At 40.9% G+C, this 72,089-nt stretch overlaps 1 pseudogene; it reads right to left on the bottom strand.

Moving 5' to 3' along the window:
* Positions 1-28,416: 28,416 nt before the first annotated feature.
* Positions 28,417-31,119, bottom strand: LOC121071366 (annotated as a pseudogene).
* Between the last annotated feature and the right edge of the window lie 40,970 nt (positions 31,120-72,089).

The raw sequence follows: 72,089 nt of genomic DNA, 5'->3' as shown, positions 1-72,089 counted from the left end.
AGGGACCCATAAGGATCATCAAGTCCTGGCACCGCACAGGTCTACCCAAAAGTTTAGACCATGTGACTAAGTGCACAGTCCAATCGCTCCTTAAATTCAGACAGGCTTGGTGCAGTGACTACTTCCCTGGGGAGCCTGTTCCAGTGTGCGACCACCCTCTCGGTGAAGAACCTCTTCCTGATATCCAGCCTAAACTTCCCCTGCCTCAGCTTAACACTGTTCCCGTGGGTCCTGTCACTGGTGATTACGGAGAATAGGTCAGCGCCTGCTTCTCCACTCCCCCTCGCGAGGAAGTTGTAGACTGCGATGAGGTCCCCCCTCAGCCTCCTCTTCTCCAGGCTGAACAGGCCAAGTGACCTCAGCCGCTCTTCATATATCTTCCCCTCTAGGCCCTTCACCATCTTCTTCACTCTGGTACTATAAAAATACTCTATGAAAGTGAACTCAGATAGGCAAATTTTCTCAGAAACTGAGCAACCAAAGAGAAAGATGATCAGGAATACCACTGAACAATATTTACTGGAACAACACTATTTTTAAATGGTCTGGGAAAATGTTCAAATTTATTGAAACTCTTAGTTCTTTATTACTTGGCTAGACCATACTAGCTAAGTCTGATGGAACAACCTCTTCCCACACAGTCTATACTGTTTTCTGTTTTCAAGTGTTCCTTGATTCTTGTGCCTGGTACTAAACCCAATGAATCCTCTTTATGCTTAGTGACTGACTAAAATTACAAGACACCTAATGTGAGCAGAGCGGTGACTGCAGTGAAAATGAGCTTCTTCCCTCACTAGCAAATTGCTAAATAATACTCATGAAATTTGGGGAAAATAACAGCCTTCATAGAATTGTTTCAAGTGAAAACAGCAGCAATGCCCTTTCCCAGGGCTTTGAAAGTACTCTTAAGCTTTCCTGGTCTTGACTTCATTTCCCTTTAGGCATACACTTAACCATGGGGCCAAGAGTTTCCCTTTAAGCTCCTGAATAGACTCAGAGTTTACAGCTATTCATTAACCTATGGTTTAAACCTTCCATCTTTAATATATTTTGCAGACGATAGAATAATGCATTTGCACAGTGGTGCATCCTACTTAACAAACATGCCTGGAGATAGAGTGAGCATAAAAATACTAGGCAAACTGATCTGCGGACAAGTGGGTAAACATTTGACTACATGATTACCAAAGATCATTGCATTCTTTAATGGGAAGGGATCTGTCTCAGTAGCTGACAGGAACTGTCAAAAACATGCTGCATTTTGCATATGATAGTTAAAGAATGATCACAGCCTGGCTGAAGCTCTATCAAAGTTCAGGCCAATCAAATGTATAGCTCATTAATGAAACAACTCAGGAAAGATATCTCACTAAAAGTAGCAAATTAATGTCTTCTTTTTTTTTTTTTTTTTTATTTTTAGCAATTAGTGAATAGTAGTATTGTGATTTAGAGTCAATAACAAGAACCAAAAGCTCTTGGCCTAGTGTACTAAAGTGCTGATCATATTCCAGAAGAGGGTGGAAGGTTGCCCACAAAGGCTAAGAGCAAAGAACACTAACTCTCTGGCTGTGACTCTGCAGCTCAAAGTGTTGTCTCTGGAGGGACTAAGTGATCTGCCTCCTTTCCAGATCCAGCCTCATAGACAGCCCACCTGGTGCTGTGACAAACCAGCTCCCATGCACATTGGGACTTGTGGGGCCCAGCATGCCCCAGTAATGGTGCCTGGCCAGAGAGGAGCCTGTATTCACGTTTGGCATGAGAATGGTAGCCAAGGTTGATCATGGAAACTTGTCTTGCAGACAGGTGGGTGCACAGGGTGGGTTTGGCTCATGTATGCCCTGGACTGGCTTCTTGCAAGGCCCACCCCGGTGACATGGTGAGAATTTAGTCTCAGTCCAGCAAGCTGGATCCAGGATGGGGTTCAAATCACATCAGTTTCATAGCATTAAACTCAAAGTAATGCAACAGTGTTTAGGTAATGAGTTGGCTGGGAAAGTGCTCTTTTTTTTTCTTTTTTTTTCTTTTTTTTTTTTTTTTTTCCTCTCAGAGCTAGGTTGAGGATTAAGATAGCTGAAGAAGGGAGGAAGAAGAGATAGCACAAGGGTCACTACGATCTCCTAGGCTAATCTAGGATAATCTCTGCTATCAACTGTTTCTGTCATTATTCAGCTACATACAGTGAATGCACGTAGGTATTCCTTGCTCTCCTTCTAAACCAGCTAAAGCTGCAGAGCACCTAATCTGGCATTTGTCCCCAGCTGCACTGCAGTGGGCTGCCTCTCCACTGTTTCAGCAAACTGTTCTTCCACCCCAGAGTGTGGTAGCATCGAAACAGAGCAGATGTAGGAATATTGCCATGAGGTCCTCAGCCACTCCCCTTCCAATATGGGAAGGATCACCGGAGAACCCCTCACGCTGGTGATGGCAACACCAGGGGAGGCATCTTCGCCTCTCCCAAACATGCAGCAATCAAGCCTCAGACCTGTACTCTCAGGCAGTTCAGTAAACACCTTGATGGCAGTTCCCTAGCATAACATGCCAGACAATACCTCCCAGATGTGCAAAATTCGCATATGAAGGAGTAAATTATTGTGTTAAAGCGTGAAAGACCCTTTTGGAGAGCTCAGTGCCTGAAAGTACAGATTTCAGGTCTACTTTGAAATTGAAACTGCTGGTCTACTGCAGACATCAGGTGCATTTGCCTTTTATTGTCATCCTTCTTTTTCAAACATTGAGAATTTGAAATAGATGAATCGTCTGTTATGAACATTCACTCTTCCTTTTTTTTCCCCAAGCACCTTTTCACAGCTGATTTGAAGCACTACCATAATACTTTGCCTTCACAGTAATCAGGTTTCCATATTTTGTGCATTTTTTTTCCTAGGGCAGGTATTTTCTGTGCAATAATATCCATTGATCATATTGAAGTGAAAAAATATGTCTCAGTACTGTTGTTTGATTGCTTGACTTTTGACTGGCTTGTGGTCCTGCTTACCTTAATTATGGGCTGGAGAGGCCTGCAGCCTGACCCTTCTACAAAGGTATTTGGCTATCTCTTCAATAACCCTTTCTTTTCATGACTTTTCAAATCAGAACAAACGATGAACTTGTCTCAAGTGTTAATCCAGGTTTTATTTTATTTTTTCTGAGAAGAGCATAAGCATAAAGAACACTTAATCAGGCATAACAGACAAAAAGTTATTTATTTTTCTGAATGATTTATAGTGCAGTTGCTTCTTTTGTTTTTGCAGAAAAGAAGGAGGAATTAAAGCAGAGGTTCATTACTCAAAATGGCAACAGTCCCATTAGGGAGGGACAGCAGAAGGAAAACATAGCCATAATTTTACTTATTTTACGAGAGATGAGTTCTTCCATACTTCTCTGAACAAATGATGGTAAGTTCAACATAAAGAAATACAACATCAGTACAATAAATAAAAAAGAGAAGGATCACTGATATTGTCTCAGGAGCATCATACAGAAATAAATTCACTTTCTGTTGTATTCTGATGTGCTATCCACATATGCTGAACTAGCACATCTGAGAAGGCATAACGTGAAGAAACTAGAGTTGGAAAGGATGTTTTGGCAGAACTTACTTTTGTAACAGGAATTTTTCTGGATCTACCTGCACTGTAAGGCAAAGGACAGTCTCAGGTCCACTGAGCTGAAACTTTCCAGCCATGCTGTTCGCTTTAGCTTGACAGCAACATTCTTGTGATATACATTACCCATCCCATATATATTGGAGAACTGTGCCATCAGTGCAAAGGGCACATCTTAGCTTCTGTCTGACTTCCTGCGATATTTTCACCCTAGAACAAACCATATAGGAATGAGTATTCACACACATTTACATCTCTGCAAAATGGCTTTTCTGGCCATGGTTTTCAGAGCAGTTCAAGTCACACTGAAACTGTCCAGTAAAAGTAACTTTGGAGAGCAACTTTTCGCTAGAGTGACTTTTTCTCAATCAGATTATGACAGGGCAAGGGGGAATAATTTTAAACTAAAAGAGGGGAGATTTAGATTAGAGGATAGGAGAAAATTCTTCACTCAGAGAGTGGTGAGGCACTGGCACAGGTTGCCCAGAGAGGCTGTGGATGCCCCATCCCTGGAGGTGTTCAAGGCCAGGTTGGATGGGGCCTTGGGCAACCTGGTCTAGTGGGTGGCATCCCTGCCCATGGCAGGGGGTTTGGAACTGTGTGATCTTTAAGGTCACTTCCAACCCAATCCATTCTCTGATTCTATGAAAAAGGTTCAATATTCGTAAGAAGATAACACAAAGGACATGAAAACTTTTTTTTTTTTTTTTTTTTTTTAAATCTGCTCAGATGGCATGCAAATGGTCCTATTTAGCACTTACAGATATCTGGTCCTTCTTGCAGATACTGAACACTTACAAGATGCACCTCCCATGCCTCTTGAAAATTGGTCCCGGTGCAGAGTTGCCTAATACAAAGCTGTAGCTTTGCAGGGGATTCCTTTGTTTGTGGCTACTCACCACTTGCAATGTGAGCTACAGTAGCCAGATACTGGCAGACTTTTAACGAATTTCCATAATTTCATTAAGCACAACAATAATTATGTGAAGTGCTAAAAATGCTTTGTTTAGCTTGTCTGAATGCTGATGTAATGGGGGGAAGAAAGGCATAAATAAGATGCTTTATTTCCATTTTCAGTCTGTTCACTAATTGCAAAGAAGCAAAAGGTTCTAAGCCCCCCCCTTATTTGATCCTGTTATTGTCTGACAGCAAGGGAAATGTCCTTGGAAGGAACAAGCAGTCAATCTGTGTATAAAGACAAATAAGAAAAAATTGCAACCCTGACAAATTCCTGACAATAATTATGAAAATTGAAACATGAGAAAAAAAACATTGCAATGGTCCAACCAGAAAGCAAAAGTTTTCAAGTTATATTAGCAATGGAAGGAGAGAACAGCAGTATGCAGTCGGCTCTTAAACTGACAACTCTGCATGATTCCTTGATGTAATTTGGATGAAGCTGGATAACCTGTGATTTACTAAACTCTCTGTAGTTAGGAAATCTTTTCAGGGTTTCCCAGCATATCAACACGGCCATACCCATGTGTGTCAGTTGCAGATTATCCTCTCACTCTGAGCTGTGAGGATATGCATGTGCACAGCTGTGGACATAAATCGATCTCTGGTCTGTCAGGTAATGCACACATGAAACCAGTCCCAAAGTGCCTGAACTTAGCTTATAGTGGCTAATGAAAAGAAATGATCATTCTGCTTATTAGTACTCCTGCTTGACTAGAAACAGGCAGTATTAATTAGCAATACAGAGAGAAAGCAATGGTTCGTGTGATGGATGCTACCATACTACTAATGTTGATTAACACGTATTTTGAGAGTAGTTTCCTTATTTTTAAATGTTTTAATTTGTCAATTATTTATTATGGAAAATAAAAGGTCTGCAGATAAGCTACATGGTTGGAATCAAGGAGAAAGAACCAGGAGGTCAATTTGTTTCTCTTGAGATTTAGGCTAGCCTTTCCAATATCCATTCGTATTTCCCTGGAAATAGTGGATTAAGAAATTATAGTGTATGAAATGAAATAACTGTTTATTGCATTTGTGTGGTTCTTAATCACTGTTCTTGACACAGCTGATATTTCTTTAGGAAAGTGGAGGTTAAGGAAATGTCAGTTGCTATTCAGACTTCAGTGAAGAATTTGTGAGGTCATATATTCATTTCCATGGTGATGAACTAATGTTGCTATTCGAGAGTTATAATTTTATTATACAATCAAGCAGCTTACTAGGCTACTAAAGCAGGAATGTAGGAAAAGACCCTAAAAATGCAGGATGTACTTTGTTTGGTGTCTGTAAATTCTTTTATCAGAATGTCTGTTTAAGTAGAAAAATTTGGCTCTAAATTAACAAGTCTGGGCCCTTTTGATTGATGGATGTCCTGGATCTTGTGAAACAGGTAACTGATATCTGGTAAGGATCTATGCATGAATTACTTTGCTAAGCAAATTCATTACAAATCCATCATCTTAGTTGAAGGAGGCTTAATTGTTTGGTGATATGTTATAAGCAATGTTAAACAATCCACCCCCCCCCTTCCTGCTCCCCCTTCCCGCCTCCCAGTCTTCCCTCCACCCCCTCACCTCCCCTTTATAATATAGTAATAGGATGCTAGGGAGGAAAGGAAACATTCCCTTGAGTTTGTTCTTAAAAGATAAACTGTCATGTCTGGCCCAAAGGAAAATAAAATCTATTTACTCTATAGGTATCTGTGCCTGTTGTCTGTCCCAAATTGATTGCTATAGGGTAGTTATGTTAAACAATGCGATCTCTTCTGATTCTCTGTTGCTTCCTCCTGTTTGTATAAATTCAAAGGTCTTAACACTTTCTAGTACTTCTGTCCTCCCCCCACCAGAAAATGGGGATGTTACAACCAGATTCTTCTTTGGTGCAAATGAACAAAGAGAGAGAAGATGCATGATATGGAAAATCAACAAGGGACGGAGGGAGCTTTTCTCAGGCCTCATCCTGTTCTTGCTTGTGCCTGGGGATGTTGGCCATTGGCTTCTGAAGGAGACTGCAGGCCCCAGAGGCACCCACAAATCATCACAATGCTCTTCGACAGGCTCCATGTGAGTCCCTGTAGAATAAACTGAGTTTCATTTTGATGGTTTGTTTTCAGTGCACCCTTAAAAACCTGGCAACCAAGTTTATCTTTAAAAGCAATATCTATGCACATTTCATTTATTTTCCACTGACTGGTTATTTTCAGTGTCATCTTCAATATTTATCTGTGTTTAAAGCTCCTTCCCTGCAAATACTATAAAAATGAGCTTAGATGACATGGTGAATTTGCGATGATTTATCTTCCACAATAGTAGTACTTAATCTGTTCAGACACTGGCCAAATAGTATCCAATAAAATGCACAGGGATAGGACTGACTGAGCCATCTTCATTATGATATGGGACGGCTTTATTACCCAAATGGACTCTTGACTTCAGTGGAACTCCTTTTTGGGTAAGAAGTTGTCACCTAACACAAGCAAAATTTACCAAATCTGCCCCATCATTATTGAACAAGTTATCATATCCTATAGCCACATGGATTCTGCTCTTGTCACACCAATTTTAATGGGGTAAAAGTGTCAGTTTTATGGAAGATAAAAGGCAAAAAATACTGAATGGATCCAGGATTCAATAGACATCTGAACCCAGTCCATGAACACCAGTGGGACTAAGAGGGTACTGGAAGGCTCTGAGCTTGGACCATTATATGTTTTGACACTTAGATAGGGTTATAAGTTAAATTTTGACACTTATTTTGCTTTTATGTTCTGTTGCATCTACTTTGTCAAGAGGCTGGCAACACAATAATATTTTTTTTTTCTTTGGAAAATGCTGATAGGATATAAACATTTCACAAGAACACATTAATTTCTCAAAAGATTTTGTAAATGTTATTGCCATATTTTGTTCATTCTGCTTTTTTTTCATGTAGATGCTGTTAGCTGATACTATATGCAATAGACAAAACATCAAGACCCCCCCCCTTTTTTTTTTTTTTCTTGAGAAAAAAAGAGATTTTTAAACCTTGACCTCATTTTGGGATTGTGTTTAATTTTAAAACCTCAGTATATCCTATGGGACATACATTATATCTTTTTTATCTTTGACCACATCTAACACAGAAAACTCATATTTATATTGGATTGCTTAACCTAAGTCATTTCTTAATTTATTATTTACTGGGATATCTCCATGAGGAAGGATTCCAGTTTGGATATGGCCATTAGGTCATGCATTAACTGTCTTAAGAAGGAAAGCATGGCATACAGGAAATAAACTATTCACTCCTGAAAGCAAGAGGTGATCTCTCTCAACAACCAAAGCACTAAGTCTCCCCAAATATGTAAAGCAATTTCCAATGCTGGGTGCTAAATAATTCCAAATGTCCCTGACTAATGACTAATGGTAGTTTATGATACCATTTATGAAACAATTACCACCATTCATTTTATACTGAGATTATCGGCTTTTGGATTTAGAATAACAAGAACTAATTTCATGGAAACTAGGGAGGTGTAGAAATGTTATCTCCTTGTCTGTGTTTATTCAGTGATAGCATTGTTTAAAGCCCATGATCCTGTCTGCATCTGCTACTGCAGCTGGCCGAGCCAGCTCACCAGTCTTTATTTAGCTGGATATTACAGCAGTAACATTTCATTGTAGTTGTGCTTGGAAGAAGTCATAGTCCATTGGTTTTATTGAGACTCACTTCTAGTTTACTTCCATTTCAAGGAAAAGGACAGCTGTTTTAATATGTACTTGGTGGAACACCTAAAGGGTTTTAGTGTTAATTAAGCTGGGAGGAACTGTTTTTAACAAGCACCTTTTTGTAAATGTCAAGAAGCTCCATCATGTTTCATTGTTATTATTCAAGTCAGAAATTAGCCAGTGCAAGCATCGGCAGGCTCGGAGTGCTGTGAAGTACTTTGGTGTGTGACTTCTTTGGATGTGGATGCTGAAGAGTTGGTTAAAACTGTGGTGCTTCAGGGCAGGGGGGAGCATGCTTGGCTGAGAGCACATCCCATTCTCCCTGGTATGGGGACCGAGCCTATGAAACGGATGTGATGTAAAAACAAACAAACAAAAAAAGATAATTATTTACCATTTCTAATATTAGTAGATAGAATCCATTCAACCTGAAGTTCAGCATGAAACAGAATATAATGGGCTAACCCCTTGTTCTGTTATTCATGCAAAACCTATTCCAGAGTTGGTGGGCAGACAAAAGAAACTACTTAATACATTCTAACACCTTCTTGGCTGCTTTGTTGAATACTCATGGATTTGGGAGTGCAAAAGGGAGCAGTTACAGTTTTTAGGGATTCAAATGACTGCCTGAATCATTACCTTTTTTTCTCCCCTTCTTAGCCACCTGAAGGTGCTATTTAAGAACAGACTAAGTGCATGAAAGAAGGCTGGCTGCCCATGTTCAATAAAAACTACAGATGTAAATGGGAGTTTTGCCTGAGTAGTAACTGCATTTTTGACCCTACAATTTGGTGCGTGACCATGCGTTTTTATTGCTTCTGCATAAATGCAGAAAAATGGCCACCTTGTCTACTTAATCACATAAAGCACTTAAATATGCCATTTCCTCTTGCATGTTCGGGGAAAAAAAATCACATTCACCCATGACTGCATGAAATTACTCTGCAAAGCAGCTGTATAGACTTGCTTTGGTGCAGGTCAAATTGGAATATTTTAACCACAAATTCCTGGTATACGACTGAGACATTCAAATCTGTTCTCGTCCTACTGGAAGAGACAAAATACAGTATCCATGTTACATCTAATCAGCTAAACACAACTTTGCCTCTAATTGCTGATTCCTACTGTACTTCCACAGCACTAGGGGGTCAAACTTTGCTGTTGTAAAGTGATGTAGTAACAGAGTTTCACCTTTTCCAGCTGTTCAGAATCTGGCCGTAGTGACAATGATGAAAGAGAGAATGCGCTCCTTGTTGACTGTGCTTATGATACTGTATCTTCTACTTGTAGTTGTTTAGTGAGTAAAATACTCATTATTTTAGGATAGTCTCAACCTGGCATTACCAAACTGAGATAACTCAATACCTTAAAAATTATAAAGAAAAAAATACCTGTTGGTAGAATTGGAGATGATTAATTTCCTACTGTAATTTCATCATTTCATCCTCTTTGCATTTCTAAGCTACGTCTCCAAACCCAGTTAGCTACTTTGAGCGAATCACACACATGTGCAAACATCTGTTTATGTTCATGGTCCAATGGCTTCTACTTACTGGGCCAGGAAACCTCTGTTCAGGTCTCAGCTGTGTAATATTCATTTGCCAGGATTGGATGGTAGAATTAAGTAGATGGGTGACTATGTGAAAGTGTAAGTGACTCCTTTTGCTTGAGTGCTCCATGGGCAAGCAGGAATAGGGGAACTGCTAAACAATGCTCTTTGGATGCCTCAGAGCCACCGTTGGACACACTACTCCTTCAGCTCATTCCAGACAAGCCTGTATTACTGCCTTTCATGCACCAATAGATACTAGCTAGAACTATTTTATTTAAGACATATTTTCCTGCTCTGAACATAAAAAAAAAAAAAAAAGTGATATATTCATTTCCAATACTGAGCAGAACAGCTTTTCAATATGATTACTCTTTCCCATTGACAGAGGATTTCTGAACATAACAAACCATGCTGTTCTCTTTTCCCTGCAGAATCTACTTTACTTCTGGAGCTTTCAAGGGATTTCAAAGGATTGAGCAAAACAGATAAATAAGAATATAAATGATAATATATACAAGTAACCACATCTTCCCTTTAGTTGAACATAGATCTAGGACAGGCCCATACTTTTGAAAACCCCAAATTCATACAGTCACATAAGACATGCTTTTCTTGAGTTAAATGGAACTAAATGTAACCATCTATTCCTAACATATTTTCTATTTTCAGCTAGGTAGCTGAACCACAAATGTCTTAGGAGTGTGTAAGAAGCAGAGAAAGGTTACAGTATGAGTTATAAAGCTGAACAAGCATACTTTGTCAGTGTATCATGAGCGCACAGTGCTATTGCTCATGTGTTATGATATGACCTTGGTCTTATGCTGTAATTTTTTATTATCATATAGAGTGATATAAAGCTTACCCAGCTTTTTGAACACAGTCCATCAAATAGCTGCCTCTGTCTTCTCTTTGCATTAAAATCTACAGTGATTAATTTCACTTGTAATGAAGTTTTATAAGAAACTTGCAAGCAGAACTGGTTTATCACCTGGGTTATCAAATCTTTGTTAGTGACACTGGAGGAGTTTCAGAATATAAATCTCTGAGACACAGATAAAACAAACAAATCATAATAATCTAAGATCAAGCAGGGATCCACAGCCTAGGACAAATAAAGTCATCTTACAGATAAATGGAGAAGACTATCATAAATATCACTTAATTTGTTTGAAACATTAATAATGGGAATTGACAGCTCTATTTTAGTTTGAAGTAGGTGGTGATCTAAAACTTCAAGCAAAGCAATAGTAGTCTTCATTAATGGCCTAATGAACACATGAAAAAGAAGTTAGCCGGCATCCTGTCCTGCCAGCTTCTGAGAAAAAAATGTAAGATAACACTCCAGTGAAAGAATTAACCAGTGTCTTGGAGTATTGAGCAGGAAATAGCTTTTCTGTCATCTAGAATCCTTTATTTTCACTCCTTAATCTTGTCATGAGAACTGTTCATATCTTTTTTTAAAAAAATATAAAAAAAATAAATAAATATCTGGGTCAGCCTATTGCCTTGAAGCAAAAGGACTCCATAACTTTGACAGAGACTCAGGCCTCAGAATAGCTAGGGGTTAAAATCTGGAATATTCACTCTGACATCTTGCAGAATGTTTGTGTTGGACTTCGTGGAACTACGAGCATCCCTGCATCCTGCTTTCCACTGTGTTGCACCATGTCCTCTTTGCTGGGTTGGTGTCATGCAAACCATATAATCTTCAGACTGATGAGTGAAGGTGCAATAGAAAACTTAATTTGTTCTCTTTGAAGAGAAGATGCTTACTTCTCATTACCTCTTCCTGTAGCATTGGCATTGCCACCAGCAGAGACAAGATAATGGTCTAGATGAGCATTTCTATGACCCATCAACATCCTTTTTGACATGCTGGTCTGCATTCAGTTTGTTTCCTTTGCACTCAGGAAAAAGTCAGCATGCTGACAGTGAATCTGCAGGTTGTTTCCTGACAGCTCTTTGCCAGAAATACGTGCTGAGCTTGCAACTACATCCTAAACCTCAACAGAGTCCATTGAGGTAAAAATTATGGAACCTCTGCAACAGGCGAAGGAGACGGGAGGTTCATAAAGCCAGCATCAAAGGGATCTCTCTTCTGTAATTTTGTGATCACATCGTCTTCTTTGGATTGGGTGGGTTATATGGGAGACAAAGGGATATGTTTTACTGGAATTTTAGAATCTGGCTGCCTGGATTTGGATGCTGAGGTCTTAGGGAAGTTTCTACACATATCCTGGACGGCCATGGGGAAACAACCACATCATGAAGAGGCCATGGCAGAATCTAAAAGGACCCTGTAGAGTCCATCCATATTCTTCAGGTCCTCCCTGTATCCCCAGTAGAAATAGATTTATTATACAGTAGAAAGAGACTGTGAAAATCTCCACTGAAACAATTACTGGGCAAAATTTTTCCTTCAGTGTTTTCCACATTGAAATAATTACATTCTCTGCAACATGTCTTTAGCATCAGATTTGGGGCTCAAACAAAATCTCCTAAACAGAATTTGTATTACCAACATTAAAACCAACATTAAAAAAGATTACCAACTACCAACATTAAAAAGACATTTAAACTGCGGGTATTTCAGCTCCAATCTTTATTTAAAACAAACAAACAAACAAAACAACTTTTAAAAAAATATATATATATATAAAAGTACATTTAGTTTTCAGCTAGGTTTACATGAGACAATGGAGCAGGAAGAAAACCATCTTGTGCGGGACCATGAAGAATGTCAATATATACCCAGAAAATAATAAAATAACACCTAAATTATAAGAGTTAATTATGGCTTTGTTAGAGACTCCTCTCTCAGGTTTATGGCTAGTGATTCATAAGAGCAGCTGTCTACTGAAAATGATAAAAAATGGGAAAAGTTTCTAATTCATCATTAGACACTAGTCAGTGGGAAGTAAATAAACATGTACTTTCCATATTAACAGTAGATAAGCTCCATGTATTTGTTTTCATCTTTGACTTTGCCTTTAGCTGGTACATTTTTCAGAATGGGAGGTTTTCTGCATCCTCATGCATCTCAACTCCCAGCCCGTCTCATTCTGTGTGCATGGCACAGAGAAGGATGGAGAGTATCCGAATACCTCAGCCACCTCCAGCTGTCTGGGGATTTCGAGGTAAGCTGAATGTAATTTGCACACTGGAAGTTGGCCAGCACACCAGGACTATTATCTCCACTTTTGCAAAAAGGACTATGGGAATGTTAATTAACACAAGTGCCCAAGACCTTGGTTTTATGTGTCTTCTGAAGGAAGGACACAGGGCTGGAGAGAGGCACTGAATGTCTAATGAACACAGAGGGTAGTTAAGTTGTTGGCTTTCGGCTGGTGTGGTCATGTTGTGCTCAGAGGCATATGGAACATTTGAATGAGGAGAAGAGAAGGGAGAAATTACTTAGAGTCATGACCACCTCGTTTTATAGCTGAGTATTTAGGTAATGACTTACCTGCAACTCTGACAACAGGAAACTGAAATAGGACTGAGATTTAGACAAGTGTTTGACATGGGACCATAAGCTACCATTGAAAAATATGGCAACTACATATGTGGTACATGCAGCACAGAAGCAGTTTGGCTGTAGCACTGTGAAACCTTCCAGCAAGTGTGCCCCCACCTCTACTCCCCCCCCCCCCCAAAAAAAAAAAAAAAAAAACACCCACAAAACAACACTAAACAAAGCACATTTTGTTTTTTGAGCTGCATCCACCCTTAAAGAAAAATACAAATACACAATATAAAGATGCCTGACATACTTGAATTCTGACCTGTCTTGTTGTTTCTGTTAGTTTACTACCAAGCTAATTTTAGACTGGAAATCCACTCTTTCCTCCTTAAGTATATCATGTTTTTCTGTATACAAAAGCCAGACTTTGGATGTATTGCAGTAGAGAATTCAGACACACTCTAAACATTCTCAGGAACTAAAGAAATACAAGATATCTCAAAAGAAATATATACTCAGAAATGAGCTATCTCCCACGAGTGAGCTACATTCCTGTCCATGACAAGGAAGCGGAGTTAATACCAATGTATAGGCTTATTGTTGAAGACCAGACATGTAGATTAAGCCACTAGAGGGAGATACAATATGCATTTGACTGGAGTTAGAAGAGAGTGCTTTGTATCATAAATTCCTTTACAGCAGTTACAGATAGCATATTATCAATAGTTATTAAGTGAAATGGACAGTGCTTTTAAGTTTTTTTTTCCTAACTCTCAAAAATACATACATACATATATATATACCAAATGGAAATGTGTAATATGTAATATATAAATATGTAATCAACTGTAGCAATGTGTTCCAGTCCACATGCATAAGGATGACATGCCAGAATATGTTTACATTTACTCCTGACTGTTGTTATGTGCTTCTTGTGCTACAGGCAGATTATGGGCACAGCTCACAGCTCCCACTTTGGGTCTTTGTGGGACTACCAGCAGCAAGGCTGTACTGATATTGTAGCTCCTGGTAACACAAATTTCTTAATTCTAGATGAAAAGCTGACAGTCATGGGCTTAGGCTATGTTGTCACTTCTCTCTATGTCTAAAACCATCTTAATAATGAGATATTGTACTTCTTGAGCATCTGTGTGAGCCATGTCTGAAGCTGACCTTTCTCTAAGCTTTCCATGGTATGTGACAGGTGTCTTATAGTTCTTGGACACATAATTTTTTAAATGGTTTATGGTTTAGTAAGATTACCCCCCCAGGTGTGATGGCAGATCTTCAATGGGCAAATATCAAGCAAAGAGGAACCGCAATCATTTTCAGGCACAGGATTAGAATTTTAAATCTGCTTGACAAATGGGTGAAATGAGCTGAGAAAATCTGGATGTAATTCAATGAAAACAGAGAAAAGTGAACGCTACTAAGTGGAGATAATGAACTGTACAAACACCGGATGCAAAACGTCTGCTGGGCATCAGCCCTGTGAAACAGGATCTGGAGGTTACCAAGGTTCACAGACTGAACTTGAGTCAACATTGTCACACGACTGAAAAAAAAATACAATTATTGTGGGCTGTATAAACAGGAGGGTTGCATAGAAATGTCACATGAAACAATCCTTCCATGCAGCTCTGGCCAAAGCAGTGCTTCTCACCTGATATCATTGGCACTGTACTTAAAAGAGGTGGGATAATGAAAGGGTATCAAACAGTCTAGAAAATGGGTCCCTTTTAAGAAGAACTGTGTAGCTTCAGCTCAAAAAGAGGCACTAACATACTAAGGATGTGAACTGTTCTCTTTTTGTGTTCTGTGGCTTGAACAAAAGTTAATGGGTTACTGCCTAACTTGCAGGAAAGGTGATGTAAGGTAAACATTAGGTGATAAATAGCTTGGCAACAGAAGAAATTTCCAGAAAATATTGTGAAATTTCCATCATTTGAAATTTTTAAGAACAAGTGAAACAAAAAAAAAAAAAAAAAAAAAAAAAGTGAATTGATCCTGCTTTGGGGTTAGATGAACAAACAAAACAATCTCACATAGGATCTTCCAGCCCTACATTTTAACAGTTTGATATATCTTCTTGGAAAAAAAAAAAAAAAAAAAAAAAAAAAAAAAGGACCTCAGCAAATATTTGTTTGAATTACAGCTAACACTAAATAGAGTAGCATAAAATCAGGATTATTTTTGCTGTACATGATCAAATTCTACTGATTATCAGGCACTTACAGATAGCAAAAATATCCCAGGGGAAAAAAAAAATGGAACCAGGAATTATTCAGATTAATCCATAGAGTAAAGTATTGCAGGTGTACAGGGATCAACCTTGTACTGGCAGGCAGTTGAACCACACAAATTAATAAATCATTTCTTATCTAACTTCTATAATAAGATGATCCCAGCATGTTTTTTTCTCAAGTAAAATAATGGTATTTTTAAATTATTATTATTTTTTGGTGTCTGATTTGAATTTAAAGCACAAACATCCTGGCACTGCTGCACCCTAAATCTGCCATATATTCTCTTAGAATAAAAGCTCCACGCCTCCCTTGTTCACATCCCCCCCTGGCAAACTCCCAAATGCCTTGAGTCCAATCCAAAAGCACTTCAAACAGAAACCATAAGACTGTGGGGGGAATATTTTTCTTTAACCAAACATTTCTACAGTATAATTAAATAAATATTTTTTAAGGTTTGCTATTAAATTTTATTAGCATCCCACCATGTAATACAGTCAATTGGACTGCTCTAAGTGGCAAACAAACAAACACTGTATTGGAACAAAGAGCAAACCCAACAGGACATATACCAGGAAAGACTGTTCTGAGTGGGGCAGGCATCACTGTTAAGGCTGCAATACTCCGAGCTGCTATGTCCCACCATGTATGCTCCATACTCTGAAGCCTTCTGTGCTTTCTCTTTTAAAAATTATTATACATTGTGTTTGTGATTAATGAATCTCTTCATCTGGGGATGTCAGTTTTTGTGGTTCCTTTATATCCTGCACAGAGAGATTTGTTTAATGAATGACAAATACATGTTATTCCATTGTCTCAAGGAATGAAAGGCAGAGAAACATTGTTTGGATTCTTTTTTTGTCTTTAAGATTAGTCATAGAATACAGAAATGTAGATCCAGACAACTTTACTCATGTGGAAACCAGTTTAACGTTATTATTTCCATTCAGCCCCCTGGAAGGATGAAAAGGTCAGTTGTTTTTAGTTACAAATCTCTCCCCAGTTTATGTATGTCTGACACACTGGCCACCTCGTGGGCAGGCAGCAAAGGATGGAGGAGGTGTGAGCACCACATTGTCTGTGTGATGGCCCATTGGGTCAGCAGAGCCTGGGCAGCCCCTGCTCAGCCAGTGCTTGTGTCCACCTGCCCAACCTCCTCCCCCTCAGTGGAGCCTGGAAGCCAGTTTTGAGGCAGTGGCACGGCTTTGGATGAGCCCAAAGTTCTTCACCACAAGGGATGGAGATGAACCCCCCACTTCAGCTCAGTGACAAGGAGGGGACATGCCCTGGGAGGCTCAGCTGTCCCCTTCTGGCAGCCACAGTTTCAAATTTGACTCCAGAAATGGGCTGCTCCTGGACTGGAGTGTGACCTCAAGCAAGCACATAGGCAGGCATGGAGTGCCAGGATTGCTGTTGCCTTCATGGTGTTTCTTCTGGCCCTTTATGTTTGGGCCTTACTTCAGCAAGACTGGAACTTTACACGTGTGTGGAGCTTTGGCTACCTCAGGTAGATCTGTGATTCTGTGATTCTGTGATACCATCCACTTAAAAAGAGGAGAACCAAAGAAGAAAACAAGTGGTTTTTTTTTTTTTTTTTTTTTTTCCTGAAAGCATCTTTAGTTCCTTCAGTCAGAATAGTGATTGACTGGCAATAGAAATTAAAACAAAACAAAACAAAACATCTACAACTCATATTTTAATTAAAAAAAAATACATTTAAAGAAGTTTCCTCCTCCTCCCTCCTAACCACCCCACCCCCTCATTTTTTGTTAGAAACACTGCCAGACAGCTGCCAGCCCCAGAACTACACCAAGACAAGCCAACTGTTCTTCAGATCTTTGGAAATGAATGCTGGAGGTACTTTGTTATGCTTAGCTGATTTATCCGGGCACAAAAGGAGCACAGCAACTCTGATGTAGATTAAACAGAGATTTTGGTGGTTGAGATAATTTCAATAGTGCAGTCCTGGGATTCATTTCTTAGAGTTATCCATCAATTTGACAAGCCCAGAACTATGAAAAACAAACAATCCAGAGTCTGAATGAATTTATAAGATAAAATACAAGAAAAAGAAAATCAAAGAAAACAAAGCAAGGAAGAAAAGGCGAGGGAAGGATGCAAGCACCCACATCACACTGTGCTTTAAATTCAGCCAAAGGATCCTACTTAAGGTAATGGTTTGAAGCCTGGCATCTCACAAAGTAATTTTCTCAGGCACTGTACTGACTGCGTCGTGGCAGAACAATCTCACCGCGGTATAAGCACAGTGAAAACATTCAGTGCTGGGCTTTCCTGAATTATAATGAGGTGCAGAGCAGGAGCCCTGCTGGAAATCACTCTGCCACCTCAGAGAAGAGAGCGGGTCGCTCTCCTGGCTGGGGCACGGCCACGGCGTCCTACACGGAGCCAAGCCTTTGTATCTGCAACGGTTATCTGTTTCCCGGAGGCCACCTAATTGCTGCTGCCTTCAATCCCCTTGTCACCTGCAATTTCAATCAGCCTCCTGAAGGTTTCCCTACCTGGGTTTTCCCTTCAGTGCTCCTTTCCCCTTGCAAAACGAGCCCTGGGCATCTGTCATGCCAAATGCTTAAGCGATCGTTCCGGGCCGGCCACGGAGCAACAAACTCTTTGATTATAGATGGCCTGTTGTATGTTAGATTAGGTATCTGCTCCGCTGTGAAGCTAAACGACACAATGCAGGGGATGAATAACTCCTTTCAGTCACGGTCTGGGGTTGCTGTTATCCTTTTTATTTTTCTCAAACTGTGACTAGCCATGTGTTTTCAGTTACAAGTAAATGCAAATCAAGCTGCATTCCGATCCCTGATTCTGTTAGGGAATCATGCAATTTTATTTAATTCGTATTATATTAGCTTTCACCCACAAGATAATGTCTGCATTAGGCTTGGGCCAAGGAGAAAGGCGAGGGGGAGAGGAAGGCAGCAATTATGAGTGTGGTAATTGCTCCCACCCTGTATTATGGCATGCGATGCATTTGATATGACCGTAACTCCACAGTAGCATGACATTTCAGCAACGTCAGCATGTGCTTTGCAACTGGCAGCCTCCACGTCCCTCACCATCCTGCTGTTGCTTGCACAGAGAGCATCCACCTTGCAGGTGGCATTTCTTACTAGCTGCTGTAACTGCTGCGTCTAGGGGATGGGATGACAAGCTCTCAGTCTAAACTTCGTTTGACAGCTCCAACATGAGGAGATTCGCAATTAGCTACCAAACACTCATTCATCAAGGGCTGTGCTGTCTCCAGGAATGCTCCACAGGAAGACCACAGGCACAAAAACTGCAGTCCTCAGCAGTGCTAAGTGAGAAAACATTTGAACACACCTTTCTTAAAGGAATGACTTCTGAATAATTTCATGGAACATCCGTTGTTTCGACATTTAGACCACTACTTCAATTTTTCTGAACTTTACAATGAAAGGATGCAAACACAGGCTTAGACACTGACAGGGTTAAATTGCTGTAGCTCCAGTGGTCTCCACAGAGCTGGGCAGATTTATTCTATTCAAGAACATGGTCTTAGGAAAGTTTGACTTTAAGCTCCTCTTTTGTAAAGCCTGGCACCACAACCAGCATGCAATACAGCGTTTTAAGGCAGTAGCGGATCCATAGTTGGCTTTCAATTCATCCTTCCTCTTAGGAGGTGTGGTGTTTATTTTCAAGTTATTTCAAAGAGCAGAGTAAAAACTGTAGCAGTTTCACACAGATTTAAAGTATTGAGGTTTTGTTGTTTTAAACGCAAGTCTCAAAATGTAATTCAGTTTTTTTTTATGATGTCTGAGATAACAGGCACCCAGTCACGGGGTGTGTAGGTCACAGAGTTGCCTGGGACACACACAATTACTACTTGTCTGCTGAAGGGTTATCTGACTTCACTCTCATAGGTCAGTGCAAGCATGGGCAACATCTGGGCCAGGGCTCACTTTGCTTTGCAAGGGGAAGCGCTCACACAAGTTGCTGCAATTAAGTCAATGGGCGGTGTCGTGCTGAGGTGTGATAACCCACGGTCCTGTGAATGACCCAGGAGGTCTCCTCCCAGCCAGTGTTTCTGTGTTTATTCTACTAACTTCAAAGCATAGAAATATTTTGTCCCGCTAATACCCTCTATTAGTGAATTTTATGCATAAAAATCCAACACCAGAAATCTATCTCATTTTTTGCTGTCTTTTAAGATATCTGTGATTCAGAGATTCCCTCCCTAATGCTGTCGTGACTTGGTAAGTCTCTACACATTGGGATAAGGATGATTAGTGCAGCTTACAGAGACTTAGTAGTATTTTCTTCATCTTGCAGTCACCACTGAATTTGGTCCAAACATACTGCAGTTTTGCACTGTAAGCAAATCACCAAATGAAAGTAATCAAAATATTGAGCTCATATTTATTTAATATAGGGATAGTTCTCAAGAGAGGATTTTATTTCAAAGAAAAGAGTTACAGGAAGATACTAGCAGTTCTAATGTAGCAATCGCATGGTTGGGGGGTGTCTTTGGGCTGACAGGGTTATAAAAAGAAAGTAGAGACTTAAAGATTTAAAGATAAAGGGAGGAGAACTAGAGCATAACGTGATGGGAAGATGATCTATTAAACAGAGCAGTGGACTTGTATAAAACTGTCACTTCTATAGGAGAAGGATCATGCACATGGCTGAACAAAACCTGTGACCCTCTGAACGGTGCCTATATCCAATAGGGTCAGCATTAATGAACAAATAGTGTTCCAGTGATGCAGGAAATAAATATCTCATGCTTTCACCCAAGGAGGAAGGCCTCACCTCCTCACTATTAACCATGTCCCTGGCAGGCTATACTTCTTTGTTTACTTAGTGTTCTCCTGTGAATCCAATGAACCAAACGGTTCAATATTGCCCTATCCAATGAGTAATCCAGTGTAAAGTACATACAAACAGGCTGATTTTTCAGATGGAGCAACACAATAGTTCCTTTTTAATTGCATTTGATGTTACTGGTAATGTTCTGTGCAGCTCCATGCATAACACACATTTAATTGTACCTGTGTGGTAGTGATAACACCGCACCATGGTAATTTTCTGTATTTGTAGCATGTGGGAGCCAATTCATTCTGGGTATTTCAATGCAGTTTATTAACTGGGAAGATTGGGTAACTGGAACCTCCTTTATTAAAGTTATTGGCTGCCCTGTAGCAACGGAAATAAATTGTGATAATAGCCAGAACAAATTAGCTTGCGTATGAATTAGCCCTTAAACGAAAAGAGGAGGGGGAAAACAACCATCTCATGGTATATAAAATGCCTTTATTTGGGAAGCACAAGTATATTGACAAATAAAAGTAAGCTCTTCTACGAGAAGAAATCCTCTTTTTCCAGGCACCTTGCAACATCTTACCCAAACTTCAGGGCTGAGCTTGGACTTACGCCTTGTGGACAGGGATTGTGGGAGAGCAGGAGGCTTTCCACCTCAGCCAACCCGTACACCAAGTGCTGTGCAAGACAGGGTGGTAGCTTGGAAAGCTGACCTGGGAGTGGAATAGCTGATGAAAGTCATGCAAAGGCAGTTCAGGTCTGGAAACAGTGCAACTACACCAGCTACCTACTGTAGCTGAGCGAAATTACCTGCCCTGCTCCTAGCCCTAAGCTGGTCCTGCCCCTGAGTGATGTAAATAGAAGTACCATTCACGGTTAGGCAGAGGATCTCTGTGTTTTGTTATTTACTGTGAAAAATCTCCTGAACACATGGGAAGTCCATTCTTGTCTAGGTCCAGGTAAGCCAGAGCTGGCTTCAGTTTCATGCTACCACTGCCACCTGTTTTCACTCAGTAGTTTGTGAGAGATGCCATAATTCTTCAGAGATCTGGGGCTTGTTCTCAACTCCCTTGAGGCTAACGGAAAGACATAGGGAGAATAATTAATGGAGCTCAACCTAAGTGCTTAGTGCCACCCTGGGCTATTCTGTCTGGCCCCAGCTGCAACTCCAAGGGGACAGGGGTAACCTGCATATTCTACCTGCTGAACTTTAGGGACTTCTCAAACACCATTCCATCTCTAAAATGACACTAGATTAAACCCTTGGATTGATCCTCTCTTGACTGTAGGATGTTGTGGATACACACACAGCCAAGGTGCTCTGAACTCCCTTCCTGGTTGCACAGGAAAATATCAAAGGATCAATGCAGGAAAGACATAATCTGGGCAGAATAGGTGACTTTTTGATTTTGCACATAGCTGAGATGCAGAATCACTCCTGACATTGCTGTGTTAGTCCATATTTTCACTAAATAGGAGTTCAGTGAGTACCAGGTTGATACCAAGTAATTGAAAGGTCAGGTAAGTGCTGCGTGAGCTCAACATAATTAATACATCTCCTAGCAGTTCTTGGGTGCACAAGAAAATAAAACTTTCCTGTACTGATATGGTCCTTGAGGCTGTGTTTCTGCAAGCACTGAGCAGATTGCTTACTTCACTAAAAATGCTGCCTGCCCAAACCACTACACAGTCCCCAGTGCCCTCTTATGAACAGAAGACCAAGACCCACAGGAAAACCAACCAACCAACCAACCAAACGAACAAAAAAAAAACCACCATGAGAACAGGGCAAGCAAGACCCTCACTATTGCCTTTGCTTGATCCAGCAGGAAATCTACTCAGCAACAGAGAAGCTCAAGAAATGGATGTACTTGAAGAGAAGGGAGAAAAGGAGAAAACACCCCAGACAATTGTACCTGCCAATCTCACTGGAAGGTAGAGTACTTTCTTAACCTAAATTTTAACCCTGAATACATGGACACCACACATCTATCAGACTTCAATTTTTTCACTACCTCTAGGTGTACAGCACTGGTTCTCTCTTTGGTGGAAGATGAAACCATCCAGGAATAAATGCAAGGGGAACCAGCAACAGTTTTGCACTTGAAGCTACCTAAGGTATAATTAAATGGGGAAAAAAAAAAAGAGGTAGATAAAGACATAATGTTAATAACCAACCCCTCTTATGGGTCTTTTGCTGGGAAAGGGAAGAATGGAGTTTTTAGTGGAGAAGATAAGTTGATGTAGAGAGGGCCAACCGAAAGGTATCATTAGGCTCTAGCAGGACATTAATTACCATCTTATTGGCACAATAGAGCATATTCAGAATACCTAATTTTAGGTTATGAGCTGAGGTATCTGAGTTTAATTCTGTTCTCAAGCTCCCTGGGTAAGTTGCAGACCCACAGGCAATACAAGAGCTTGGTGCCACTTAGAGAAGGAGGGCTGCCTCGCTTCTGCCAGTGCTCCTTGGTTTCCCCTTCTGGACACTGAGTTAACTCAGGAAACAGTCCATCCTTCCTAGTCCTGGCTTAGTTTTCTCTTGACTGCAGTAGCTCAGAGTGTGAGAGACTGAATGCTGGTAGTGTCAGTGCCTGGCTGGGAGCAGGGAGGAAGGGAAGTGCACTGCTACTACAGCATCAGGCATGCTTGATCCCACGAAGCCATGCACTGGGGTGCTCTGAATTAGCATTTGGAGGAATCTGTCTTTCCACTGACTATATAAGGGAATTCCGGGTGTCTAACCTCCTAATTCAGACTGTGGGGGATAGTGGGGATAGTGTGAATACCTTCCCTGCCTCTCTCCCATCATGGTAATTCTGACAATAGCAGACAATGGAGCAATGCTAAGAAATATCATGCGTGTTTGTTCTTGCTTGTTTCAGAGAAATTGGTTGGGATGATTTGCAGTACAGATTCTACCATCTCTGCCACAAATCTTTTTCTTTTTTTTTTTTTTTTTTCTTTTTAAATTACATTATGAAGCAAATGTCATTGACAGGCCTGAAACTAATTTTCGATGAACAGAGACTATGAAATGTGTTTGTAAAAGGCAGATTCACAAGGAATGAGATGTTAAATCTAAACTGCTGTTGCCTGTTTTCTCTTACATGATGATTTGGGAGTCTGTATGAGTGTTGGTTTTTCTAGATCACTTTCTCTGCAATGCTCCCTTTTACCTATAAAGCCCCTCAGCACTGCTCACTTGCCTAAGACAACCCTGTAATCAATGCCATCAGATGACCTTTGGATTGGCAATGACTCTTGTTTCATTGCCTTAAGTGGGACAGACCCTTACCTTCCCACAAAGTGCATTTTAGACTTGCCATCAGACATTTTTTTAGCACAGCTTTATAGGAAAGACATCTGCGTGGCCACAGTGTCTTGCCAGTCATGCTCCCTGGTAACACTTGGTCGTATTCAACTAAATTTGTCAGATGGACAGACCATCCTACAAGGATTGTGAAAGTTGGCTCTAGGTTAGAGATCAGCAACTCAGATTAGTGCTATATGGAAAGAAAGGCAGTTACCACTCAGCACTTTATTCACCCATGCCAAGAGGTGGCAGCCAATTTGCCAGCCAGGGGTGTGTCAGATGGCCAATTAACATAAATGTTGTCATTTGCCAGCTCAACAAATACGGGGATGTGGAAAGAGGATGAGGATTTGGAAAGAGGGAAGAAAAATTAGCATCAGTGCTCTGTCCTTGGAGGAAACAGTGTGAATTGTATGAATCCAACTTAAAATTATTCTTTAGTAAATAGTAAATAAAGTGAATAAAAGTGAAAAGGATCTATAAATAAAACTTATTTATTCAAGCACTCCAAGCACTCTAAATGAAGTTTTTATACTGAATAGTCTGTTGCTGTTGTATGGTAGTCTGGAATGCTGAATTTTCAGGTTTAAGTGAGATTTGCTATCATTTGCTATATTTGCTATTTGCATTATTCCTACTGTATTTGCAGAAAAATAGCTATTAAAATCAACTGTTTCTTTTCACCCAGAATGTGGGTGATATATGAAAGGGGAAAGTAGTAGAGTGAGGTTAAAGAGCAGTGGATTCTGTCCTTGTCTCTGGCAGTAACCTGCTTTACAATCTGAAGAAAGTTGTTTTTCCTTCACATTTTGCCTATTAGCTACTTGCCTTCACACTTTACCAATTTGGTCTGTCTTGCCTTATTAATCTGTGAAGTATTAAATTTAGGGAGTGATTCTGACTATGACTGAGCCATGTTTAAGAACAAAGAGATCTTTAATTTCAGCTAGATCCACTAGCACAGGTAAATAGTAAATGAAATGATAGAGATTTTTCAAAATTTTAGGTATAAATCTCTTCAGAGGAAATTGTGAATTTGGAAAGATAAGGTGAGGGGAGAGTCAATAATGTTAGCTATGTCTGTGGGGGCACAACAGTGTTCTAGTGCAAATAACTTCCTCCTAAAACCCAAAAGTCTGACGTGGCACAAGAGTGACCTGGCAAGGTGAAAATGAGAGCACAAGTTAGACCCCAGCCTTGAGAACCTCATGCCAGTGCACAATCAATCAAATAAGACTTTGCTGCTTCCCAGTGACCTGGGGAAGACTGCAAATCCAGTCTCAGACCGAAAACAAACAAACAAACAAACAAAACAAACAAAAAAAAAAGAAAAAAAAAACTCCATGCAGAAAAAGACAATAATTGGCAGGGCATTCTTATTAGCAGTCTCAAGAGACCAAAGGGTCAGTCTTACTGATCTGCTTGCTGCTCCCCTCAGAAGACAAAGGAGTGCTTCATCTTTACTCATCACCTCATCCAGCAAAGCTAGTTTCAATTTCATGCATCACCCATTTTTCTTAAAGCAAAGATATTATATTTTTTTTTCTCTCCCTTCAAGAGGATTTGGGAATAATGCTTAACTGGGGCTTCTTTAATTTCAGAAATTGGTTACTTGGAATGAATTTCAGTTTGCTCAGTGTAGGGGAAAATCCACAAGCAGGAGAACTTAGTTTTCTGAATGGCAAGAACAAAAATGAACTCCTTTATAAAATAATGCAAATGATGTGGTAAGATTTTAATCAGAAGAACAAAATCAAGAGGGAAGTTGGTGTCAGAGTGCCTTTATATCACTCAGGTGGGTCAGAGGGACCCTGAGGATGTTCTGAAAGTATATACAATTGCATACAATTCCTTTTCAAGGCACAAGTTTTCATCTGATTTAACATAGTGCTGCTTTCTTTCAGCTGTTCACTTTTTTCTTCCACTTGCAATGGAGATACTGGGATATTTTATGGTAGGACATGGACTTGTGCCACCTGTTTGATATAAAAGCGATGGAGAAAAGGCATTTGTTGGTGAGAAAATTATAAAATGGTTTGAATCATAGCTCCAAGATCAAAAAGTTAACCTTGTCTCTGAATTCTTTTTGAGGAAGCTGAGATACTGGCCTTCAGCCTTGCCACAGAGATCATAACTTTTTGAGCTTCATTTCAACAAATAGATACAAAAAAGGGGATAGACCAGAATATCAAAAGTGGGTTGCTACATTGCAGAAGGAAAATAAGAAGCTGTAGGAATTGCTAAACTTCCAGTGTTCCAATTCAGCAAAAACTATACAGTGACTTTAATGATTAGCTTTAAAAACAAACATGTTTGTTACAGAGAGAGAGAGAAGGTAAAGGAAGTCACCCAAAACCAAGAGCTTACCCACAAAAAAGCAAGCCAAACAATATTGTTAGCATAAGAATATATAAAGCTCTATAGCTTATAGCTAAAATAGGCAGTTAAACATAACAATGTCACCATTGTATGCATTTCTGCCATAAGTCATTTCAACGTCAATAAGTGAGAATGCAGCTGACAAAAGAAACATTATTTTTAAAACAGAAATTGCTGCCCAGCAGTGGAGGCTGGAAAATGTTAGTGTAGAAAGTCACTTTTTGCATCAGTATATGCTGAACACTTTACTTCGTTAATTTTCTTGGATAAATAATTGGGAGATTTTATTAAAAATATGTTAATTCTTTAAATAGGATATTAAAAATTAACAGCATGACACAGACAGCAGTATTTATTTGTAGTAAAAGGAAAGGAAGGGAAGACATGCAAAGAAACTGGCTTTGGGACACACAGTAATGCAGAGAGGAATGAATGTGCTGTTTTAGCTGGCTCTATAATAGCCTCTCATGAGGAAAGTTTCTTTCTCATTGTCTTCCTAGTCCTCACACCTTTTTCTACCACATCTGCCTCTTCTGCTTGGACTACGATGACAACTACAAAGTGAGCTTTAAAAAGAAACCTGCAGATTTCAGGAATAGATCCAACATGAGAGAATGAAGATTTTCTACCTTCCTGGGCTGTGCAGTGTTGTGCTATGCATGATGGGCTCAGCAGCAGAGCAAACCTTTCTCTCTTAGGCTTAACATTTTCAGTGAATTACTTTAACAGCAGAATAAATAAATAAATAAATAATAATTTTGAGAAACTGAAAAGATGCCCGTTAGGATCTTTCTCTGTCAATTCTATTAGGCTCCAGCCTGCTGGAGGGTAGGAGATCCAGTTCAATTTGTTCCTTTATGAAGTCTTGGTATTTTCTGAGTTAGAGGAACTAGTCTGAAGGTGATATTACACGCTAACAGGAGGAGATTCACAAGATGACTTGTGACACTGAGCCAGCCAGGATGGAATTACAAACTGTGGTCAAAGGCAGCCAGTGTTTGATGGTTCTCCACGTCTGTGCTTTCCAGAAGATGGGACAAACAGACTTAACTGCAGGAAGAAGAAATGAAGAAAGGGTGAAGGTAAAGGTAGCTGACAAGGGAAGAAGAAAATGGGGAGGGTGCGAGACAGTGTGAGAGCTGTTGGGTCTGGAAGAAGCGTGGCATGTCTCATTCACTTGGCATCCTCCCTGCAGTCAGCTATCTCCCTGGTGGCCAGCTTTCCTGTTGCCACTTGGACACGTGCCCTTTCATAAATACCAGCACGGGGGAGTCTGGCTCCCTTTGGCTGCAAAGCAGCAGCGGATCTGACTGCTGCTGAGATGGTGGAGATGAGACATGACATTTGAAGGTCAGTCTGAGGAGAACAACAACTTTCATGCTTTTCTTTCATGAGCCTCTGTGCTTGCCTTGCAGTCATTTCATTACACTTCTGTCACATTTCTCCACTCTTTGAGTGCAAACCTGTCTTCACCGACATCAGCCCCTGGGTTTTCAAGGTCTGAGCCCTTTGAAATTGCTTTGCTTTCCCTCACACCAACCTCTTCTCTCCGGCACCAGCCCCTCACCTCTCTCTGATTTCTGCTGGAGCAGCTTCCCCGCTCCCTCTCAGCAAGGCCCCCTCCTCTTTATTGCCCTCTGAAACTCCATCTGTTCAGAGATCGACTCCAAAAGCAACAGTGATTGCTTCAGGGAAAGAAGAAGTCGTAAAAGCACCAGTGCCTGATAAGCGAAAACATCAGTGTGTGTAAGGAGGCGGTCTGGACCCCGTCCCACTGCATGTGGTGGAGGCATGTCTAGCACCTCACAGCAGCTTTCCATACCTCTGCTGGGCACACAAGCCTGCGAGACGTTACCTTGGGGAAATATGGTGAATGTAAAGAAATAATGGTGTTTTAGGGAAAGGAGACTTGTCAACAGAGTTAGGAATGGCTTAGCGTTTTCACCATATCTGTACACTGAGAGAAGTTTAACAAATCAGACAATTAGCAAAAAGAAAACTGTTTAAAAAAATAGAATCATAGAATATCCTGAGTTGGAAGGGACCCATAAGGATCATCGAGTTCAACTCCTCGTACCACACAGGTTTACACAAAAATTCAGACCATGACTAAGAGCACAGTCCAAACGCTTCTTGAACTCCGAAAGGCTTGGTGCCTTGACTACGCCCCTGGGGAGCCTGTTCCAGTGCACGACAACCCTCTCGGTGAAGAGGGTTCTCGGTGGAACCTCTTCCTGATATCCAGCCTGAACGTCCCGTCGCAGCTTGACACCATTCCCACAGGTCCTATCGCTTGCCACTAAAGAGACTAGATCGGCTCCTGCCTCTCCACTCCCCCTCGTGAGGAAACTGCATTTTTTTTCTGTATTTTTTTATTATTTTTTTTTCAAATTTCTCCAACAGAATTATATACAGATATTGATAATTAACAAGATTCAGTACAGACAAGATGGGGAACTTCTGCACAAAGGAAAAACAATGACAGACGACCAAGTGAAAGATTAAGACTTGACCCTTTCCTCACTATATTCTGAGAGATTACATTTAGGCTTTTATTCCTATTGCATTACTTCAAGTCTGAGTGCTAGGATCTCTTCTGAAAACCAAATTTTTTCAATGCTTCACCAAATGGCAATCCCATCCCACCAAAGCAACCAGCCTTCAAGACATGTCCAGCAGGTAGTCTCTGCAGAATGGCTGTTGTAATGTCTGAAAGCCACGCTGGTTTACTACTGCAGGTCACTCTGGCAAAACTTGCTGTTTTCCCACTTTGATCCTCTGCCTAGCAGAGTGTAAGTCAGCCATGGATATGATAGTGTGAACTACTCAGAAATGCTCAGGCCACAACAGAATGGTAGGGGAAGTTCCACACTTCAGCAGGAGGTCCTTCAAGAAATAGCTGCCATTGGTCTGCCCTACCAGAGCAAAGATGTTTGTGAAACCTAGTGAACATTTTCTTTCTAGGGAAGGTCACTGCTGGGCTGGGCCAAACCTGCACTCACAGGGGAGCCCATCCTAGAGTCACTGCTGGAGGCCAAATGCCTGAAGCAATGTGGGAAGATCATAGGCACTGGCTGCCCTGAACAGGTCAATCTGCCCCAGCATGGAGAGGGCCATGCGAAGGGTGCTTCAGATGTTGTCAGACGGCACCTTGCTGCCCCCGTGGACTTCGGCTCTTCTGCTGCATGTGCAAAGCCTCTAAGAAGTGCTCTACAGCCTCACGGTGGGCACCTAGGTTGATGTAGCCAATGCCCAAGTTGTACCGAGAGCAGATATGTCCTGGCTGGAGCTCCAGTGCCTGCTGATCTGCAGTCACAGCTTCCTCACTCTGATTCCCATCGGCCAGGGTGGCACCAAGCTTGTTCCATAGAAGACAGTCATTGGGACACACACTAAGTGTGGCACTGAAGCAATTCACAGCCTTCTCGTATTCGCCAGTAAGGTTGAAAAGGACACCCAGGCCGCACTGAACATCAGGATCAACAGTTGAGGGGTTGCTGTGCACAGCTGCTAAGAACAGCTCTTTGACCTCCACAAAAAGTGAATCAGACAGCAGAGAACCAAACACACACTTGGAATGCCCAAGATTTGTCCCCAAGACACTCTCTTCTGGCTCCTTCTCCAGCAGGTGAGCATATGCTGGTTTGTGGTGTAGCCAGTTCCACAGAGTCTCACACTCCTGCTTCTGCAAGGACTCATTGGTGAAGCTGACTGCTAAAGCCCTAAGTGCTGTGAGGTTCCCAGGCCGCAGTTCCAAGCATTGTCTGATAACACTGATTACCAAGAGTTCCTGTTCATTCTCTGCTTTGGTGGTTCCCAGATATTGCCAGGCCTCCATATGATCTGGCTTCTGTTGTACTGCAGCCTCAGAGAGCAAGACAGCACCGGGGAGGTCACCTTCCACCAAGCGCTTCCACCCCTCTTCAAAAGCATCAGGGTGATCTCTCATGGGATTATCTTCTTCAAACTGATAACCCTTGTCATAGGAAGAGGAGCTGAGGTCTTCATAATCAGTGAGCCAAGGGTGAGCCTCTGCATCTCTGTTGGCCATCTCTTCCCATTCTGCCCAGAGTTTGTCCCAGAAGTCCACATCTGACTCCACAACAGTCTTTACCTGCTCAAATTCTGTATCAAGAGCTGACATGTTCCCAGACTGCGTAAATTGATCCACCCAGGCTTCGGATGCCCCCTGCTGCTGTATAAACTCAGCTGCCCATTGCTCTGCCTGATCTTGGTCTCTGTGGGTCACCTTATTAGCTTCGATCGATACCCTCCCATCTCCGATCTGGTGGACAAACTTTAGGAACTCAGAACTGTTGAGTTTTGGATCATCCACTTTAGAAAGAAAATCACTAGCAGTTTTCTTAAGATCATCTTCAGGTTGATATTCCTCATACCATTTATCTGCCAATGACTGGTCTTCCAATTCCACAAGCCACAATTTTTCTTCTGACTGCTCTAGCTATTCTTCTGCCCACTTGGCAGTAGTGGACACAGACAGCGGATCTGTCACTTCAGCAATGAATTCCTGCGACCAGTCAGTCTCATTGTAATCTGAAGAGACATCACCGGCATTATCTGCTGCAGCCAAGAATTCCTGGGTCCAGTTTTCAGACAGTGCCAAGGCTGCCACACCTGGAGCTCGCTGAGGGGCCTGTCTGAAGCTTGACTGTTCAATCTCCTGCATCTCGGCTAATAGATCATCCATCTTAAAGGATGTGGTGCAGGGGACAGTAAAGGGGCATTCTGCTCTTGCAGGAACTCTCCAACCAGCTCATCTTCAGCGGCTACTCCCAGGGGCTTGGATACGGCTGCTGCTCCAGGAGCCCCCAAAGGGCCAGGCCAGGGAGCCCTGAAGCCCTTCTTGCCACAAGGCCTCGTCCTGCGTGAAGTGGCCGGCCAGCTTCAGGAAGGGTTGGAGCTCCTGCACTCCGTTTCCACCAGCTCCCTCATGGCCGCAGGGACGGCGCCGAACCCCTGCGGGCTGCGCCTGGCCCGGGGGCGACACCGAGACGAGGCGGAGCCGCCCCCGGGGGCCCGGCAGCCTGCGAGGCGGGCCCGGTGGCCCCTTACGCCGCCGGGAACCGGGCCCCGAGCCCGGGCTCAGGGGCACGGCGACACGGGGCTGGGGGCGCCGCGGGGCTCCCCGCTTCAGGAGAGGGCACCGGCCGCCAGCAGGGCAGGGCAAGGCCGCGGCCTCCCCACCAGGCGCGCCCCTGCCGCCCGCCCCCTCCGGTCCTGGCACCGCGGCCCCGGGGCACCGGAACAGGCCGCCAACAGAGGGAGGAGATAGCTTTTTTTTTTTTTTTTTTTTTTTTTTTTTTTGTTTGGTTTGGTTTGGTTTGGTTTTTCTTTCGACCCATATGCTTAAACCTGACACCTTGAGTCGGCCAGGCTTCTGGAGCACTTCCACCCCGTCTAAAAGGAATTCTCTGCCTGGGGTGGTGTTTCTGTTGTCCATCCAATCCAAAGGGCTCTTTTCCTCCTAGAGAGCTGGGACTGACCAAGAGGCAGGCACGCACAATAAGTTGTTGCTGTTTTAAGGGCCAGGCAGAGAAAACCCTCATAATGTCTTCATAACAATTTAGGAACACTGCTTTTACTATACTTTTAGTGTTACTTGTTAGTAGCGTCTACAATCCCAAAGCACTGAGAGTACCCTGCTGCACTGGTGCTGTGCACGAACCTAAAGTCAGGGCTCTGAGGGACTTGGACTCCAGAAGCCTAACAGAAACACTGGATCTCAATGGCTAGACGTGTGTCTGTGCTGCATTTAGCAGCCAGGGGCTCAGTTCCTTGACTGCTTCTTTTATTTGATGCCATACAACTCCTGCAAATAATACAGCTACTACTGCTCTGGCTGTGGAGAACTGGAGAGGATTAAGAGGTTCTGTGGAGGAAGACTCGCTTCTGTGGGATATGGATCTGATATCCCATTCTGCTCATCTCCATTGGCAGGACAAAGGGAAGATTAAAAATACATCTTGTGGCATTTTTCTTTTTTTGAAACAAGGATGGAATAACCTAAGTCATGGTTGGGATTTACTTCTTCAGAAGTCCTAGGTTTGGTAGGCTGCAGGGGGAAATAATGAAATCTAGGTCATCTGCCAGAGTCCAGCTGAGATCAGTAAATCATTATTACCTAATGGCTGCCTGTTAGCCTGTATGAAGCGAGTTGGTTGCCTTCAGGCTCCCACTGGGCAAATGTTCACCCCACAAACTGCCAGCATAACTGGTGTTAATTGTCAGTGTCAGCAGAGGCTGTGACATGCTCACTGCATGTCAGGGCTGAAGAACATGGGCAAAGAAACAGCAAATGCTCTGCACCCAACAGCAGATAGCCAGTAGAGAGACCTCAACTACCACTCCACAGGCTGTCAATTGTACAATAAATGAGTAAACAACAACAACAAAAAAATATATTAAAACGTGAAAAGTCCCAGGCTGCATGTGAGCTGTAGGCAGGCCTGTAATGGTTGATGTGTTTCACCAGAGCTATTACCTTTTAAGTGTCACTGGAGATGCTGTTGAGTAAAAAGGTACCATGGAAAATCCAAGTCTTTCTGACCAAGGTGAGAGCTTCTTCCAAGATTTTGGAAAAGGTGCACATTGAAAAAACAAGATCAGAATGGCTTCCCGTGAGCAGAAGTATTTTTTCCCCATTACTTCTTCCCATCAGTTTTGAAATGAGGGGAAATGTTACAAGAAGCTCTCACCTGCTGAGGCTGGATGGATATGTATTATGTGTGACATGAACCAAGTGGAAAACAAATAGAAAACTCACTTGGGGCATAACATTAAGCAAGGACCACTGAACATAGGGTGAGCTGGCCTGCCACCTACAAAACTCCCTCCTTCTCTCCTGCTGAATGGAAGAAGAGGATCATATCTATGGCAGTCCCACATGGTTATAGCATGTGGTATTCACCTCTCTTTTTCCGTGATCAAACATCGGCTGCTGTACAGTATGGCCCCGCATTACCAGTATGGTCCCAAACCCACCATAAGCATCATCCCAGGGATATTAGTGATTCCCCTTGCTCACAAAACCAAGCCTGTCCCACAGAGGGGATACCACATTTGGTTTGCTGAGCTCCAGTCCCACTCAGTCCCTGCATGAACACCACGGTCTGTCAGGAGGTTCAGTATGTCAAAAAGGGGTTCCTTTGAAACTGGTTCATAAAGCTGTTACATTACCATCATTTTAGAAAGATATTGAAGTCATTATCAGATTGCAGGTAACTATTATCAGCACACAATAGAGGTGCATAATGACTTCCTGGAGAAAGATAGAACTGAGCTGTCTCAAATAAATAAAGCATTTTAATTTTATAGGTTCCCCCCACCCACTTTTTGTCATGTGCTTTGCTACCCTGGGCATTTTGGAGATGGTTTACACAACTGTGTGGAAACAGTTCTCAATATGGCTTTTCCACAGTGGGCACTGCATGGTGACATTGTACTGCAGGGTTACGGAAAGAGCATCCCAGCTTCTTTGTGCTGTAATCTAGGCTTGTTACTTGCCACAACATTTCAAATCCAAGAGAGCAGTAAAATTAGTCCTAAAAGGTTACAGGATGCCATCTGGAGTCATGAAACTGCTCCTTACCAGCCTGACAGCAAAACCATCTGGCTCTCCTTCACATTGACTGGGACCTTTTTTACTAATAGCAACAAGACTTCATACTAAGTGTGATCCTAATGGCGCACAAACTCTCTCTGTTTGTCACTTCCACAGCTTATGTGCTCTGTGTCCTGGTCAGAAAGCAAAGCAAGGGCAGACACAGGTTTATACCTCCTCCTCCTGCTCTCAGCTCTGTGTCCTTCACACATAAGGGTTTGTCTTTGTAGACTAAGCCATAAGAAGCAGAACTGATAAAATATTCAGAAGGATTTTCAGTGACCTCTGCTGTAAGTCTCGCCTCCATCAAAGTACAGCAGGCTCAGAAGTGAAGGGGGAAAAAAAAGTTAGAACTAATGATCAGCTTTCCTGATCAGCCCAATAAACTTATTTAGTGCTTCCCCAACCCCTTTCTACTTAATTTGGAGAAATGTTCCCACCTGTAGAAATACAGCTGTCAGATGCCCTGGTCTCTCTATGCACAGTCCTGAAGGAAAATGCATAGGGCTTTATCACCTCTTCTGCTGCAAATGCCAAGGAGCAATTGGAAATATATGTAAGGACCCCAATATATTTGGGCTTTAAGAAACAGCAGGACACTGATGAAAAAACAAATTGCTGAAAAAAGAAAAAAAAAAAAAGCAGGTCTTCCAGTTTGCTGGAATAAACCATTATAACAATTAGAAAGGATGCTGCTTTTATTTGCTTATTTGTATTTGGTGGGCTTAAATACTTTTCCTTCCTCTTTCTGCAGAAAGACAAGCTTTGCCTCACAATGTCTAGCTGCATAACAGGCAAAACTTTAGTTATAGATGGCTACAGCTTGCTACCTTCTGGGAAGTTTTCTTTGCCAGGAAAGTAGATTTGGGGCTTTTTTTTTTTTTTCTTTTTTTTTTTTTTTTCTACCAATGGCTGCTACAAGACACAAAACAGCTTGTACCTGTCAGCAAAACCAGTCCTTTTTCTTAACTGCCCTGCTGCTCAACACTCTTATTTCACAGTGTCAGGCACCGTGAGCACTTTAATCTGTTAAAAGGGCTCTTTTTTCCTTTTAACACTGAACCCATGTTTTATTTATCAGTCTTTGATTTAGAAATGCTTAGAAGGCATAACACGTTTTCTAAGATGGATGACTTCTCCATGGCTTTTGTGCATGTCCATGTGTATGCACACAGGTGTTGTCATTGCTGGGAGTCCAAAGGGAAGCATCTTTATAAAGAAACACTCTCTGGCATGTAGTCCGGGAGAACTGTTACTCTCTAAGAAAAGCTCTCTGAGCACATAGGCCTGTAGAGCTGTCATGTGAAGGGCCAGACCCAGCTCTCACCGGTGGAAGTCTTTGTCTTGATTTCTGTGGGCTTTTTCCAAGGTTCCACCAAAGGACAGAAAAATGCTGCTGAATAAAGGGAGATGTAAAAACTGTATGCTGTTTCTGGGACTTTCTGAAGTCATCTGAAAAGAGTTAGATTTATCATCTCCCGCTGATAATATAAGTGTCAGTCATAGGTTACAGAAACTTAATTTCTTAGCTAGGGAAATAAGCCTCCATCCCCAATCCGCTGTGTTCAGTGTTTCTTTGGGGCAACCATACTTCAGCCCCCACAAGCTGCCAACATCCTCTAGCCTGTTCCCAGAGTTGTGAATTGCCCCCACCCCTGCCACTGCCCCATGCCAGCAGAGTGGGTGCATTGAGGGAAACCTGGGAAACCCCATTTACCCAGAAGCAAACCAGAGAGCTCCCTGCCATGCATCACAACAAAAGGCCTCGCTGGCCACACAGATTATTCAGTATATGTGTTGAGGACAGCCAAAAGCACTGTTTTACCTGCCAAGAGGCTGGGCGTGCAGCTTGCAGCTCATGCACGTTGCTGTTACAGAGGAAGATCGTCTTTAGCAGAGCTCAGCCATGCACCTGTGCCCAGAGCAGATGCACCCGTACGCGTGTTCATGTCTGCGCTCTGGACTGCATGGCTCCATGACTCGTACTCTGCACTGCAATGGAGCCTTCCCTAGCTCTGCAATAGACTGATGATTAATCTAGTGTATAATTAGGGGTCACAGAGGACAATGGCTTCTCCAGAGAGAAGCTGGGAGCAGAAGGGGAGTTATGTTGATGTCTGATGGCACCTGAGATGGTGCCAGGGGTAACAGCAATTGGATGGCATGACCACCCTCTAACACTGTCTGCTCTTGGGGTAACCAGCCATCTGGGGTCCTGCTTCAGAGGACTGAAGGGCTATTATGTTGCTCTGTGTTTTTCCAGGTAAGAGTGAGATCCTGGCTGCCTGCTCTTAAGCATGGTTGGTTGGAAGTCCAGCACCACTTTCTGGATGCTCATTATGGCCTGATTTACACCACTGGGTGCTCAACACAGGATGAAAGTCACTTTGGGATCAAAAGGTTAGAGAGCATCTCCTGTCAGCCAGGGAATGATCAGGAGCGCTCCAGCCATATTGTCCATGGGATCAGTCCCTGAGTTTGTTTCTTCCAATCTAACAAAGCTCTCCCACTGTCCATGTGAATCTCACTGATGTGTGAACAAATCCTGGGATTATCTGATCAGGGACAACAAGACCCCATTCTCAAAAGTCAAGGGATATTGTGTAAGCCCTAGGTACAAAACAGCAAGAAGTGAAAACCCTGTTACTTATGTGCTAAATGCAGGGAAAATGGCAAAAGACTTCACTTTTCTTTTCACTTTTTCACTTCCCTCCAAAGCAAACAGGGCTGGGTCGTGCCTAACTCCGTGCCCCAGTTAATAAAACCAGACTCTTTTAAATATCCAAGGGAAAAATCATCAGCTCCTTGTATTGCATTTTATTACCACTATCCATATTTATATTTTTTTCTTCTGAGACATATCCGAAAGCAACACTTTTGGGTCTGCATTTAAAGTGGCAATGCCTCAGGGTGCCACCTCGATAATGCAATAGGCGCTCTGTGCTGCCAGCCTGGCAGCTGCCTCAGGGTCTGTCAGATGGCCATGATGATGAGATGTCTAGACAGCCTTGAGGTCCTGATGGCTATTTGTCTTTCACTTGCATATCACTGGGAAGGAGTTGCTAATATCTGGTTGCTTAAATAGAAAATTCTGTTCAAAACCCTCCCTTGATCTGAGCATACTGCATATTGGCCCCATCTCCAGTAACAAAGTCATGTTTTCTCCCTGAAAATATGCCTCTTGCTCTACAGAGATAGCTCCATTACGTAATCCTGTCAATCAACTGCCAATCACTATGGTAACGGGGTGCCAAACACAATATTAAGATGAACATTAAAAAGCTGTCAAATAGGGCCCTGTCTGTTCTCTTCATCTTAAATTTTCATTTTCGTTTTCTTCTCTCCTCTCCTCTCTGCTACTGGTGTGCAGTTTTTACTTTCCTAGGAAGGTCTCTGCAACGAGTCCTTGCTCTGTGTCCAGCAGCTATTGAGATGTTACTGAGGCTGGAAAATGGGTATGACTGAAATACATAAATACTTTCAAAAGAAATACAAACCAAATAAATGATTTTTTCTTCTGTTTTGTTTCTTTTGGAGTCTTTTATTTTATTCTCCAAATGTATTAGCATGCAACAGTTGCTGTCCATGTTCTCTGGCCAGCTGATGACACGAGGACAAAGTCCGACCAAAGATTCTCTAAACTCATACTCTTCTTCCAACATCAGCAGGCAAAGGGAAAAACTATAGGAAGCAAGGGAAATACAGGAATTCTTCCAGAAATCTGTAGCTTACGGACTTCCTAGGCTGGAGGTAGTATCTGGAATATTGTATTTAATTGCCCCAATAGACCTCTTCCATCAAGTTTGTTGATCCCAATTTGAACCCATTTGTATTTTTGGCCTCCACAACCTCCTGTATCAAACAGTTCCCCAATGTAATTAGTGCTGGGTGTGAAAAAGCGCTTCTTCATGTTTGTGCTAACTCTGCTTTTCGGGCAATTTCAACTGACTGCCTCCTTAAGTGTTATATGATGAAATGTAGTTTAATTCCCCATTTTCCTTTCATAATTCACGGGTCTGGGATCTCTGGCACCTGTTTTTTTAGTTATCAAAAAACATGGAAATGTTTTGTTTCCCTGTTTGTTTCCACACACTGCAGCCTGAAAACATGGAAATGTTTCCATATTCAATAGGTTATAAAAAACATTCTTGGAAAATTTTCCCCATGTTTTGAATGCAGCCAAAGCAAGCAGGAATGAGCTTCCCACCTCATGTGAAATATTGTGATTTTGACTTCTTTTCCAGTTTGAAACAGAACAGGTATACATTTTGCAAAAATTAAATACAGTTTGGAGAGCTCAGTAGATTGCATTCCAAGTAAGCAAATGTGTCCAATTACCTAAAAATTGAAAAACAAAACCTGCCTTTCAAACACCATCTCATAGTGAAAACAAAGCAAAAGAAAAAAAGCAAACCCAACCAACCCTCAAAAACCTTTATGCCAAATACTACACTGTAAAATTTTTGATGTTTTGACATCAAGCACTTTGAGTTTTTTGCCTCTGAACTGAAATTCCATTCCCTCAAAACAAACAAACAAACAAAAAACAAAAGAAAAGAAAAAAAAAAAAACAACAACAAAAAGAAAGCAATCAAGCAATTCTCTCGAGGTATTTCTATTTTGAAGGAAGCCATGCTGGCTTCTCATGACGTCTTCCACATTGCATAGGTTAATCTCGGGAAAGAGAAAAATAACTGTGATTTTATCCATGGGTCTGCCCTGATGACAGGGGTTGGTTTCAGCTTTGTGGCAACCTCTCCAAGCCACAGCAGGTCTTGCTACGGGGCTGATGCCATGGGCTGTTGTGCCAGGACTTCTCCCTTGCTCAGTGCCAGGGCTGCGGGAATGGCCAAATCACAACTGTCATCGTGTCCTGTCAGACACCCCAACCAGCTGTCTGGGGCTTGTGTCATCTGGAAATCAGGTGGCTGGTTGCTCCCCAAACCTTGCCACCCATGGCAAATTTGGCAGCGCTGGCTCTAGGGTTTCCTCTCCATTTCTGATTTCAGTGCAGAAATGGTCAGGTGTTGGGACAGGACCCAGGAGCCATGTGCACCACACATTCTGCAGTGAAATGGCATTTACCTGGCCACAGAGACTCTTTTCTTCTATGCCCTAGTATGTCCTAGTTGGACCAAGTTCACGAGCAGGCACAACGCCATCTGGACAGGTGGACTTAAGTGTAGGTAGCCAAGAGGTCACATATGTGCGTAAAAGACATTTGTTGAAAGCAGATGCTCTGAGCTAGTAATAAGAAAGTCCAGCGCTCCCACACCTCATTAATCCAGCATCATCCTCACCACTGGGCCAGGGTGGATCAACAACTGAAATAAACATGGGAGCTATGGGCTGCGGTAGGTGAGATACGGCTTTCTTGATTCTGTTCAGTGTTTTATTTTTTGTCTTTTTTTTCTTTCCTCTATGAAATGGCCTAACAAGGGCTTTCTAGACTTGATATCACATTTTGAGAGTTGTATGTGTCACTAGGGTAGGGAAAAAAAAAACAACGACTACCACCACTACCAACAACAAAAAACACGAAAAAAAAAAGCCCAAATGTGCTTCACAGCATTGTATGTGGATACGAATGCAGATTAATATGATATTAATGTAATGCAATTAAGAAAAAGCTGATGTTATTGTTTGAGACAGACATTATTTCCCCACAGAAGAGTAAATCAATTGCAATTATTGCACTTTCTGTAAGAATTTGCACATTTTAATCTAGGTCAGGTCTATTACTGAAATGAGGCACTACTATATTTTAGTTAGACTGAACAAAGGGCAGAGGCAGTGACAGGTACAACATGTAACGAATCATGCTGCATGTGTAACTCTTCAAGAGATAATGAGGGACAAACTAAACCTAAACGCTCTCCTGAGTCTTTACATTCTTTACAAATGAAATAAAATACAAACAAAATAGAAAAAAAGTGAAAAAAAAAAGGCTGGCCTCTGTCTGCTTTTCCACTGAAGCAGCAGTAAAACAAATCCTCTTCTGGAGCTATTTATTGCCACCACTCGAATGTGGTTGACACACTCGCACAATGACCCCTGCACCTGCAATTTGATACACAGGCAAAACAAAGGCATGAAGGGAAAGGGCTCAGCTTCCTCTCCTTAATTACTTCATCCAAAACAAAAGCCACCCAACGGGTTGTTTGGAAGAGGAAACAATATTGAGCACCCTTGCAGTTGCTTTGGACAAATGGTGTGTAAGTAAAATTACATCCTGATGTTGTGCCAGGGGGGACCTGGAACATAGGTGCCACCAACATCCTCCTCCTGTCCCTGCAGGAAGACCACTTTTCAGAAACGGACAAAAGTTTTAATTGCATTGGGGCACTAAAGGTCTTCACTGCATGGCAGTTTGCCCCATGAGACGGAGTTCGAGCGGAACTTTGGTGTGAGGGGGGAGTTGGACACAGCTAAAGGCAGCAAAGGCCAGGATAGTGACTTGGAGGAGAGGCAGAGGGGGTGATGCAAATCCAATGTCTCTGAGCTAGACAGGGCCAAAACACAGCTGGAGCCTTCTAGGAACCAGGCTGGCCAAGAGCTGCTGTATCTCAGTTGTGCTATCTTGATGGATTTCACAAAAAGGGGTTTTAAGGAGTTATGGCATATTTGCTTATTGTGTGTCAACAAGCCTGGGCCCTGGCTGGTGGCCCAGGAACCCCTTGGTGTCCCACCAGGCACAGCAGACACCCTGCAGGCACTTGGAGCAGGCCTTGCCTGGGAGGCAGCAGGCCCCATAGGGACAGCTGTGGCTGCTGCCACCTCCCAGCTCTGACCAGCTCCAGGAGGGTTTTTTTCTGACCTAGTGTGGGCCATGGGAGGGTTGAAGCTGGCCCTGGTGGCTTAATGTATAAGGGTGGAGGAGAACTGCTCCCTGAGCGCCGGGCTCTGCTGAGGAGCAATTTCATTGCTGCCTCCCAGCTGTGTGCTCTGGCACTTCTGTGGCAGCCCATGGGAAAGCAGCTTCCCACATGGCTGCCAAACACAACCCAGAGGTGGTGCTGAGTGCTTCACAGCTGGAGCTCATACTCTGGCCTGGAAATAGGCCTAACACCATTTATATGCCCTATAAAAAATAACACGTGATTGTGTGTATGCGAGATTAAAATAAATACCTGATATTAGGAAGTTAATTTCCAAAAAAAAAATGTAAAAGGTATTATTTCGTTGTATCTCATGCTTGAAAACTTGCTGGTGTACCACTTTACTGCTACAATATCTTCAGCACTAGAGTGTGTTTCCTTTTCTTTTTTCTTTTTCTTTTTTTTTTTTTTTGTACAAGCATCAAGCAGTTCAAAGATCATTTTCTAAAGCTCTTTCATTCAGTCAGAGAAGGGAAAGCCCTAAATCATCCCTGTTGTATTTTTCCACATTAAAGAGCAATAACTAAGAACAACAAGAGCTAATCTATTCCATGTTTTCATGTCCCTCTAGCGACATGTTATAGGAATGGCTTTAATTGACGTTTTGTCCTACAGAAAAAGCAGGTGTTCAAAAGGCACAAAGCCATGCAGACACCTAGCTCCAGAGAATGTTTGCTCTGAGACTTAATTTTTTTTCTAAGGGATTCCCAGAAATCACCACAAATATATTAGCAATAGCAAACCTCTTGTTTGTTTGGACAGGGAAGTCTCCCTAGATTATGTCCTTTTAACTCAAACAGATTAAAACAAGCAGCTAAAGGGAAATCCCTCTAGCATACCTCGCCAGAGCCCATTGCCTTCAGAGCATAGAGAGGCACACCTTTACCTCCTGTCAGGATTTCACTCCTGTCTCCAGGCAATAAAATAAGACACAACTACTGTCTTTCCCCTTTTTACACACAAGGCCAGTGTGAAGGCATCGGGCAGGTGCAGCGAGGACAACCACTGGCCCATCCCAGGTCTGTGCCACGTGAAATGCTCAGTCATGCCACCACCACCTCCTGAATACTGAAAGCACTGCAGGAGACCCACAGCCTGCATGAATCATTCCCTTTGTCTCTGTGCTACCCAGGATGATCTGTCAGAAATATGTGGCTAACTGTTTGGGTTCGAACCACATGATTCGATGGAGGAGCTGGGCTTGAGACATCTGTTTTTTGTGCAAACAAGCTAATTCTCCTGGCCCCTATCTGGAGAAGTAAATGCCTTTGTCCTGGTGAACAGCTGAGGTTCTTGCTGTCCCTGAGAGTCTTAGAGGGAGCAAGATGTGCTGTATTAACTCTCCTGGCCAGAGCAGGATACTGGGTGGCTCAATCCTCCTGCATCCCACTTAAACCAGATGCTAGTAGAGACAGCAGTCAGAGGGACACACAAGCTCTTGCACAGCTCTCGTGAGATTTTCAACATCTAAATACATACATGTTAGCTTTCTACTTAAGAGGCTTATTTTATGGCTGTTGCATATCACACGTATCTGTCCATATCCATAGTCTCTGACGTATCCTTGGCCATGTCCATACCTGTGGTCTCCGCCATACCATGCTAAGGACAGACATTTTTGGAAAGTAGTTGCTTCTCCTAAACAACAATACAAAGCAAGAGATAGAACAAAAAGGGAGGAATCCTCCCTCATTCTGCTGATTGTGCCTCTGCCAGGATAGGGAGAGAGGAAAATGAAGGCATGATCCACATAGACTGTCCCAGATGAGAATCCAGACTTGAATACCTTGTAAGACAAGCTCTTAGTTTAACATGCCCTATCTATTGACTATATCGTATTGACCTTTATGAATATTTCATGCATTCTCCCTTCTCCCCACTGCATTTATTTGTTAAACAGAACTTATTAAAAATGAAAAAAAAAAAGAAAAAAATCATTTGAGGAGCATTTATTTTACAGACTTACTGGATGATGTAGTCAAAAACATATTTTAAAGATTTAGCAGAATCAAACACCAAACATTAAAGCAGGGAGAGAGCCAATTAAGGATGTTACATAGTAACAGGGCAGTCAATAAGCCATAAATCCATCAAGTTGTCTTGGCAGTGAAATGGCTTTAATCAGAACTAGATAAAAGGTATTCAGAAGATATTCACTGCGTATTGAAAGTATCCTTAATGCACACATTTTTTAACTCTTCTCTTGAAGGTCCAGAACATACGGTGAATTTGCTATAGCAGAAAGCCATCTTCACAAGAAGTCCATATATATATATATGTATTTCATTATATCTCAACAAAATGGCGAAAGGACTCAGCAGTGCAGAAACTGTATATATAGGACAGACAGAAATCACTATAATATTTTTTTTCTTATTCTAGCTGCACAAACTGATCCTTGTCTAAAATTTATACTGCAGGCCTCTTTATTAAACATGCATTTGAACACAGCACTTTGTTTTAAGGATTAGATTTTATAGTGACCATAATCTGTATCATCAGTAAGATTAGGATTTTTTTGCAGTTCTATATGCACACAGCTGGGGCGGGTGACAGAATCTCCTGATGGTGAGCGTAGTTTTTGCTCTCATAGCAACCTGTGGGTCCCATTCTCTTTTTATTTACACCTTTCATATATTCTTCTCTAAGCACTGGTGAAAACAATCCTGAGCAAAACCTCGACCTGGAACTGAGGAAGCAACAGTGGTTGCAGCACAGATAGTGAAAGGGCCCCTAACTTATGTTCTTCTTGCAGAAGGCACTCCTGCAATGGAGTGGAAGGGCTGTAAAATGGTGTGTTCCACTCATCTCATTGTGAGAGGAACTTTTGAACAATGCACTTCATTCTTCCTTCCACTGCACTAAAATGAAATCCAGCTTCTCCAAAAACATCTGTGGAATTAAAGCAGCACAACATTGATGGTATGGAGTAGAGAATTAGATTTACTATACTTAAAGGATTCAATTGAGGAAGATTACAAAAGGAAGGGCAAACTCAAAGTCTTCAGCTATCATTAAAACTATTCATTTCCTTAGCAAGGCAGAAAATTGGATAGCTCTCCTTCTGTTCATAATTTAACGGCTTGTGTTCAGTCACAGCCCTACCTACCTGCTTAAAAGCAAATCATATGTAGCAGTGGTACACACTCATTACCATTCTCTCTCAAGATAATTTGACAGTTCCATGGCATGGTGCCACAGTTGGTCGTTATCTCTATCCCCAGTATCACACTCTCCAGCATGCTGCAGTGACAAAGAAATTTCTGGTAGCTCCATTTGGCTTTCTTCTTCTGGTCAGTATCCCCTCCAAAGGGAAGTGCTCATGGGGTATTACAGAGGAATGCAGGCATAAAACAGGCATACTGCTTTTGTGTATTTATTTATTATTTTCATTATTTATTCCTATTATTATTATTATTATTTAAATATTCACAAAAGGAGCAGTTAACTGGAAATGAGGAAGCTGGAAAAGAATCTCTCACCCTTAAATGCTGGAAACTTTCACCCCGTCCTCCCAGCAACTGTCTGCTTCTTCTCCAGCTGTGACTTTCTCATAGATCTCAGGGAAGTCAGTAAAAGGGGGCTAGAGGAAGCTTATTCAGTCCTCTCTCTTACGACTACGTATTTACTGTTATGCCAGTTATGCTCCAGCACCACTGCCTTTTGTGCCCCAAGAGGTTAATAGCTTATCAGTCCAACAATAAGTTTATTACAAAATTAATGTTAAAAAAACTGAAACAACCTCCAACTCCATCATTTTCTGCCTTATTGTCAAATGTCCCACCATTTAGATGTGATTTGCATGATTTACTGTGCATATGCTTTTTCTCTGTCTCCAAGCCCAGAATTATCTTCTATTGAGGCCGTATCAGCTGCTGGTGCTTGCAGATTGCCTTTGTCCTTTCCAACCTGCAAAATATCATCTGCAGAATCCAAATCACTGTCTGCTTATTCTCTTATCTTCCACTTCTTTTACCCATCAATAGCCAAGCTGTGCTGTTCGGTAACTACAACATATTGTAGGAAGGAACTGATAAGTACATCAAACAGCATTCACAGACTACACACAAACATGCACCACTGACATTTTTTATTGCTTGTGACAAGTTACCCATCCCCATTCGGTCTTTCCAGATGCATAATGCAGATTTCAAGTCTGGGTCACTGTAGGTACTCTTTATTATGAAGAACTTATGCATATATAATCAGAGCTAGAATTTGAAAACCATATGCTGACAAATAGCACATTTCTTTATAGTATTAAAAAAAGATGACTATATAAATATAAGAATGGGAGAGCTAAGTTAATGTGTAAATATGGAGTCATCAGACAATGTCCAGTGATTTAATGGAAGCAATTTAAGATTTCCCCTTAGCAAAGGTGTTGTATGACTTCCAAGTCAATTGCTTTGCTAAGTAATATCCTCTTTATATAAAATTCACACCACGGATCTGGGTTGTGCTACAGATGATGGGGAATTCATACACAGTTGGGTACTGAAGATTACTTGAAGAGGGGTATCTCTTTAAATTGATTGCTTCTTTGTGATCTGCTCAGAATCACCTGAAATTATCTCTGCATTTTCTGAACAGCTACAGAATTCTCAGTGATGCAATTCAGTCATTTAGAAGTTCATAAAGTATAAAAGAAAATTTCATATTTTTGGGTAAAGACTACTGCAGAAAAAGTGATCAGTGGGCCTCTTCTTTAGACTGGGGATGGATTGGTAACATAAACTTTCCATATTATTCAGTGCAAGCAAAGAAATACAATCTTAGGGTAACGTGGACTGCTCAGGAGAAAAAAAAAAAAAAAGGTTAATTTCGTTATTCTGTCATGGGGTCCCCATGAGATTTGGGTAAAACAACTGTTTGTTCCACTCTGATTGTGAATTTCCTTCTGTCAAATGGCATTTGTTCTTCCCTGGGTGCTGTTTTTTTTTTTTTATTTTTATTTTTGGAAATGGCTACAGAAACAAAATGAAGACTAAACAAGGGATCTCTACTCTAATGAGTCCTGCACCTAAATCTGATCCAGTCAAATTTGGGTTCTACTGAAATATATCACCTAGATTATCAATTCTACTGCAATGTATATTACATGTGTGCATTCACTATTCCCACAGTGGCAGGGCTGGAAAAACATGATACAGGCTTTAATATTAAGTCAAGATTGTTGCAGATTAAGTTTCACATATGTTTTGGCTATAGTTGTATTTTTTCACTACTATTTTAGTTTGTCATATTCCACGTGCATTTAAAATGTTAAATAATCTCTTGCAACTGTTAAACTGTAATCAGTTCCTCACTACCAAACTCTAAAAAATGCAATCTGCAAAACATGGAATTAATTATGAAAAGAAGGTATAGGTGTCTGTTTTTGAGGTTTGAGCTGTGATTGACAAGTGGTTCTGTTGTTCTTAAAGGGAAAACATCTGTAAAGATGTAAGCCATCAGGAATGATAACCTCTGAACTCTCACCCCATGCTGAGCTCCAGTAAATGAGTGCACCTATCTCTCATGCCAAGTGTAACGTGATACAGATGTGAAGTTTGCACCACAGGCTGTTTTTATGGCTTTGAATCTTGAAGTTAGGTTGGGAGGATTCTTAAAACAGCAAATATGGGATCACAACAAATTAAAAGTAATAAAGTGAGAGGAGCGACTACGTATTTTATATCAGTTAAAGAAGAGTAAAGATCTTTAGATAGCGAAACAAAATACTTAAGAAATTTTACAAGGACTTTCAGGAAAGATTCCAGCTGGGTCTTGCAGAATATTATTAAGTCACCAGCTTCTACATGAATTAAAAAAATTAAGACAAAGAAAGCATAAACTAGTTTTGCCTCAATAAGCAATTAGTATCTGCTGTAGCTGAACTAAATGACACTGTAATGCAGGTATTAACAGCATGCAATATTACAGGGTAATGAACTAAGTTAGCCCCCAGTTTCACAAATTGTAGAAAGCCCTGTAGTTGTGCTCAGACAGCCACATAACTAAACTCCAGCTACAAATCCTCCTTCAGCACTTTTCCCCCCAGGCCTGAGTTTTGACAGGAAACACATTCCACAAACCTTTTAATTTAGCTTGGCCTTTTTTAACGAGAAAGGATGTTTTTATGCAGACATGTGCTCTGGTTTTCCTTTCCCTTGCAGCACACGCATCAGCCAAATAAATATTATCAAAGGATTAAATATCTTGTGCTTCTCTAGGATATTTCATCCAAGTATATATCCAAAGTGCTTCACAAACTTTAATTAATCCCCCGCTGAGAGCAGCGCTGATAGACACACATTGCAGATGAGCACGTGAAGAGGGACGGCTGGTACAAGAGCCTCTTGCAACCACACAATGAGCGAGCTGCGGGGCCAGCAGGGGAGTCCAGCCATCCCTTCCTCTCATGCTTTTTCTGTTCAATTTTCTCAGATATTTACAATTTGTCTCAGGCAGTAAGGACAGCTATTTCAAGCTCATGTGGGCAAAAGCATCTCTAACTCTCTCTCACCCACAGTGTCCTTCCTCCACCAGTGTGACCCTGATGGAAGCTGTGGTGTGGCTCAGCTGTGCACTTAAGTTCTTGCAGGTTAAATCTCCCCATCCACCTTCCCAGGGCATTGACCTTGGGTCCCAGGTAGGACGGAGCAGGACGGGGGCCTTAAATGTACCCCAGACCAGCACGGGGAATCATAAGGTGTCTGAAGTCTGCCTTCTGATGTCTCATTTAAGACACCTGAATTATATTATTTCTCTGGATGTCAAAAACCATCACCAGAACGCATGTGATCTCTCTGTACCTGAGACTACAAGGGTTTGGGCAGGCTTTTTTTTTTCTTTCCTTCTTTGCAAAAATGTGTCAAAGACATAATTTATTACAATGAAACCGTGAACATACAAAACAAAACTGTCATCTCCTCACTTCAAATGCCTTTGTGCCTAGAAGACAGGAGATAAAAAGGCAATTGATATGGGCAAACAAAACTATATTTTACCTCTTTCTCCTGTCTCCCAGACTATAATGGGCTGTGGTCTGAAGCTCAGAGGACTTCTGCTTGATATATATGCATTTTTTAAGCAAGCCTTACTGAGATTTGGAGCAGGACCAGCAGCAGGAGGACCTGTGTTAGGGGAAGCAGGCTGTTAGAGCACATGCCTTTTCTCCCTGGGAGCTATCAGGTGAACAGAGGCTGCAGTAGGGTTTTTGGAGCATCTCAGTATGGCTCCCTGGGAATTTTTTTGTGATTCATTGGCAAGCTGATCACTGTGGAAAATGATGCTGCTCCCAGCATATTTCTTTGGTTTGATCTATCTATTAGTAGACGTAGTTTTTGTTGTTGTTGTTGTTGTTGTTGTTGTTGTTTTTTCCTTTTCTGTTTTAATGACCATAAGGATGTTTCTGCTGAGCCAGCAATGCTGGCTTCTGTATGAAGTATAAGCAGGATAGGAAGTTGCACATATAGCGTCAGCCTTCAGGCCCAGGCTCTGCTCCAGCTGGGCTGTGTCTTTCTAGATGTCATGAGTAGACAGTATGCCAAACAGGAGCATCCAAGTGTCATTTCATATTCACCAAGGGAGGAGTGTGCAATTAAATCTCATGTCTATGCAAGCTCCTGGGGCTTTTGGAGAATCACAGAACACAGGCTGGTAGGACAAGGAGCCATGTGATGATGGAATTATGCACAGCACCTGAATAACAAAGGCAATGAAAAGGGCTATTCAGTCATCAGTTTTCAAGAATTCAGTATAAAAGGTTTTCATCCAAAATATGGGCATTAAACTCACAGGAATTTTAAAAACTAGTAGATCAAGCTGCCAGAACGCTTGGCTTTCCATTCTGAAATGCTGAATGAGACTTTGAAGAGACAGCTTGTGCTTGGAAATGGTTGTGTAAATACATGTATATAGGACTGATTTGTCTTGCCAGGCTGGGGGACAATAGTCCTCTGGGCTACATAGTCCTCTGCACAGGCCTGCTAGCAGCCTCCAAGGGCAGGACTCTGTGAAATGAAGCTGTGGCATCATCCTTGACTTGGGTGTATGAACCCTGAATAGAGCAGGCTGCGGCTGTACCCTGAAAGCTGGTCTGCAGCTGTACCCTGAAAGCTGGCCCTGGATATTGGTGATGAGTAATATTTGAGTATTACAGTGGCATCGTGACTCTAAATGTGCTCAATATCCAGTGATGCTGGGATGGTTCTCCTGGTGTGTGGGTTATTGGTCACGTATCTAGATCCAGAGAGGCACAGTCAGCTTTCCTGGGATCTAAATCAATTGCCTTCACTTTCAGTGGCACTTTTATGGCAATGGAAGGGTGCAAGATCTCATATTCTGTCTCAGTCATATACACAACATGGCTGAGCTGAACCTGTGCATCTTTTTGTGGATATCAACAATAACAACATAGTACTGAATACTTGTGAAGAAAGGAAACATTCCCTAATATTTCTAGACTGACAAATAGACACAAAGCAAAACAAACAGCTTTTTTTTTTTTTTTTTTTTTTTTTTTTTTTGTCACCTACAATATTGCAACAGGATTATCCTTGTTGTCAAGGTGACAGACATTTTGGCCTGTGTAATTATTGGCAAACATAGCAGGAAGAAGAAAGTGTTGAGCCAGAATCCACATGCAACACCGTTCTACACCTTATCAAGTTCAGCTGGCCAGCAGCCTGCTCAGGAAATAAAAGCAATTGTCCAGGAAGCAACAGAATGCGTGGTAACAATCACGTCATGCAGACAAAGTAAGACATCCAAATCAGGATATATAAATATATTTATAAAGGACAGTTATGAATCTTTTGTGTATGTTTCACAATTGCTTTGTTGAATGCTGTTTAATGTCACAAGGAATAAAAGTATTTGGGAATTCTTTCCTAAATTTCAAAACTCAGGTCAAATTCACTGAGGACTTCAAACTGTGTATTTGATTCTTAAAGATGATTCTTGAATCCTAGATAGAAAACTATAAATCCTCTGGTCTGGACTGGATTCTGAGGACTGCAGAATTTCAGCCAAGCTGTGGTTATGGTGATGATCAAGTTTCAATGGATATTTTCCAGTTCAGTGAAATCTGGACAAGTCAAAAATTTAAATGAAACAAACTCTCCACATCAACCTGTACCAAAGAGTATGTCTGAAGAACATTTACCACTGAAGATGTAGTATGGGTCTAGTGATACCTTCTTGACCCCATTTTTTTACCATACCAAATTTCAAATCAAGAGACTTTCCTACAGTTAGAGCTGAAAAAGGATAGGAAGAATCACATAAATAACCTGAAGAGAGGGAAATGTAAGAGCAGTCCCATGCTCTTGTGCTTCCAGGGAAACTTGCCCTGATCCATGTATAAGGAGGTTTGAATTCCTCTAGTTACTAACTCGGTCAATGGAAAGAAAACTACATCTGTGCCCCTGGCTTCACACTGACCCGAATTTGGGAGCTTTGGAAATAGACACTTCCTTTCATTTGAGACACAAAAAATTTCAAAACTTTCATGAATGGGAGCCGAGAAGGACAGCTCTTGCTGTAATTGCATGCAGGTATGTGGACAGATCCTTCAGAGTCTCATCTGAATGGCATAGGGCATATTTGCCCTGAAATCTGCAGCAGGAGCATAAGCACATTCTGGATACCAGCAGACCAATTCAGATATATGCTCTCTTTCCACAGGAAGAAAGAAACATATTACCCATCATTTCTCAGACTTCCTAATGCAAGGACTACTTAATCTTTTAATTCAGTCTCTAAACTGTTTTGATCAGTGTTTCCACAAAGGATTTCTGCTGTGACGAAACATAGATAAGAAGATAAATTTTGGGGATAAGCTCACTACTTCTATTTTCCCTTCCACTTCGCTCACATTTTATAAAATACAGTAGAGGTCCTTTGTCTGGTTTCACTGTTTAGTTTATGCAAAATTCCTGACCAGGTTCCTAAGGCAGTTTCTTTAGTATCCACATTTTCCTAGGTCTTTACAGAGTACTTGCTGAAAAGGAACTAGAAAACAAATAAATGGAGACTTGTCGCTAAAGTAGAATTAAGTACAAACAGTGGCTAGGCTTTACAGAGAAGATCAGTGCCTCATTACAGCATTACAGCAAGCACTACAAATGCTTTTGTTTTCTGAAAACATAGTTTATTAAAATTGCAATATAAAAAAGAAAAAAATCAACAAAAACAAAACAAAACAAACAAACAAAAACATAAAAGATTGAAAGGGTAATGAGGTAAAATTCCTTCTTAACAGAACAAGTCATGTCCAGAACCTGGAATCCAACCCAGACAGTTAGATTAACAGCACCTTACGGCCAGGTCTTTTGAGATTGCTGGTCCATCTATGCTCAGGAAAGCTGCAGTATAAAACAGACTTAAATAGCTGCAGCAATGATCACAAGTGTGCCTATTGTTTAAGCTCCTGATGGTCATGCTGTATTCCTACTACATACCTACAGTCTGTTTACTCTTGGATTGTTGTCAAAGCAGGTTACGGAATCAGGCATTTCCCTTATTTCATCTTGTTTCCATTATTTTTTCCTAGTACTTAAACAATAGTCATCTATCTTATTTCCATAGTTCACCTTTGAATAGAAGAGATCAGATGTGGCAACTGTTTTTCAGCAAGGTTCTGTGTTTTTTTTGATGGCTTTTTGTGTGCGTGTGTGTGTTTGTTTGTTTGATTTTTGTTTTCTATTTTTCACTAGGGTTATTGGAAATGTGAGGAGGTGAGATGACTTATAGAAGGTCACAAAGTAAGTTATTCAGATAATTAAAGAATGAAGGATTCTGTCGACTTAAAGCAGTCCATTTAACTACTTAATTCCTGATAATAGTTTTCTTCTGTCTCTTCAACCAAGCAAAACACTCTTCAGTATTTTCTTACAGTTCTTCCCCACCTTCTTTTTCCCTTGCTTTTAATAAAAAATAATTGCTTTTAAAAAGACATAAAAATGCAAATAGGAAAAAAAAAACCTGTCCATAAATTTTTGCATAGCTTTATTTGTCATTGTTATTTATTACAGTTTTTGTGTTAGTTATACATGGAGATTCTGGATAGTCCTGGAGCCCATTTCTGAATAAGGCATTGAAATTAGCTCCTTTGCCTGCCTCTATCCAATGTGTGAAGCTCCTCTACTACTTTCTTTGTGACATGGGAAAATCACTTATTTTCCCTGTACCTCAACGTTATACATGTTTAACACCTGGGGAGACATTTCCTCACCATTTTGTCTTTCTAGCCTCATAGAGTTTATAAACTGCAAGACACCGTGTTTCTTCCCTGTTGCTTTTACAGAACCTAGTATCTTGGCACAGTCTCTATGTGCTGCCATAACACAGTGATAATAAGATTAAAAAATGAAAGCAAATCAAAGAGAAAAAAGTATCATGCATCATACTCTAGAGCAAAATGAGGCCTAAGAGGACTGGTCATTATCCCCTATACCATGTGAAGTTAATGGTGAGAAAGAGATGATTCTTCTCCATCAAAAGATCATCTGTGACAGCCTGTTTAATTGCATCAATTTAACCTTCTGCTCTTACCATAGCTCTCATTCTTCCTTATAACTCTCAAGCAGAGGCATTATTGGGAAATGGTAGCAGAACCTCCCCTACTGTCCCAGGGAAACAAAATGCTCTTTCGTCTGCCCTGTTATCTCCCTAGGCTTTTTAGGATGAAATTCAGTCTCAGGCCCACAAGCCATGCAAGTATCTAGCAATACAGTCAATTGAACTGTATTGGGAGGTTAGAGAATAAGTTTTCATTTTACTGATAGATAAAGGTGTTTCATAGCTGAAGGTTAACTGCATAGCCCAGAAACTGTGGAGAACAATGGCAAGAAGAGGGCAGAGATTACCTTTCTTCTGTAAGGACCATTTCTGAACTGGAAGCTGTACTTTGGGAATGACATCCTTCTGTTGTGACATTCATTCAGTGGAAAGGTGACCTGGGACTGAGATGAATGTGTAGGACAGGAAAATTAAGGCATAACAGAAGAACTTAAGCCATGCTTTGGTCTGATCCATCTTCACTGTTTCCCCAGGTGCTACACATCTCCCTGTTTTTTTGAAAGCCATTCCTAGATCTTTTCATTACAGGCCCAAGATCACGAGAGGATTTGCTGCATTCATTGTTGAACAGCATTTCCTACGGCTTCTGCTCAAGCCAAAACCAGATCTCACTTTACTTTCTTCCTCCCAGTTAATTCTTACTCAGCATTGTTGCAATTAACCCTGCCTTCTACCTTTTGCTGTTCTACGTACCTTCTACTCTTGTCTGTGGTGACCTGTCAAAATTCAGCAGCACACAGTTCTCATTATTTCCATTGCCACTTCTTGTTGAATCCTGAATTCTGAGATACAATTCATAAGAACCTTCTGCCTGTCAACTTTTAATACTTCTAATTGCCTATCTGCTATAGTACAATCATAAAGCCTTTTAACATTTCACTTTCCCCCCAGGAAAATGTATCCTAGTCTCAGAAATGTGACCTTCAGCTCTTTTTGTGAATGCTGAAGGAAAGAAATCACTCAGACTGTCAGCAACATTATCAGTCCAACTGTCTGACTTCCCAGTCATGCTCTTTAATAGCTAGATAGCCTTATTACCTTGCTGTTTACTTCAGCTTTCCTGGGACAGTGAAAAGAGGGTGTTTGTCCTTTATTCTCCTGATATTTTTGTTTCATATGTTCATGTCAGCAATCATGGCAAACCTTCTTCTGGTCACCATCTTTTAAGCAGACTTTGGGCCTTAGGGTTGAACTAAAAACTTGCTCTTCCCTCAGCTTCTGCCTTTTCTCAAAGTCAAACCCTGATCAGAGTTTCTGAACCAGGAAAAATAAATAATAATAATAAATAAATAAATAAACAAACCAAAAACAGTTGAATATCACAAATTAGTTGCCTTATCCACACGAAAAAAATAACAAAAACAACCGCTGGAACAGAAATTTCAATTACTGGAAGAATCCAGAGCCAAATCCATGCTTCACCTTTGCTCTGAACTGTCTCAAAATTAAGGTACCCTTTGGAGGTTGATCAAGAGATTCTAAATGAGCAAGTGAGGAACCGAAGATCCTTATTAATCATCAAGCAGCAAGAAGGGAAACCAGCTAAGGTAGTCTTTTTCCAGAGCATTAATGGCACTAATATTCAACATCCAGAACACCACATTACGTACCACAGCTGCATGTAGGTAACAGCCACTGTCACCAGTCGTCTACCTGCACTTGTGCAAAGCATTTGACACTGTCCTCCATGATACCCTTGTCTCTAAATTGGAGAGACATGGATGTGATGGATGGACCACTCGGTGGGTAAGGAATTGTCTGGATGTTCACACTCAAAGAGTCACCGTCAATGACTCAAATGTCCAGGTGGTATTCCTCAGGGGGTCAGTACTGGGACCAGCACTGTGTAACACCTTTGATGGTGACATGAGAGGTGATTTTCCCCCTCTGCTTTGCTCTTGTGAGACTCAACCTGGAGTGCTGCATTCAGCTCTGGGGCCCCCAAGCAAAAGAAGGACATGGAACAAGGCCAGAGGAGGGCCACAAAGATGATCAAGGGACTGGAGAACCTCTCCTATGAAGACAGACTGAGAGATCCTGGAAACAGCCTGTGAAAACAGCAAGAAAATCACAGTTGGAGTAATGCATCACATCAAACATAAACATATAATAGCTTAAATATTGAGAAAAAAATGAAATGAGTTGGTGGTCTTTACAAATCTGCAGTCATATGAAGCATGGCTTGACAACTAGGTGCTTCTGAAGAGGCTCATTTTCAGAGAGTGGGGCTTCTTGGGATCATCTGGGAATTTAATCTAGTTAGTGGCATTCATATCCTCTGGCATCTTTCCCACTCTCTTTCTATGGCACAGTGCAGTTTATGTAGCTCTTTCCATGTATTTCCTGCTTGTTACTGAGTGCTGGAGGGTTTGGTGGCCTAGGGAATAGTACAGCATAAAATACAAGCATACTGTAAAAACTACCCGTGTATAAGTGTCTATCACATACTTAGGTCTGATGACAGAAGTTTGGACTCAGCCTCCCACATGTTCCCTTCCAGGTCCAGTATCCACAGGTAGTTCATGAAATTTATCTTATTACTGCTCTGTATCACCTCCACTGCTGAAATGTGCAGAGAACATAATCAAGGAGAAAAGGGCAGGCATGGGAAAAGAAATATATTAATTGAAGTAAACTCTAAGCAATGAGAGGGAATCTGAAGAGCTCTTCCTAGCAGAAGACTGACTGCAAACACAAAATGGGTGGAGGGTTGACAGTGTTTATGGATTGTCACAAGAATTTGTGGACTTCTGCTTTCAGCGGTCAGTAGATCTATGAGTTTCAGACAGCACACATGAGTTTCATCTTACATTTGAAGAAGGGGTTATTTGCCCAACCTCTGACAAATGAGAATACAACCAGGTGTAAGACAAGCTGTATATCAAGTCTAGTTATCACCAAGCATTCAGTGTTCACTTTAGCCCTCTTGGTTTCTATTCTTTCTCTTTAGTGTTTTATTTAATTTGTGTTATGCAGTATTCTAGTTTGCCATATGGAAGCTGATTTTGGGGGTCCACACTTTTGATCCTGTTTTAGCTTTGATTGTCATTTTAATTTCCTCTGTAGTGTATTTGTGACCCCAGCTAGTATACTAAAGCTCAAATTGTCCTCTAACATTATTTCTTCAACCTCCTCTCCAAGTTACACTCAAACCCAATCTTGTTTCTTTGCCTGTCAGCTGATGTCCAGATTGAATTAGAAACCATTCTCATTCCAGATATAGAAATATATTTCCTCTACTTAATGCAATCTTGTCTGTGTCTGGGTAATTAAAATCATCTATTACTACCACTCAGGTTCATTTACATGTTTTATCTTTTTAAATTTATGCAATAATTACATAAAATACTGTGCTCCAATGGGCCAGCTGGATGGAGTACAAATAGTATTGCATATCTTATTACGGAAACATACCTCCAGCTATGAGCACTGACTCTACTGTTTCCAGGCTTTTCTATGATCACGATTGAATCATCTTTCAGAAATAAATCAACATATGTTTGTTTGTATATCTGCTTTTTTCCTCAAGAACTGACAGAAATTTCTGAGGGAGCGTTCCTGACGATAAGGACCTGAGAAAGTTCAAGGGGCCTCAATGTTTTATCCACTGAGCTGTTCGACCATGCAGTTAAATCAGTAATTACATCTACTTCGAGATGTAGGAGGGCATGGTAGAGAGCACAGAAATCAGATAGCTATCACTGAAAACATTACTTTCAGTGGTAATATAAAACAAAACTTTCTCAGTGTGGGGGAGAAACCAGCTATTGCTCCTTCTTACTGTATGTCTTTCTCATTCCATAGGCAGCAAAGACATTCTGATACCACGTTTTTCACTCTTTTAAATTTCATTTCACTCTTCATCAATCACCTTCCTTTCCTGTGACCTTATTTTTTTTTCTCTTATTTCCCCCCCCCTCCCCTTTACAAAAGCTCCCCTCACCTCTTTTCTCTATGCTTTGCTCAGCCCTTCCCGCAACATTTTGATCAGTTTTCAGAGCCAGCAGAGAGTTGGCAATGCACCCTCTCCTCCCCCAGTCCTAAATGAGAAGTAGAAAATAGGAGCACTGAAAAAACAAAACCAAACAAAAACCCCTACATATGAAGAACGTACAAAATTAGTAGCAGAAGTTTCCAAAGACAGAAAGGGCAACCTCCACAAAAAAAAAAAAAAAAAAAAAAAAAAAAAAATCCTTTCCCCATGACTCTTGCTTCGCCATGAGCCAGAAATGTTCCTCCTCACAATAGGAATATATTTTCTTCCATTTGACACAATTAAATGTTATTAGCAGCTTCAGTGACTGTTTTTGAGACTTTCCCATTAAAATAGGTTGAAATGAAATTCTTTGTACACTGCTAACAGTAATTTAACGTCTGCCTTTCTTTTGTGAGGAGATTTTTGCAAAGCTAGACTGTTTCAGGATACTAATTTTCTAAAAGCTTCAATTTCTTGAGTATTACAGATTCATTGTGAAATGCAATAAATTATTTTAATGTTTAATAAGAGCTCTTAGGTTTAAAAAATATTTTTCCATACATGGAAAGAAAAAGTTACAGATTTGGTTTGACAAGACACAAAAGGTAGTAAAGCCATAAATGCAATATCAGTTATGAAGTTATTTGTGAGGCAGTGCATTACATCTAAAATGCAAGTTTAATACTCTCCTTTAAAATAAACCAGCTTAGAGCTTATGACACATACATTCAGCTTCCTTTCATAGTCTACCCTACTCCTATTCATTCAGCTCCACGCACTAATTAAAGAACGGGAAATATCTCTTGTGTTGAATAATTTAGCTTCTTTTTCAGAGTATTAAAAGATCCCCGTGCACCATGGCTGTATGAATGACCACCCAAAGCAGAAGAAATATCTGACTTGTGTACTTAAACCTCTTCAGGGAACAAAACCAGACTGTATTGAAAGGGGAGACTGTGAGAAACAGAGTTTGTATATAGGTGCTGAGGTCAGTGTTGGTTCTGAAGCCTGATCCAAGTCAATACAAATCCATCTGCTGGGCCTGACATGGCAACAGGAATGGCCATATCTGTTCTATTAACATGTGTTCATATTTTACTAGTTAAAATATGCATCTTTTTCTTCTTCACTTCCCCTCCTTCAAAGGCACAGCTATTCATCCTCCATTCCTTTTACAAAGGTGATGAATACAGATCCAAACCAAGCTGCTTTTCTTGAGATCTGATATTCCTGACATCAGATCTCAGGGATCAAAGTAAAACATTCATTAAGTCTGTCCAGCATTGCCATAATGATCTCTTTAAATGAATATGGTACTTTAAACATCAAAAAACACCTTTCCCATAAAGTAAGGGAACACTCACTTCTCTTATTTACCTGATGGTTTGAGATGTTTGTCAGAAGTTTTACTAGATAGAGAAATGCAAATACTGTTTAGATATCTTAAAATATGAAAGGGCAATATGCTTATTAAGTAGGAAGGCTTTTATTTCCTTACCAGAGTATCATGTTCTGGGTCCTCAGGGAGACATCTCCAAGAACCATAAAAAATGCAATTCCTAGAACTAAGGTTTTCAATCTTTCATCTCTCTAGTGTTCAAGAAAACAACCTTTATAAAAATTGTAAGCCTGGGTGTTAAGTAGCAATTGACACTTGAATACAGCTGATTTTTTATCACTTTGATTAAATCTATCCAGGTCATAAATATATACCTGTATAACATGGTAGTGTGGAGCTGAGGTAAAGCCCTACAATTAATTCTTCAAATATACAAATTACTTTATGATGCCAGTATTTTTTTTTTTATTTTTATTTTTTTTTCGTGGCAGAAATGATGGGAGGGGATAAGAAATGTTGAGCGCGCAGTTTTTGTCTTTTTTCAAGAAACATTTATGAAGAGGATGAGGACAAGACTTTGCATATGCAGTCTGCCAGGTTTGTAGACGCCAGTTATAAATATGAGCAGTGACATCTTACATCAGGGTGTGGGGGGAACATCCTGGGTAATCAATCTGAGCTGACAGTCAGTATCACAGACACATGATATTAACTATAGTGACAACATTATCTGTGGAGAGGAGGGTCAGTTTCCATTCAGAAACCCTGTTTTCCACAGATTTGGAAACTGGCACAATAATTTTTAAAACTTGGCATTTAAAAAGTTTTCCATTCACTAGTATAATTTACCCTTGAAGAACTGATGATCAAAACTGAGACAGCTATTTTAGGATAATTGAAGACAGAAAACAGAGAGGAAAGCCCACCCATTACAGTAATATTGGGGTCTGATTCCTTTCTCTTAGCAAAGACAGCTGCAGACTGCTGAAGGCAACAAATACTTTGGCGCTGTAGCAGCCAGAGCCAGCTCACAGTACACACAAAATAGGTAGCAGCCCAGGTTAAGGTTCTGTGTGCTCTGTTTGCAAAGACATGAAAAATAAAGTGGAAGAGAAGAGTAAGAAGAGGGTCTGTGTCCCCTACAGTCTCACCTTGCCCCCCGAGTTTTCCTCCCTCCCAGGACCTGTTCTGCTCTGGCCACAAAACTGCTGCATGGCCATCGCATTGCTGCACACGGTGTCCAGATGCACAATGGTGTGAGCCAGGACTTCATCTTCTGTGCTCAAACCCACCGGTCTCACCTATTTCTTAAAACAGCCTTGATCTGGGCTTTGAGGGATGTAAAAGGAGGGTGTATAAAGGCACAACCAGACAGACAGTTTCTCACCCAAGGAGTAAAAAGAATGTGACAGATGTGATGAGACAGCAAGAGCAAGGAGGATTGCTATCCACAGTTGTGGACATGTTAATTGTGAATGGGGAGATGAAGCGAGCAATCAAAAGGTCATGCAGGAAGAGTCTGGTCTCCTGACGCCCTACCCAATGCTGTATTCATGAGACCTTCCTTTCTCCTGAGATGCAGCAGAAATCAGACTGTGGAAATTGTCCTGGCTGTGCCATGCAGCCCTGCTGCTGACAAAGTCTTCTAAGCTGTCACCAAATCAAATGTACCTTATGTTATTCATTTAGTTCCAAGATGCATCTTTTTATTATTAATGCTATTATTATTATTATTTGTGATTTTAAGGATTTTTAGCACAAAAGTGCTCACTTTATGTAGACAGAATATTTTCTACAACTGAAACCACTAAGCAGTTAAATTTTACTCAGGCTGCTATTGAATATTATCAGTAGAAGGATTTAAGGTGGTCTTGATTAATGGGCAAATCTTGAAAGATATAGGCTTTGTTGGGAAAAGCATCTGCGAGCTCAGACAGTGATGCTTATCCAAGGCTCTGAAGCCATTGGAATTGTGTTGTAAAACTGACAAAAGCAGGGTCTGTTAATGAGATTTCTGGCAAATCTGCTAATCTTAACGAGAATTTAGAGCAGCTTCTCAACAGCACATCAACATTTCTGATTCTTGTCCTAAGTATATCTAGTAAAAGTAAAAGGCAGTAAGTACAGAAGTAGTTTTCCCAGATTTTTGATGAGCTCTTTAAAGTGGTGAAGTTGCTTTGACTTCCGAAAATGAACAGGAGGTACCAGGCCATCTCATTCCGAGTGGTTTGTTCAACCTTGTCCTGGACTGCTATCCTCAGCTGCTGATCTGAATCTGGCTCCAGACTGATGCAACCATACTCCATCTGGATAACCCAGGTGAAACTCACCTAGCTGGAATTTAGAAATATAATTAGGAAAAAATGTGGTGGAATTATTTTTTTTCAAACTTATGCACAAAATAGAGCTCTTTTACTCTGAAGAGAAAAAATATTCTGACCTTGAAGAGAGTGTGGGGAAAAACAAAACAAAACAAAGCACTAAATACATTCACATCTTCTGTAATGTGATTAGCTAGCTGTTTAGAAAAGAAAGAATGCATAAAGACAGTGACACATTGAAAGATTTTTGCTTAGCTTGTCAGTTGCTCTCAGAATTCTTGCCAAAGTATAGAAATTCATCACCACCTTGGCAATTACAGGGTTGTTCAGCCTCTTAAGTAGACAGCGAAAGAAGCAGGAAAAACTGCAGCAAGACCTTACATTTTTGAAATGTCACTGAATTGTTGAACTGCCTCACCCAAGTTTCCTTAGGATTTGCAAAGAGCAAGAAAGTTCAGCTGACAGACTGCATTCTGCCTCCATCGTGCTCTGCTCCGTCTTGACTGTAGGAAGAGCTGTGCAAGAGCACTACCATGGACTATAATAGTCTTTTAATATCTGAATTTTAAACAGGCAATAGCGAGCAAGATTGCCAGGTAATGTAATGGTCTGAAACCAAGGAAACATGTCACTGGGTGGGAGAGAAGTGGTTGGAGGCAAGAATGTTTATCAGTATGTTCAGTCATTTTTCACAGTGCATATTCAGTATGAAGCTAGGCTTCAGCTAAGAGATGCAAATACTATGGATGACACTGCTTGGGAGTGGTTAGAGGAATTATAAGAGAGGGGAAAAAACCAAGACAACATGGCAGAAATTAATTATGCTGTTCAGCGAATGAATCTGGACCAGTACTCAATTGGTTTAAAACAAGCGTCACTACTTAGAATTCAATCAGCTGCAAACCCATCTCAAACTCCTTTTTCCTTCTCTTTGATGCATCAGTTCAGTTCCTAGTCTTCACAATTACAGTAGTTATTTATTTTGTTAAATCTATTTTAATTTATCCCTGAAATGAGTGCTCTCTCAATCTCTGTTACCATAATGGTGTCACATTAACACAGTTTTTAAACTGTAAATTGATCTGTTTTGATTGATTTTGTCTGACCTTTAAAAATGAATAAAAGTATATAAATGGTGCAATAAACCACTTTTGGGAAGTCTAAACACTTTATAATATAACAAATGTACATAGATTAGCTTAATATTAGAGTGGAGAGCTTAGTGCTCCAGCTAGTAGGACCTCTGCGCTGACAAATATAAAGGCTTTGTAAGATTTTAGAAGTTCAGAAACCTGCATTAACTTCAGCAGGGAAAAGAAACTTCACAGCTAAAAGCAGGGAAATGCAGAAATAAAGGAACACTAATTTTTCATTTCTAGTTCATGTTACAAAAAACTATTGAGGGTATTGAAGGGGCATTACTACTTTCCTGAAGCTGAAATTATGGTTTTAAGAAAAAGAAAAAGAAAAAAAAAAAAAAAAAAGGTATTTTTCCACTGATTTCAGTATTGCCAGAATTTCACCAGAATGGCTTATATCATGCAAAAATTGCAACAATGCACAAAGCAACTGATCCAGCCTGCAGCTTGAGGACTAGGTGATGAGTTCATGAATCCCTGTCCCACTGAGAGCCTGGCAGGGCTTTGTGCTGCACTCATACCTGCAGCCTGCCCTTGGCTTGTCCTTGCAAAGTTGTTTTGCAGGACCTTTAAGGGCCAAAGTCCTTGTGCATGCATGGAGTGCATGGTGCATGCTCTGCTCCATAGATAAGCTGGTCCCGTGCACAGTGGATGCTTGCACAAAGAGAGGCAAAATACTATGCTGGAAAACCTGGTCCTTGTTGTACAATTCCTGTTCTCTTTTGTGTCCTCTATAAAGTCAAGGCTAGAAAACAAAAACTCACAAAATGGAAGGGTAATACAGAAATCATTAAAAAAATCAAAATATTTTCCATGGCCGAGAGGAAATATAATAAAGGGCTTTAAGACAAATAAATACTCTGCCATATCATTTCAATCAAGTGATAAAATAAAAGAGAAAGTAAGCAATAAAAATACACTGAGTACACAAAAGAGTAGCAGCCAGGGGCAAGTGTGTAAAAGGAAATGGAGCACAGGGAGTTTAGGTTATTAAGGAAAAGAAACCTGGAATTCTGTGAGTGACTTAAGCCATCCATCTTAATTTTGATTTCTAGAAAATATCTGGAATGAACTGTTCCCTGCAAGATAAAAGTGGATAAGCAGCAGACACTATAGATTTGTCAAGAGCAGACTGTGTCGAATCCATCTAACTCTCTTTGACCAGATCAAGGGCTGTGTGAAAGAAGGAGAAGCACTAGACATATTTGACCTTAATAAGGCTTTTGACACTGTCTCACATGATGTTCTCATTAGCAAGCTAGGCAAATACATTCTTGATGAAACTGGTACAAGAGAGGTGAAACAGTGATTGGAAATCTATACTTACCAAGTACTTATCAAAGGTTCATTATCCAAATGGAAGGATGTATTGAGTGACGTTCTGCAGAAGCCTGTCCTAAGTCCACATTTATTCAATATTTTCATTAACGGGGATGATGGAATAGGAAGTATGTTTATTAAATTTGCAGAGGATATGGAGCAAGGAGGGACTACAAGCTCACTGCAGATTCAAAATGAGCTTGTCTATTGAAGGAACATTCTGAAATTAGCAGGAAGTTGAATGCAGCAAAGCTCATCAGGGAGAAGACATCTTCTATATAATATATCTTCTGTATAATAGTATTTTGGCAGAAATAATCTTTGGGGTTATAGCAGTTCAAAAGGTGGACATGAGTCAGCAATGTCATATGTAGTTCAGGCATGAGTGCTGCCAGGAAGAAGATCAGGTAATTCATGTTTGACTTAGCACAAAGAAAGATTCTTTGAGATTTTTTCTAGGCTGGAGCACAGCGTCCTGAAAAAGATGCTGGTCCAAAAGGCAGCAATACAGAGGTCAAGATCTAAAAAAAATACAACCAGTTGTGCATGAGCGAAAGAACTGGGAGTATTTATGCTAATGAAAAGGTCCCAGAGGGGTACATAATAGCACTTAAGCAGGCTGTTACAGATAAGATATGGTCTGCTTTCCATGTCCATGATGGTTGGAGCAGGAACTAATGCATTTGAATTGTAGATGAGGAAAATTTGTATTATACACAGAGGAAACTTTAATGGTAGGGATAGGAAAACTTGGGAATAAATTGCCTGAGGATGTTACTGAATCTTCAAAACAATGTTTATGTGAAGGGTTGGACAATTAAGTGTTAAGAATTATATAAGTATAGACAATTCTGCCAGGGGCATTAGGTGATGAACCTTCCCTTCCAACTTTATCATTTTATTAAGCGAAGTATTGAGTGTCTAAGGAGAAAGTGACTGAGTTAATAGAAGCGGCAATACCTGGAGATATAATTTGGGTGGTCTAAGTTTTTTCCCATGCTGGAACTCAAAGAACTGAAATATGAAATTTTGAGAACAGCTGACAAAACTTAAAATTAAGCTGCCTTTATGATTGTAAGTCCCTATATATTGGAAAAGAGAGAGAGTGGAAGAGAGAGAGAGAAGGGAAAGGGGTAGTCTAGCAGCTAGAGGCCAAATATCAACTACATCTGATATTTTAGAACAAAGTCTAAAGGAAAGTTAAATGAAAAAAAAAAAAAACAAAAAAAAATAGGAAGTAGGTTATATCAAACTCTGACTTCTCTCTCAGTATGACTGTTTGTTCTTTAGGTAAAATGTTCCATCAAGTTGGCACATGAGAAATTTCTAATTAATCTGGGTGAGTTGAAGATGAAATCAAAGACATTACAGAGGAACTGATTGAAGAAGAAGTTACTCAAGGATAGGTCTTGGGTCCGCTTTTCACTAGGTGGTCTGGCTCTAAATGTGGGAGTCTTTGCTGATGACACATGGTTGAGAGGCATGAATAAGAAACAGGAAAACAAATTGTAGTAGTATGAGAAATGCTAGAGATTGATTGTGGTTTCATAGTCTCAGTGCAAGTTGTGCGTAGGGAAACTGAGGAGAGAGCTGATCGAAGACCTCATGAGTTGGAAACAATGAAGAGGAAAACATTTGGAGTTTTCAGAAGAAAAATCACTCTTAAGTGAGTCATGAATGTGGTACAGACAGAGGAAGGACAGAGGAAGAAAAACAGGAAGCATGAGTGCCATTGTGTAAGGCACCTATGAGAACTCAGCCTGAAGACTGGATTCGGGAGTGAATGCACTGAATGGATACGGCAAAGGAGAATGTATGTAGTGAAAGGAGATTGAAAGAGGTTGAGTTTCTTTTGCAAGTCTAAATAATCTGAAACAGAATAGAGAAGGGGGCGTAAGGCCACTCTCTCCAGACATACTCAGTGCAGTTACATTGTGATGCAAATTCCAGAAAAAAAGAAAAAAAAAAAAAGTTGTTTTAGTTTCAAGGCAATGCTAACACTAGACCAGTGGACTGTTGATTTTTGTCCAGTTACTATAAGGAAGCTTTCAATCTCTGGAACAATATGCTGATATCAACAGTTGCATGGGCCTACTGTTTAATATATTTAGTTTGGTTTGTTTCTGAACAAGGATTTTAAATAGCATTATATGATGGAATGGTAAACTGGACTTTCCCTTTGCACTTCCCAGCTGTGTATTCCCACAAACCTTTCCTTACCTGGCTGGAATAAGCAAGTGGGGTGAACTTTTGGGGCCCACAGCTTTGAAAGAATGGTGTGGTGATACTGTGGTTGAGCACAATGCAGTATCAAATCCCTTCCTGCTCTGACAGCCTGTCAAATCTGAATCCCCCAAGAGCTGAAAGGAGATGGCCTGTTCCATCTAAGAGTGTACTTTGGACCTGGATATCTTGTGGCAGTTGTGTTTACCAAGAGAGGAAACATCAAACATCACAACCTCACCTTCCTTCGTATCCCAGCATAAGACACTGGTCACAAGTAGCCTAGTACAAAAGTAGCTGCTCTCAAATTAGGGAGAAAGGGATAATGACTTACTTAAAAGCCAGATGCCAGCTAAAGTGCCAATCAAAGCAGGTCCTGATTTCTACTAATACACTGTTATACATTGCCACGTGCACAAGTACCAGTTTATGTTTCCTCTACAAACCTAGCACTTTAGCTATTTCCTGTTAATTGTTTAGAGTATGTAGCAGATTACCCAAGAACAGCACTGACTGCTGCACAATTAGGCAGCTCAGACTTCTAGGTACAAGAAGGGTAAACAATACAAAGTAAGCACCTAACATAATAACCAGCTTATACTTTATTTCACTTATTAATATGTTTCCACATGTGAAGGCAAACATTGTTATTGCATAGAGAATAACTATTCCAGAGCAATAATGCCGAGCAAACAGACTTGTGGCATACACATTAAGTAACAGCAAATAAGAAGGGATTTGATCGTGGTCAAACAGTTGGCCAGAATTCCAGTGAACATTTATTTTGGAAGCTTTCTAACAACTCTACCGCTGGGTCCACTTTATCTTAAGTGTTTCTAATATGTGGCAGTGCTGGTCAAACACCAGAAGTAATTTGCATGCTCTTTCCAAAGATTCCAGCCAGCTGGTCAGAGAATAAAGGAATTTCATAATGAGAGGCTTCATACTTTTCCCATCGTCTTCATGGAAATATTTTGTATAGGTTTAATTATTTCTTACTTAATGCTACAACATAAGCAGGTATTTAGAGTTGAAATTTAAATTATGAATATTTTATATAGTAGTTAGGCAATATCTTGTCTATTGTGCTTACCGTCTTGGTGTTAAACAGGAATAATAAATTAGAAGTCTTCAGATTAACAGAAAGCAAAATTTTCAAAGTATGTCTGCGGTTAGGAAACATGGGCATCCTCAATGTCTTGGGGCCTTTGGAAACTCCATACTACCTGTGTTGGCAGTAGGACAGCACAGGAACACCCACAAGTCAAAGCCAAAATCCACCCAGCCCAATAATGTCTTCAGGAATGGACAGGAGCGGGTGCTAAGGGAAGAAATAAAAGGAACACAGAGAGTATAATATCATATAATCTCTCCACATCAACATCAAAAGGAAAAAAAGGAAGATGATCAAAAATAAAACAAAAACCAACCAACCAACCAAAAAATAATAATAAAAATAAACCAGTCCTTAAATTACATCATGGTGAGAAAACCAAAGAATGTGTCCAGCATACCTTTTTTTGGTGTTGTTTTTGGTTTTGTTTTGAAACTCCTTATGATATTCTAGCAAACATCCCAGTGGACTGTTAACATCCTACCCAAATTCAGTCCAAGACAAAGTCTTGAAACTGAAATCATCTGTCTCATTGTTTCTGTGCAAGCCAGCACACTTGGATTCAATCAGAATATCATTTTCTCAGAAAGCTGGGAAAATAGGTTTATTGGTTGTGAACTCTGTAGAAAAGCTGTCACAAGTTTCAGATCCCCAGGCCTTAAAACCATGAGCAAAAAATTGGTCTCACACTCTACACAGAACCCAGATACCCCTCACATACCTTTGCTAAACCCTACCCGCAGCAAAAGCACCCAGTTTTGACCTTATGCAGTGAAGTCACTATATTTGACATAGTAGTGCATCATTATTGTATCTGTCATTAAGTATTTGCCCTGGTTCTACCTGTGCCCTCTCTGTTTTTGCAGTTATCTTTAAAGCTTTGATGCCATAACCAGTGCCAGAGGCAGAGGTAAAAATATCTTCTTTCTCCTACCATTCTCCTGCTGTGCAGGCAGCCATGGCTCTTGTCAGCCCTTTTTGCCACTGTGCCAGAAGCATCAACAGATTTCCCCTGTCTAGGGATTTTTAAACCCTGTCGATCATGAGATTTGGATTTATGACACAGCTCAATGCCAGTTGGCTTCAATGGTCATTGGATTGCACTCTGGAGGATTTCTGAGACACAATCAGCAGAATGAATTGAAGTACTGAATCCCTAGAGGCTGACTAAAAGTGTCTTATGTCTTCCCTTGGCTGCAAAGCTGTACAGTGGACAACTAAGTCTCTCTACAGTGGGAATACTGTATTCTAGTAACCAGTTTTTCAGCTTAAAAAGAAAACACCATCTTGGCTTCAGAACAGAAAAAAAATTAAATGGTGAAAAGTTTTCATTCAAATAGATGCAACCTAAATATGAAAGACTGAACTCTGATTTACACCAAAGCAAAAACCATATTACACTCTCAGGAAAGGGAAAAAAGAGCCTGTTCTGGAACCTAATGTGTTTTCCCAACCAACAACACAGAAATAGAAAATGTATGCACAGAGCCTGTGCAACTACAAAATCATCTTTTGAGTAGTTATTGAAGGAATGGGTTTTGTGAGAAAACTAGAATCTGCTCATTACAGGGTAAGTAAAAGCTTCTTCAGCTATAGCCAACTGCAGTTCAATTTAAACTGCATTCATGATGATAAAAAGCATAGTAGCTAAATTGTTTGAACTAATAATACCCTGCCCATGTATTTTGCTTACAGATGGTCATTAATATCGTAATGACTACCTATGACAGACAGACTGCACTGTGTGAAACTATCCTATTTAGTTTAGCCAGGAAGAATTGTCCAGATATAATTCAGTGCTGAATAAGTGGGGCATTTAAAAAGAACTGTAATTTGAGCAATGCTGGATATGAGAAGGCAACAGGTAGCCTGAGATGACTCTGCTAAATGCATTGCTTTCTACATGTATGTCTTCATCTTTCATGGTGGGACAATATATACCAAATACTGGACAGAGGAAAACAGAAGAGGAAGAGCAGAACTAGTCCAACTAAACATTTTGTCCTCAAGACTATTTTTTTCCCCATATTCTTTGAAGATTGTGTGAACTTCTTTGGACAGCTGTGGTTACAGAATTGCCACATCTGGCAGGTGACAAATCCTGGCACACTTATTTCAAAGTGGGAATTAAGAACAAAGCCCTTTAGAAAACTGCAGTCTTCAGAAGCTCCTCTGCCACTTTTACAATGGAGGAGAGATGTCCCCATTCTCTTACCCTTATCCTTTGCTGGTAAATTAATCTGACATATTGCTTTGGCTGTGATTGAGATAACAGGGTCTAATCCTGTCTCACAGTTGCCTCACTTTGTTGGATAGAAGTGGCTCTTCTAAGACAGATTGGAGATCCACTAGGCCCAGGAGGTCTGTCTAGAAGAGAACGGAAGAACAGAGCACAACTGATTAGTGTTTCCCCTAGTAGCTCCTCCTTACCCGCAGCCCTTGCAGCTCAGAGTCTTTCTGACTCAGAGGTAGTTTTTCTGTGTCCAGTTACTCTCAAGGGATTTGTCTTCTAGGATCTTCTGTTCAGTCTCCTTTGATCATTCAACCTGTATGACATCCTGTGGCAAGAGGTTCTTCTATTAAGCTACATGTTTCATGAAGAACTACCTCCTTTTGTTTGTACTTTGAACGTCCAACCTACTGGCTTGTTTCCATATGGAAATTTGTATTGGCCCTGTTGTACAGACTTTGCCTTGCTGTGCAGGTAGGCAGGACATGCAATTTTTTGGACATGCATAACATGGAAAGCAATCTATTCTTCTGGATTTGTTGGCATGCAGTTGTGTTACTGGCATAATATAAGAGTTCACCTTTCAACAGTTATTAGCTGTCTTACTTATGATTATATAGCAATACTATCCCTTTTTGTCCAGCCAGAGAGCCAGGGAGATATATAATTTAATTGTGCTTTCTAAATGGAGAAGAATGCTTTGCTAAATTTATATGACGGCATTTCAGTGACCAACAAACTCAATGCAAAGTTTGAGGTTAAAATTCACTCAAAAATATTTAATCCAGAAATTTTATTTTTTTTTTAATCCAATTCCTCACTTTCCTCATATTTCACAAAACCAAAAATCCAGAAAATTTCAGAACACAAACCTCCTTTTTGACCATGCTTCTAGAGTGCAGGATGGCTTGAGGATGAGCTGTACCAGAATGCACTTGTGGAATCCATGTCTGAGAAAAGGAAACAATGGTGGTTTATCTCATCAGAATATGACAGCCCAGCCAATTTCTCTGTTCTCTACCTCTAATACCATGTCAGTTCTACTTACTCCTCCCTTATCAAGTGACATCTGCAATGCCCTTTCTATTGTGACACATCACTGAAAAGATGGAAAGTCTTGAGTGGATGTTACTGTCTCTCTTATTAATCATCACACTCTCATCTGAAGCAGTAAGCGCGTTTTCTGTCTGTTCACGGGTGTTGTTGCCCCTTTATTTAACAGCAGTTCTTGGGGCTTTTAAAGAAATCCTTGTGAAGGATGATAAGGAATCTTGAGTTTCCTAACAGGTTGCTGCTTGCCGTCTGTGAATGTGGTGCTGATCTGATCAGTTGGGCTCACTGAATTTTCAAGACACACACTGTCAACCTGTTAAAGCTCTCACATGCCATGACAGTGAGTGTGGTTTCAAGTTGTAGATTAGACATCGACTGTGCATCCCAAAAAGCAAGTGAAATCCCATGCACAATTTCTGGAGGTGATGCATTTCATATAAAAGTGGCTTGAGCTCTAATCTTCTTGGTTCCTCGCTGTCCGTTCACCTGCCTGTGACAGGACACAGCATCAGTGTGTGAGCTGCAGGTCCATGTGGCAAAGGCACTGTCTTCAGTTTGGGCACTGGGTGAGAATCACAGCTGGTCAAATATTGAAATGCTGGTTTGTGACTATTTTCCACTAAGTCTGGTTTACTTTAAATCACTGTTTGCTTGTCATATTATTTATACATACTCAGATACCTTTAGGATATGTCTAGAACTATTTGTTAATCCCCCCTCCCCCCCTCAAATTTTTACATTTTTGCATGAATTATTTTTTATTTGAAAGTATCTACTGAACTATGTTATTCATTATTCACCACAGGAAGCAAAACTGATAACAGATTGCACAGCAGACTACATACATGCAGGGGGGAATAACCAAAGCCTCTGTCTCCTCTGAAGCAGCACAGGTTCAGAACATTCCCCACCCTATGGTGCACTGATTTCCACGTGAAACAGATGCTTCCAGTCACTCTGGATTATTCTGTGGAACAATTTACTAATCCAAAAGAAAGGCTGAATTACTAAAGAAAGCTGTCAACAGCAGAACAATTCAGCAGGAAACAACATACAGTATTTCTATCCTAGCGTTTTAATTTGGATTTAGCCCAACCATGCAGGTGATGTCCCTTCCACTTAAATGAGGTGATTTAAGTGATAAGAGTCAGGTTTAAACTGTTTGCAGAGACAGAGTCAGACAGGGCTCTTTGGATTATTTAGTGCTGCTGCAAAATGAGATGGTCAAATCTTCTCAGTGTTTTACTGGAAAACATGCAGTTCATCAAATCAAACTGGACCAAATCCCCAGCAGCTACAAACCACAGGGGTCTTCTAGAGTCCATGCAAATACCTCTATTCCAAAGTATTTTTGAACTATAAGCCTTAAATCTACTTTAAAAATTCAAAGTTAATAAGAATTAACTCTCCGATTCACCCATAGTCTCTTGCTGCCACAGTCTTGTATTGGTTGTCCATTTCACTGAAAAACTTCTAAAAAAAATAAAAATGAAAGGAGCTGAATAACCTATTCAGCCCTAGATATGGTAGCTGTAGGGCAATGTACAGAAAAAAACTGCTCTTCTGCGACCCACAGTGAAGCTGTTGTCAAGAGCATGGAAATTCTTCTCACCACTGCAATCTCAGACATCACTTGTAACTGCCAGAAGAGAACAATTTTCAAACACGAGCCTGATCTTTGAATTGATAGGACCCTTTTCAGCTTCCCATAGGAATATAGGGGACATTAGATCTCTTGATAACATCATTTCCACTGGAGCTGTCTAATAAAAACTGGTATATTTGCAACAGGGCAGAGTATTCTTTTCAAGACGCTTTCCATGCTGCCTTTGCTCTTCCATTCACTGGGAAATCTGTGTATAGCTCTTATGTGACATCCAGTGGAAAGTAACAACTCTGTGTCAGTTCCTCAGGTAGCATAAATCAATGTGGCTGTACTGACTTCGATGTTGCCATCAAATGTAGCTAAAGGTCTGGCTCTGCTGACATTTAATTCCTGCGTTTGAAACACGAATATGTGCACAAACCCTGAAAGCCCTTAAATTACATATTTTTATTCGGGGGAAAATATACTCGCTTTAGGAGAAACTAACAGCCCTGCAGCTTTCAGTTCTAAATAACTCAGATGAGCAAATCAATCAACACTTTTTTTCCAAGCTTACAACAAAGTGGTGTAGATTTACTATAAGTGCTAGACTTTTTATTTTTATTTTTTGCTGGTATATATGTGTATCTGAAGAAAAACATAAATAACATGAAAGTTCCAGTTAATATAGCTCTGAGCAAGAATATGTTTTTTCCTTCATGTATGATTTTCATGGCTATATTCAGTCTATGATGTTATTCATCTTTTTATTCTCAGTTCAGCACAGCTGTCTGCAAGTGACGCACAGAGCAAGTGTATAATCTGGAGCACATGATGGGAAAGCCAGGTGAATAAAGCAGCATCCATTTTCACAATAGAACATTTTAATCCCAAATTTCTCATTTTAGTTTTCTAGTTCTCTGTCCGCAGTCTCTTCACAGTGTCTGGTCTGGGAAGTAATCACAAGACAGGCAGGAGGCAGTAGGATAACCTTAGCTGGAGCCCTGCTGTTGATTCCAGTAACGGGCACATGAGGGAAAGAGCTAGGTGAGCCATTAGTCACCTACGATGAGGCAGACCAGCTACAGCCAAGAAGGTAATCCAGAGCACTAGCACTGAACCAGCTCTCCTGGTCCTTGTCACCCAAACCCATCTTGTGCCTGTGCTTTGGAGGACAGCATAATGAGGCATCAGTATCTGAGCTTTCTATATCTGCACAAAGAGCCTGGGCTTGGGAAGCAAGGCTCTTCCTCAGCCCTGGTCCCCAGTGTCACCCATCCACAGAGGCTGGCATTTCAGCTTCACCACAGTGTCAGATCCCTTGGGCTGGACAGGTTTCCACTTATCTCAGTCTTTCAGTGAAAAACAAGCTGCAGAGGCCAGGGTTCATTTCTCCGAGCTTGGTGCTGTCCCTCTTAGACTTCAGTCCTGACCTGAAGTGCTCACTGTCTTTTTAGCTCTGAGATCTTAGCTCTCCTGGCTGCACAAGAGAAGAAAAGGACACAAAGCAACAGAACGCTGCTGCATCTAGACCACAGGAGTGATGAAACCTTTACTGTCTGAGAAACAAGTTTATTAGGAAGATAAATAGGGGCTATGATAGATTAAATGTTGCTGGGAGATGAAGTTGATATCCTTAAGAGCCTGAGTGATTTTTTCATCCCAAGAAATGGAGGACCTGTAATATCCCAGAG

This window comes from Cygnus olor, chromosome 5 (assembly GCF_009769625.2).
Source record: "Cygnus olor isolate bCygOlo1 chromosome 5, bCygOlo1.pri.v2, whole genome shotgun sequence".
Classification (NCBI taxonomy): Eukaryota; Metazoa; Chordata; class Aves; order Anseriformes; family Anatidae; genus Cygnus; species Cygnus olor.
Note: the sequence above shows the minus strand (reverse complement) of the source record. Positions and strands in the feature narration are given on the sequence as shown.